Here is a 59156-nt window from a genome sequence, read left to right on the forward strand (position 1 = left end):
AGGTCATGATCAGGATTTAGGTTAAACACAGGTTTAATAATGCAGCCCGCTGGTAGTTTTTTTTTTTTTTTTTAACCAGGGGAGGGGTTCATTAAAAAGTTTCCCCTCCTCACCGTCTAATACTGGTACGATGATCCATCCCTGTTTTATAGCCTTTTAAGAAACATGTGTGCCTCAATTCAAGTATTCACCCACTAAAACAGTTTCAATGCAATTTTTAAATCAATGCAATTCCTAAGGGAAACCTTCTGACATTATATTGTTGAACTGTCTTAATGTGTGTATGTGTGTGTGTGTGTTAATAAGAATGTACTACAGCTGGTTGGATGGCTGTTATGTTCTCATGTGCAGGCCAGCTAATAGCTAACTGTTAGACATGGTATGAATCCAATTGTGTATGAACATGTGTAACAGAGTTACTGTATTCCACCACTTACCTGAATATCCATATATTAAGACAATTAGAGTCTTGCCAGTTTAGTCAAGGTACGTTAACCTTTCACTACATCTCTGCTCATGTTTTCTAACGCTGTAATGATATGACTTGTCTTACTCAACAGATTGTTGGCTGCATTTTTGTCATAACCACCGTGGCCTCTGCTTCTCACTCTAGTGCCTCATTTCCCAAACTGTTGAATGCCAGAGCAGCTATTCACGTTTTACGACGCTTACTACTTCTCTCAGTTGAATTGTACATTTGTGAATACGTTCAGCGATTCACTCGACAACCTCTCTACCTCTCCACATTCATGACTGTTTATATTGGTTTCTCCACGTAGAAGACTCAACTTCTTAAGTAATGAAAACAACCCAAAACAAACATGGTCACAATTAAGTTAACTTAAATCCTGTGATCACTTTTGTTTTATTTTATTTGTTTTATTTTGTACTATTTAAGTTTAATTACCCATGTCCTCTCTTTTATATTCACTTGACAAGAGTATTTTTGTACACTTAATGTAGGAAAATAGGAAACTCCCTCAGCCTCTTTAATCTGGGTCTCTAATTATGCTCCTACATATGAAATTACTTAAATAGTCTCTGCATCCTTTCTTTTTATTTTCAATCTATTGTTCACGTCATGCCTCAGCCTGGCTGAAAACAAAGCCAGTGAAACCAGTCCTGTGCCTCAGTCGTTCCTCTGTGCCGCAAATATAATCACGCATTGTAATCAATCATAATCGTCCTCTGGTTTTCAATAGTTTGGACAATGAGCCTTTTCGCATAAATGACAGTGAAGGTTGTAGCAGAGTTACAATTTACTTAAAGGACTAAAGGTTAACATTACTATTAGCACTCTGTTTTCTTACTTTTTTGGGATACATTTGTATTGTCTCTATTTGTGTAGCTTGGTACAACTAATGTTTTTACTTTTGGTTAATAGTGGTGATGCTTGAATGCTTGGATGACGCTTGTTTTGGGTGTTGTAGATGAATTTCTATTTTTTGGTTTTGTAGTTAACTTCTTTGATTTCCCATGTTTACTGACTTTACACTCCAAAATTTATATATTGATATGTTTTTCACTTGTTTTTCATTGCAAAAGCTATTTAAATGTAAATTGTGGACTTTGTGAAGAAGACCTTTTTATAGATGGTGATGTTATGTAAAATAAAAAATACTTACTGACCCTACAGTGCCTCCTCATCTGGTCTTTATCAGTGTGAAAAACAACAGAAACCATCCCCTCCAATACTAGTGGAACAGTGAGGCCATTTCCTTTATTCAAGTATTTATCTATTGGTCTTTGTGTTGGCTACATCCCGTTAAAGCAGAAGTAAGCGATCCGGTCGTTTTGGCTAACTTCCTGTCAGCCGATGGAGTTAGCAGTCCCCGCCCTCGTCCCTACGTCACCACATTCACGCGCCCCTTTATGCCGTTCTCTCTTCTCATTGGATAAAGGTTGTAGGATACAAGGAAAGTTTTCTCCTAGGCTTACAGCAGAGCAGAGTGACTGACAGACCCGTGTTTCAGACCAAACACTCTATATAAGTGATTGCTGTCGGAAGATATAACTATTTAAGACTTATATTAACACAAATATTCCGCTTACTTCTGCTTTAACTGTAGATGCAGTCTGCACAGCTGAAACTGAGAATACACACTCTCAGTTAATTGTTTGAGTAATCAATGTAACTGCACACACCTGGACAACAACAAACACCTGATAAGTGCGGTATTTCCCTCTGAAATAGAGTGACGTGAAGTGGCAGAAAATAAAAATCTACTCACAAGCTCAAACTTGTGTTCATTGTATTTCGATTATATTTCACTGCTGGTTTGCGTTGTCTTTTTTATTCAACTACTGAATTACGAAAACTGGTTTCTGTCAACACTGGTGACTCAAGTATCGATCTATAAACGCAAGGAATGTCTGTCCGTGAAAGTCCGTGATTATCTGACTGACTATCTATCTGACTGTCACTGTCTGTCACCAAAACGGCTGTCACTCCAATGATTCACAGCATTGCTACACAATAATTCTCTATACACAGCAATGCACAACAATGCTTATAAACTACATACTCATTAGTTGAGAAGGGGGAGATTGCCTTGCACAGCACAGATAGGAACCTCACAATCAGGGGCGGACTGGCCATCTGGACGTTCTGGAGAATACCAGAACGGCCACTGCGCGGCCGTCACAGTTTTGTTTTGATCATTATGATCACTCTGTCAAAGTTAACGCGAAATGCTTTTAACGCTTTTACCACTTCGACTAGCAATTGTTTTTGTTTGTTTTTTTCCCCAATCGCCCATTCATTCAGCCTGGGGAGGGAGATGAGAGGGGGAGGGGGGTTGGCGCAGTCTTATAATGTTACAGAAAACCTGCATGTTTTTTCTCATGTTCCTACACTAAAGAACCTGTTCTTCTTATCACCAAACGAGGCTGCTCTCCCTCTGTCAGCTGGTTTTTAAATACCATGAATGGAAAGCATAAGAAACGTCCAGATCTGGATGTTCCTTATGCTTTCCATTCATATTGCTGTTATTTCAAGCTATATATATATATATATATACCTGTATATGTATATGTATATGTATATATATATATATGTATATGTATATGTATATATATATATATACATATATATATATATATATATATATATATACATATACATATACATATACAGGTAATACTCAGAAAATTAGAATATCGTGAAAAAGTTCATTCATTTAAGTAATTCAACTTAAAAGGTGAAATGAATATATTATTTAGACTCATAACAGGCATTGCAAGATATTTCAAGCTTTTATTTGTTAGAATTTTGATTATTATGGCTTACAGCTTATGAAAACCCCAAAATCAGAATCTCAAAAAATTTGAATATCGTGAAAAAGTTCAATGTTGTAGCTCAAATTGTCAGCCAATTAATCCAAAACACCTGTAAAGGGTTCCTGAGCCTTTAAAAGCTCTCTGTCTGGTTCAGTACAGTTCGCAATCATGGGGAAGTGAATGAACTTTTTCACGATATTCTAATTTTCTGAGTATTACCTGTGTGTGTATATATATATATATATATATATATATATATATATATATATATATATATATATATATATATATATATATATATATATACATACATACATACATACATACATACATATACAGTACAGGCCAAAAGTTTGGACACACTCAATGCATTTCCTTTATTTTCATGACTATTTACATTGTAGATTCTCACTGAAATTCCACTAATGAACCCTGACAAGGCACACCTGTAAAGTGAAACCATTTTCAGGTCAGGTTCACCTCTTGAAGTTCATCAAGAGAATGCCAAGAGTGTGCAAAGCAGTAATCAGAGCAAAGGGTGGCTACTTTGAAGAAACTAGAATTGGTGGGGGCAGAGATAGAGGAGGAGGAGGAAGAAGGAGAGGAAGAAGAAAAGAAGAAAGAGAAGACAAAGAAGAAAATACATGTTTTCAGTTATTTCACACTTTTTTGTTGATTCCACATGTGTTCATTCATAGTTTTGGTGCCTTCAGTGAGAATAAAGGAAACACACTGAATGAGAAGGGCTGCGTTTCCCAGATTTGTTAAGAAGCTCTTAGCGCTAAGATCTTCTTAGGAGCGCTCTTAAGAACGCTGTGAAAGAAGAACGTGTTTCCCAGAGTCGTTCTTAGCTTAAGAAGATCTTTCACTAAGAAGGAAATGTAAGATCCAGCTGACCCACTTTTACGAGTCTTCTTAGCGACCAATGCTCACTTTTTCAAGGCAAATCAATATCACACTAAGCAAGATATTAAACAGTGCACATTGTATGTTTAAAACATATTAAATTATGTGCCGAAATAAAAAATAAAGAGATAAAAAATAAAATAAGAACAATAATAAACTAAATATGAGGAATAACATGTGCTCTGCACATCAGGCACACAAATAAAATTAATCATCATGACTATCATTTATCATAACTTTTTACGCACACATCCACGTCCCATATCTGCATGAACATCAAAAACAACCGTTCTTAAATCAACCCCTAGTGTCGCTGTTGCATCGTGTTTTTACACAGTGGGCAGCGCAAGCAAGGGTCAGTGTCACGGAGTGTGGCAGCCGTGACACCGATCCTCCCGTGCCATGTTATGCTGGCACCAAAAAGACTGTCACGCATTAACACTCCACTGCCTAAATATATATGTAGCCTATATACATATGTATGGCATTGATCATTCAATGATGATGAGAAAAGAAAAACGTGTTGACCACCAAAGTAATTTTTTAGTGGGTGGATTCAAACCCAGACCACAGCAATGCTTCAACTTGCAGTGGGGATACTCTATCAAGTGAGCTATTTGCTACCTTGTGTTTTCATCCTTTCCAGAGTTGTCTGGCTGTAAACCAGCCGGCCCCTGCGCACGTTTTTATTTTTTATTTTCACACACATCAATCACATGGTCACGCAGCCGTCTGGCCGCATCTTTACGCGGCTGTGCCGTGTCACCTACGGCCAGTCCGTCGCTGCCCGTGACCAACGCGGCAACAACAGCGGAGAAGTTTCTAATCAGGCCCGTGGACACCCCATGTTTGGCAAGTGGAAATCCCGTTTTCGGTTTATTCATCGCCCGTCGGTGCAGCTGCGCTTCTCACTGTGTGTGATTTATGCGCGTATTAGGTGGCGTGTGATATAATAATCGATTTGCCTGGCATCGATTGATTCAGTTACAGTACTGTGGTGATGGACAGCTCCCGTTAAGAGCTTCTTAAGAAGCTTCTTTGGCGTGATCTTAAGGTTCTCCTAAGAAGGCATGTAACGCCGTATTATGTAATAATGACGCATTATGTAATAATGTAATAAATCTTCACGTCATTATGTAATAACGCCGCATTTTGTAATAATCTGCCGCATTTTGTAATAAAAATCTTGAACGCAATATGTAATAAACTTCGACGCATTTTGTAATAAGTTGTTACATTTTGCATCACTTATTACATATTGCGGGTGTTACACTTTTTTATGAAAAAAATGTAATAATTTGGTGCATTATGTAATAAACCACCAAAATGGATGTCTTAATTAGAAAAAAAAGACATTAGGACCATCAGAATAACACTGACTTTAAGCATACCAGCATGCATGAATCATAAATATGAATTAGGCTAATTTCTAAAACCAGTAGGACGGTCAAATCTAACTATCTATCTATCTATCCCACCGCTCCGCTCTGGGTGCTCCCTGAGGGGCACGCCACCAGATGCGCTTTTCTCCGTGCCGCTCGGCAGGCGCCTCGGCCCCTCAGATGTGTGTGTGTGTGGGTATGTGTATCATGTGTAGCCCGTATGTGTGTGTCGCCTGTGTGAATGTGTGTGTTAAATCTCGCTCGCGCTCTGTTAAGATGAATAAACAAATCGCTGCAGAGCACGAGCCTGGCACAGCCTGGATCAGCTGGGCAAATTTTGATAAAATGTTAAATCTGGTGAAAATCAGAGGCAAAATCACTTCCAGCATCATCAGCCCGATGAAATCCCACAGCTCGACCCCCCCCAGCTCGCCCCAGCAGCGGCAGGGGCGGCTGGGATCGCCGCCCCCGGAGCCGCAGCTGGGGCGAGCTGGACCCGGCCTGGAGCTCCAGTCGGACCGTGGTCCATGTCATCCCTCCACAGACGAACATGACCCGGGCGTATTATTGTCGGTGGACAAGGGGGGAGGGAGAGACGCGGAGCGGTTACCATCCGCGTGGGACCCGCTGTCGGAGGAGACCGCTCTGGTTACATGCTGCTATTCAGACATGCCGCTATTTCGACATTGACTTCTAATTGTCGGAATAGCGGCATTAACATTATTTTTTAAGCGTCCCACTATTCCTACATTTTTTTTTTCATTGTCGGAGTAGCGGCACTTTACTATTTTTCAAACATTCCGCTTTTCCGACATTGATTGATTACGTTATAGTCAGACGTGTCCTTCTGATTTATTTTTATTTTTTCATCTGAGACACTGTTTCTCATACACAAATACATTGGCCTATTAGAGAAGAAAAAACAAACCCTCCAAGTTTAAAAACACACAAGGCAGCGCACACTGATCTGCAGCTACTGAGACTGTTATTATTCAGTCACCTGAGTTTATCCTGCTGCTTTACATTGTTTTAACATAGGTAAAAGAAGAAAAAAAAGATTGTCTGGAATAAAGGGGCAGATTACATAAGAGTATTCTTTTTTCTGCTCCCTTTTGTTGAGATTTGGGAGGTTTTTGCCTGATTTATTGCCCGATGCCATGTATCTCGCTTTCTTTCCCCCTCCCTCCGCCCGTTGTCTTCGTTGTCACTTTGTTGTCGCTCCACAGAGCGCACATGGCTAATTAATATGCACGTGCTGACCATATATGGTTGTGTAGGCATTCCGGGGACGGAGGTGTGTTCACGTGCGCAACTGCGCACCATTCTTGGATCCAGTTATCAAAGTTGAGGTGCAGAGTTGTGCACGCACAGTTTGATAGATCTGAAAAAGGTGTAAATATGTTGGGTGTCTTTTCGCCGTAGGCCTAAGCAAAACATTTAGTAGCAGCAGTTTTACACTGCTAACTTACAGTTTTGATAAATGAGGCCCCAGGCCATAAGCCCAGAGCCCAGACGCTCACAGCTGCAGCTCCGCGGCTCATCCGCGGCGCTGTCCGTGGTGCTGAAGGTGACAGGTTAACTTGACAAACAAACTGCAGCATAGTTCTGTTTGTTTATCATATGTGTCAGTTTTGTTTGCGACTTGATAGTTTAGTTGTTGAGATTAAGAACATCACTCCCTCATCAAACCGGTGATAGACATGCTGAAAAGAAAAGAGAGAGAGAGACGCGCCTGGGTATCGCAGATGTAAAAAAAAAAAAAAAAAAGACGTGTCGGAATAGCGGTATCAAAAAGTGTCGGACTACCGGCATGTCTAGATAGAGGGATGTCGTAATAGCGGGATGTCTAAATAGTGACATGTCGGAATAGCGGGATGTCTGAATAGCGGGCGGACCCCGACCGCTCTGCTCAGCGGGGAGGAGGAGCAGCGTGTATTATTGTTAATGTTTTTTTCTAATTAAGACATCCATTTTGGTGGTTTATTACATAATGCACCAAATTATTACATTTTTTTCATAAAAAAGTGTAACACCCGCAATATGTAATAAGTGATGCAAAATGTAACAACTTATTACAAAATGCGGCAAAGTTTATTACATATTGCGTTCAAGATTTTTATTACAAAATGCGGCAGATTATTACAAAATGCGGCGTTATTACATAATGACGTGAAGATTTATTACATTATTACATAATGCGTCATTATTACATAATACGGCGTTACAAGGCAGTTAAGAACACATCTGGGAAACACCCGTATCTTAGCGCTCCTTCTTAGCCGAACCCTTCTTAAGAGCCTTCTTAAGTCCTTAAGAAAGATCGAATCTGGGAAACGCGGCCAAGGTGTGTCCAAACTTTTGGCCTGTACTGTATATGTGGCCTTTCTCTGTCAAAAATACCAGGGCCTATTTTCTGTCCCAGTCCGCCACTGCTCACAATGGTGCCGGTGGTGTCAGGAATTGAGTCCATAAAAAAGGGAAGAAGTTCCACCGCTCACAAAGGGGTCGTTTTCACACTGATTTATTATAAAAAGTCAAGCAGCAACGCGTTTCACCCATGTGGGCTTCATCAGGCTTGTGGCTCAGACACAACCACTGCCCCTTGTAGGTTCTTACTGCAATCAGCGGAATAAGCCGCAGCCGGCCATGGGCTGGTCCAGCCTGTCGGAATTGATGAGTTGGAGACAGGCTGGACCAGCCCATAGATATAGTATATACTGACTAGATGCCGCCTTCTGCTTCTCAGTGTACGTCAATAGCGCCGCCATCTTGGTCCGGGGTTTCTGACCATAGACATAATATAGTCTGACAAGCAGCCAGACCCGGTCAGACCCTTGTAAAACAAATGTCAGTGTATTTATGCATGTGGGTGTGTGTCTGAGTATGTAAGTGTATGTTTAAAACATAAAAAAAAAAAAATTGTTGTTGTATCATAAATATATGTCTGACATTTATAATAAACCAAACGGCTTGAAAATCGGTTGAATATTCTGTGAATTATGGCGATTTTAATGGTTGACACGCACAAGCAGAACAGTGGGGGCGTGGTTTTGGTGATTCCTAAACGGACGGAGGGGGCGGGTGCTTATCAGCTGTGGAATTCAAACAGAAATCGGAAGTCCAGCCGCCTGGGAATTGCACCTTAAGTTTATGGTTTTTCCTTATATTGTAGCGTCACTGATGATTAACTGATGACTAAGCACAGGTCTATATTTAACATCCCTCAGAAGCACATGGAGGAGTTTTTATCAACAGAAAATCATTCCAGTGTCTATGTTCAGATAAAGACTTTTCACCTCTTCATCAGTGAATCATTCATTGATACCGCGGCCTGTTTAAGAAAGTTCCGTCATCCTGGATTAGCAAGCACTCAACGGACTAAACCAGGATTCATTGATGAGTGCTTAGTCAAGATTCGCTTTTTCAGTTATCCTAGATATCTTAATTTCACTTTTGTGCATTAGCCCCTTGGTCTACATCAAGTTCGTCTGTATATTATAATGTAGGGCCTATAGGCTAACAGTTTGAATGTGTTCACAGCTGTATCCTCCATGGACTTTAGGCCTAAACACTGATAGCCTGTTAAATTGTTGTTTTTGTCTCCTGTTACTGATCATCATTGCAATTCAAAACCTTACCACTGTAGACTTCACTCAGCTCCAGTAGTTGAGGGTTTCATTAGGTTACATAATATTTTATTTGAGGCTCAAACATGTTTATTAAAGGAGCTTGAGGCAAGATCAAGGAATAAAACTCATTAGCGATACAACGGCCGCACGGCCGTCGGAGTTACTGCAGCCATCAGCCAAGCTGGTGCGGGAGCGCGCATCAACTCTCCACAGCAGTGCAGCTGATGCTGTGACAGTGACACTGTGGCTGAATTGGAAACGGCAAACTGTCTGTCTTGTGTCTTAGTGTTTTCCATTAATCAGCCGCCACAGTTTCGTTTGGGTCCGCCGCAGCAGTCTCTCACAGAAAAAAAGAACAGCTTTCACTATCTCTCATCTCTGCCAGTCAGCCCCTCTAGCTGCTGTCTCTCTCACGACACACACACACGTCACGCCTGGCTGTTAATAAACAGTAAATGCGCCATGCCGCGCGTACAGTGCTCAATTTACCGCGACACCCGGAGGTTGACCGCCCAGCCATCAGGCCAGCACACCGGCCGCCGCCGCCTCTGTGAGCCGCTGGTGCTGCTCAGCTGCTCTGCACTCCTCCGAACACGTCGGAGAATTTCCTTACAGGCGTTGTTTGGATAAACTGACCACGGATGAATCAATCGGCTCATTGTAAAACTATTTATTTATTGAAGTAGCCTAAATATGGTGATTTTTGTACGTACAGAGCCCCAAGGCTGCGCTGTTCACACACACCTGAAGCTTCACTTTTCATTCAAATGAACTAATCCGACTGCCACAGTGCCACTGTTAGATATCATCAATGAGACCAGCATTTATCTCCTAAAAACAATTCAACCAGCCGGCAGAAAACCTCTAAAACCTGTGGGGAAGTTACTCGGCTCGTTTTCTTCCCTGGGAGGAGAACACTCAGGACAGAGGCTGCCCGGCCGATGAGCTCAGCTCCCCGGCTGCAGCCTCTGTGACGAGCCGCTGCTGCTGCTGCGTGTGTGTGGCTCTGCACTCCTCCGAAAAATGTCGGAGCAAATCTACTTACAGACGTTATTTGGATAAACTGACAGCAGATTGGGAATCTAAACTGTCACTTTCTCGCATGAAAAAATATTAAAATTTAAGAAAGTGACGTTATTTCTCTACTCGCTGCTCACATGACTATTCAGGCTGCAAGACATCCGCCGACCGCTGGTCGCAAGAGGTGCCGGTGGAAAGCCGAAGCTGTCGAGGACGCGCATGCAGCGTCATTTGACGTCACATCCGCGGACAGCGCGGGAAATTCGGACCCAGAATTGCAGCGCATTATGCAGCACACAGCCTGTTCAAGGCAACGGAGAGATACGCGAGTGGGCTCATTCTTTTTGGTTTTGAACGCTTCATCGCCCATTAGCAGTAAAAAACTTAAAACGCATGTGCATTTCTTGCCTCATGAACCTTTAAGTTTCTGTTATTTATTTTATCCTAGCTGTCTAGAAGCTGTCTCATATGTTTTAATCACTTAATCACTATCTAATCTTTTGACTTGATGAGTTCATAGTTCTTTCATCCACTTTAACCTTTTACTTTGAATCTTGTGGTTTTTCTGAGCCAAGATGTTGACACGTGTGTGTGTGTGTGTGTGTGTGATAGAGAGAGAGAGAGAGAGAGAGAGAGAGAGATTTGGAAAGGAGAAATGGTAGCCTGATTGAGTTCTTTGTTACACATACTGACTTACTAACTAAATACACTGGACAGGACCAGACTTGTGGTGTTGTGTATTGTGGCTTCTCTTGAGCAATGTAATCTCTCTTTAACACCAAGATCGTGGCTGCTTGACAGTGACAGTGTAATACTATTGGTGTGACAGAGCCCCAACAGATTTGCATCAGCATACATTTTACTTATTTGATTGATTAGTCCTATTGAGATCAAATATCTCAATAGGACTAACATAATTAAAAACAATAAATATTAGAAAAGATTAGATTAAACAACTTCTCACAAAACACTTGCACACAGACCAGAAAGACTGCAGAGATTTCACCAGAACTTTAATGTAACAAGGCTTGAAGCTGAAGTTCGGATTGTGGTTTATTCCAAGTACTATGTAGTACATTGGGAACCACAAATTGCATATAAGGACATCCAACAATGTTAACAACAGTGAGTAAGGGGACTAAAGATGGTAATGAATCTCAATGCCCCATGGTACACACTATCCAGGATCCACAGACAATAAGCAGAAGCATTCATATACAGTACATCTCCATCATCAATAACAGGCAAAAAGGTTGTTATCATCAATTTGTTTCACGTGAAAAGTAAGACTTGTTTCTATTAAAATCCTAATAAGATTTTCATGTTTTTTGTGTGGTAAAGAACAAACATTATGCTTTATCTGCATTTAAAACAAGTTGCAAATGACAAAGTTGTTCTCGTACTCTATCAAACACAAGTTGTATACTGAAAGGCCTCAGCAGAAGTAGGTGCTGCACAGTGCTGCACAGCATATGACAGTGTCATCAGAATTGAAAAGTTGAGTTCTGAATATTCTGACTCCCCGTGACCTAAAAAATTAAACACAATAGATAATTTGTGCATGGGGGGCGTTCAGATGTAGTCTCTCTTGCGCGCACAAACCCATTACTTTCATGTGCGTGTAACGGAGGTGCACTCACTCACCCATAAAGGACGTGCAAACCGGCTGCCAAGCGCTCATTGAGCTCTTGGCACAACGGTTTGCATCGTTGCCTGCTGTGCAGGAGACCATGCTTTGAACCCCACCTGGGGCAGTCCGTATCGAGAAACACAACGCAGAGTTTCCAGATTGACATCGGCTACATGCGCTCACAACTGAAAGCGCCACCGTAGTGGTGCGTATTCGGTGCGACGTAGTTGATTCCTGCTTCTCCCGCCAGTGTTGTTTCAGACCCCGGGTTCTCCCTCGGTCTGTATCTCTCCTAACTTTTTCACGTGGAGCTCTGCCCTGTTTGAAAAGAGAAGGAAGCCCGTATGTGGAGAGACATCGCCTCCGCGATGTAGAATGTGTGTTATAACCTTAGTCACCTTAATAGAGGGGGACAATGCCTGACAGTGCAGCTATCAAGATGCCTTTGATACCTTGGCCATACAAAACAAACACACAAAATAAACAAACAAACGGAAAAGGGAAAACCCCTTATTTATTCTGTCTTGTTCTCTTTAATTGAAATACAGGCCTTAAATTCATTTGCCTGGGGGCTACTTTTATTCATGGTAAAATAGCTGGTTGTTTACTATACAAGTGCACTATATTAAATGTTTCCTGCGTTGAAAATTGACAATAGATATGAAAATGCACTTTGTTGATTTTATTTAATTGACATAGGGGTAGGCTATTAGTGAAGCAAATAAGTTTATATCTTTTGGGCCTTAAACTTACTTGGCATCACTCTATTGTAATAGGTTTGAAGACTTGAATAAAACGCTGGAAAGGGATGGATCTGAAGCAGGGTTGTCTTTTATTCGTTCTCAGACAAAGTAGATACAAGTTAACGCCCCGAGTCACTCTACAAGATACAAAGTATATGAAAAAGAAAAAGTGTCGACAGGAGCGTAGAAGTGACTGATTTTCACATCATCTGAGTGTGGCTTATATACTGGTGTGTGTGAGATTTGGGTACTTTCCCATGGCTCGACCTTATCTTCAGCTAAATCCGTGATTTTTGCTAACATCCCATCCAAATGAAGCCCTTCTCCCAATGCATTCGGAGAGGCTTCCCATAGACATACATGGGATTTTGCAATCCCGTTTCTTAGCTTAGCATGGTTAGCCTTGTCACGTTAGCATTAGCATAACAACTTTCAGCAAAACACCAGATGGTAGGGTCATACATAGTTCACTCTTGTCTCATGACTTTGCACTTTTGACTTGCACTCCAAAAGGGCATGGTATGATTTTTGTAAGCCAATCGGTGATGGTAAAGCCATGGTGGGGTGATTTTAAGCCCATCAGTGATGATAAAGCTATGGTGGAGTGAAACAGCATAAAACACAAGAAATAAGTATATTCTAACTATTTAAATCAACACATAGTAACATAAATGTTGATTGTTAATGACATGATAACACAGTTCACACTCAGTCTTTAAAGGTGGCATAACTTTCTTTTCATTGGTCTTGTTGTTGTCAGGCTTATCTGTCATTTCTCATAAAAAATGCCACCACACAAGACACCATTTGGGCTTTATAAGGTTCGGACCGGATGAAAGTTTAGTAACTGGACCTCAATGAATTTTAATTGAATACCCCTGCTCTATTTGAACAGCCTGGTTCTGCTTGTAAGATAATTTGCAAACCACACAACTGCTTGATGAAAAACAAGATACATTCCAAGATACATTCGATCATAACCTGCTCTACCAGTATAGTGGCCACTGTAAACAATACAACATTTCATAAAAGCCCAGAAGAATGTTGTGTTAGTGCCATGAGTTTGTTTTCATTGCCAGTGGCTGTTTTGTACAGAGAACAGTACCACCGGGTAGCATGGAGAGAAGCTGTCAGACACATAACATGCAAATTAAGACTACTTTCACTCTTGACCTACTCTCAGGTTATAAAGAATAAACCAGCATCATTTATGAGTGAGATGATAGGCCATCAAGACATCCAGTAGCCTATCGCATTGCACTTTACAGAACAAAGGGACCAAACAGCTCACAACAATGAGATAAAGAGGAGAACAGAAACCCCCTTCTATAATGAAGAATCCCCCAATATACCCAGACTCTGTGTGGTCAGATTTTTCAACTGCCCCAATCGGTCTCATTCCTCCACAGTATACTAGAGCCACCAAAGCCACTCACTGTTTGGGTAAAGCCCACCCTTTAGTTACAATTAGTGTGAAAAATTTCCTGAATTTGCCTCTTTTCAATTCCTGGGACAAAAGAGCCGCCCTCCTGGGAAATCCCCCCCAAAAAACAGGAGGATACATTTTAATATTTCTTTATAGATTGACAGAAAAACTATATTTTATCATATAAAATGTTTTAGGGTTTGTAGGAGGAAGAAAACAAAGTGTCACACACCTCACTGCACATTAATCAAACCCAATTAACGATAATAAAGTTCAATTAGAGCCATGGACCTTGGCTCATCAGAGCACCTTGACAGTCGTCATACTGTACATTAACAGCCTAACATTACTCCAAACATACATTATAAAGTAGCATACAAATAACTTTATACCACTACTCATTGTGCTTTATAGTTCAATCTGAAATTCTCATCCTCATACAGTAGATTTCAATGCTCACTTTTGGTATACTCATGCATGGTAAAAGTACCTGTTTTCACCATCACTTCACATGCAACAGCAAGCTGACTCTGCTTTTGTGCAGCATGAGACTGAACCATTTTGGATATACCAAAATGGTTCTTGGGCATGTTATAATATTAATAGTCTTTGTGCACGCCTGATGGATTGTAGGCGATCTAAACAAGGAAATTATACATTTCACACAGTTTATTGAGCATGTCCCAGAAACCTTTTTTTTCTTCCTGGTATTTAAAGCAGAAGTAAGCGATATATTTGTGTTAATATAAGTCTTAAATAGTTATATCTTCCGCCGAGGAGAAAACTTTTCTCGTATCCTACAGTTTTTATCCAATGAGGAGAGAGAACGGCATGCAGGGCTGTGTGTGCAGCCAAGGGATGCTGTGAATGTGGTGACGTAGGGACGAGGACTGTTATGGTGCGTTCAAGGCAGCCCGTAACTCGTGTTTTTCCGACCTGTGAAGTCATACCAGTTCGATCTGGTACGAGTTCACGGGTCGGAAGTTACGAGTGGCCGTTACAGTGCACGTTCACAGTTAAAACAGGTCGGAAAAACACGAGTGGGTTGCCTGGAACGCTACAAAATCGTAAGTTGTGACTTGAAGCTGTAATTTACGGTTTCAAAAGCCTGCCTGGAACGCAGCATTAGCCAAAACGACCGGATCGCTTACTTCTGCTTTAATTGACTAACCATTATTTTTATTCATAAATTCAAGGGTAAAACACATTAAATCAAAAAAGCAGCATTGTGCTAATGAGTTTTCAGTACTTGAGTTTGCATCAAAATCAAATGTCGGCAAGTCACGTTTTTCTTAAGATTTTGTCCTTCCTTTCACTCACGTGTCCTCTTGCTCCAGATCTCCAGCATTCTGACCTTGTCTGCTTCCTGCAGTTGTGATTATGTATCCCGCCCTGCCTGTCTTCATCTGCCTGTCTCTCCGTCTTCCCCTTCCCAGTGTATTTAGTCTCTGTGCTCCCCCTCTTCCGTGCCTGTTCGTCTCCCCTAGCTTGCTCCCGCTTCCTGTCTACGACTGTATGCCTAAAAGACAGACATCACCTATGGCTGTGCTAACTTTGTTTTTTGACTCTTTTCTTCACTTGTTAATCTGTTAAATCCAAGTCAAACTAAATATGAATTGTAGCAGAGAGTATTAACAGAGTTACCCCCCCCCCCCTTTCTGCCTCCAATTTCCTGTCTCTCTGTGAACTCTCCTGTCCATTAACTCATTGAGTGCCAGCCCTTTTATAAAATGGTCAGTGACTTGTGCCAGCGTTTTGGGGGCATTTTGAGTAATATTTCAAGACCCACAGAATATTTTGTACTATGAATCTGAAAACACCAAATAGCTCAAAGGAAAGAGGAGACTCTCTATTTAACTAGGGAAAAACCATTTATTTGTACCTTGTTCCATTCTTGATTTATCTTAAGTTGAATAGAGCCTGGTTGCACCAAAAAGACCACTTTTTTTTCTAGAAAGCTGAGAAAAATGAATTTTTGTGAAAGAGAGGCTCTCAAGGAAAAACAGTGATTTTGGCTTCAACAACATGTAAGACATCTGAAAATTTCATTTCACATGTTTTTTCATTGTACAATAATAATAAAAAATACAACAAGTAGGAGTCCTACTCTGCAGTGATGCCTGCTCTCCTACTTCTCCTCCTGCAGTTGCTGCCCCCTCACCCTCTCCTACCCCCCCCCTACTCATCCCCTCCCCCTTCACCCTCTCTTAGCTTGGTGCTTTTATTTTGCCGGAAAGGCCTGTCTCTCACCCTGGATCCGGTTGCTTACCAAAACAGCAAGCAATCTGGAAGCAAATGTTATGACATAGTATTTTCAGCAAGTGGAGTAGTTGGCTGACCAGGCTGAGATACAGGCTCAAATCAGGTTGATGTTGTCACATGAAGTTCCTTCTGCGTCTGTGCCTGACGCAGATCGTTGAATGATGCAACTGAAAAACTGATTGATGTGTGCTTGAAGTGTCTCAAGCACAGATGGGGAAGTGCCAAACAAAAGAGTAACATCATTTGTTATTTCTGTATGTAAAAACTGAGTGGGTGGATAAAGAAGAAGAACCCGTGGGGCTGTCCGACTGTGAGAATGAGCCAGAGATACAAACATTTCTGTCTCCACCCAGCCTCAGCATCAAAAAATTCCCAAATACAGATGTGCAATACAGTATACCTAAGAGGACTGGAGTCACTGCCAGAGGTGCTTCACGTCAACTTCCTTCAGTTTTTCCTTTATAATATATATACATTTTCCTCCGAAAATATAGTAGAACTATTGACATGAAATTTTCGCCAGATGTTGGCATCAACCCAAGTAATGCACACATACAAAGAAATCCAAACATTTATCTCCATAAATTAAGTTATGTGTAATAAAGTGAAATGACACGGGGAAGAAGTATTGAACACACTTACTGAAATTTATTTAAAACCTTTGTTGGTGATTACAGCCTCAAGACGCCTCCTGTATGGAGAAACCAGTCGAATACATTGCTCAGGTGTGATTTTGGCCCATTCTTCCACACAAACTGCCTTCAAATCTTCAAGGTTCCGGGGGTCTCTTCTGTGAACTCGGATCTTCAGTTCTTTCCAAAGATTTTCAATTGGATTCAAGACGGGCGATTGACTGGGCCATTCTAGCAGCTTTATATTCTTTTTCTTAAACCAGTTGAGCTTTCCTTGGCTGTGTGCTTGGGATCGTCGTTTTGCTGAAAGATCCACCCTCTTTTCATCTTCATCCTGGCAGATGGCAGCAGATTCTGATCAAGAATGTCTCGATACTTTTCTAGTATCATTCGTTTTTCCTTCAATGATATGAAGTCTGCCAGTACCACATGCTGAAAAACAGCCCCACACCATGATGTTCCCACCTCCAAACTTGACTGTTGCTATGGTGTTTTTGGGGTGATGTGCGGTGCCATTTCTCCTCCAAACATGTTGTGTCTTACGACATCCGAAGAATTAAATTTTGGTCTCATCTGACCAGACTATGTTTGTCCAAATGTTGTGTCGCAAACGAGCTTCAACATGCTTTTTCTTCAGAAATGGAGTCTTGCGTGGTGTACATGCATGGAGGCCATGGCGGTTGGATGCATTAGCTACTTATTTATTGTTTTCTTTGAAACAACTGCTGATTCCAGGTCTTTGACTCCACGAGTGGTCCTGGGCTGTTGGAGAACCCTTCTGATTATTGTTTTGACTCCTCTGTCTGAAATCTTGCGAGGAGCACCTGGCCGTGGCCGGTTTATGGCAATGCCATGTTCTAAGTCCAGTTGCTTTCGATTTAACCTCCTTTGAAATACTATGACCTGGGCAAATGAGAATATGCACCGGCTTATTGCAGAACAATTTGGGTTGGCTACCCTTAGAATGGTGCGGGAACATGAAAGGTTGGCTCGGAAAATTGCAGATTACAAGAACCACCTACGGTTCAGTCTGAGATGCAGACAACAAAGGCTTACACCAACTAGCCTACGCTTAAATTCCACTATGAGAGGGCATAGAGTGGAGAAAATGGAAATAACTAAGTCCAGTTGCTTTCGATTTAACCTCCTTTGAAACATGTTCTTTCCACTTCCAGATGATGGCCCCAATGGTGCTCACTGGAACTTTAAGAAATTTTTCACTTCACTCAATTGAGCCTATCAAATTGTTTGTTTACCCTGCACGGCCAGTGCATCTGCGAGAGAAAGAGAAAGAAGAAGTGATGACAGCATGTCTTGTTCCAAGAAAAAAAAACTGCTGAAGTGAAAGGCGAGCCGCCGGGCGGATTGTGGCTGCCGCCTTGGTTAAAGCATGAGTGAGAGAGAGAGAAATCAATCAAATGAGGAAATAAACGTGAAAAGGCTACAAGTAGGCTAAATGAAAATAAATGAATGAATTTATATATGCACATTCATTTATCGATTGATTTACCTACTGATCTACTACAGGTGAGATTGTTTTTAGAGTAGATCTTTGTCTGGTCCCAACTTTTAAATGTCCACCGTTTGTGCGGGGTGGATCAGCATTGATAACTGTCTGTGAACTGAACTGACACTGGGTTGGAAATTCCAAGATGATCTCATGCGCGTTGAACAAGATAGGGGGGGCGGGGGGTGGGGGGAAAGACAGAAAGTGAAAGTAAAGCTGTCAAAAAGAGAGAGTCTCAGTGCGCCAGATCAGAACAGAGACGTCGCGGAGAACACAGCACGTCTGGGTGAGTCCAGTCTGTGTGTGTCTGTATGTCTGTCTGTCTGTCTGTGTGTATATGTTAACTGAGCTGGGACCTGTTTAAACCTTCAAACGTGGTACCTTCATTACTGCGCATGCGACGCTGGACTTGGAGAGGAGATAAGTCCGGCCCGAGGAGCTCCTGCACCCGGGAGAGAGTTCAGGACTGGAGCTGCATGTGTGGCGCCTGTGTGTGTGTGTGTGTGTGTTCGTGTGTGTGCCTCGTCGGCGGCGCAGGAGTAAAAGGCGGCGTGGGTGCTGCTGCGCTCCAGCCTGCACGCTGTCACTGCATGGACTCTTCTTGTGCAAGTCTTCTCAGGATTAAAACACACAGCACGGGTCTCCTGCAAGCCCTCCATTGGGACTGACAAATTGTCGGCGCTGGAAATCACTGCGTGTCTGCAACGTGACCCTGGAGCGCGGAGGGAGCGAGTAGTATAGTAGCCAAGATGATTTAGAGTAAATTAAATCTGACAAGAAGAGTCATTCATGATTGATTTCATCTTTGAAGTTGGATTATGAATAGGCTAACTAAAAATGCAGGGTGATACTTTTGTACAGTAACAACATATGACAGTTTTACACTGTCATTGTTTGGAAACATGAAGCCTATCCAGTTACTCATTAACTCGGCTTTTCCCTATTGTACAGTTTTTGCTGCCCCCGAGTGGCAAAATTACCATAATAATAGTAACAATAATTGGTAACACTTTATTTTAAGGGGTCCTTGTTCCTGTGTATCTACCTAATTAATTACAGTGTAATTACCTATGTAACCGTATGTAATGACATGTACTTACATTGTAAATACATAGTGTATTTTGGAGTACTTACAGGTCCTTGTTACACTTGTAATAAGAAATGCCAAAGTGGCCTCTCTCTTTGCACAAGCATTTCTTATTACAAGTGTAACAAGGACCTGTAAGTACTCCAAAATACACTATGTATTTACAATGTAAGTACATGTTATTACATACGGTTACATAGGTAATTACACTGTAATTAATTAGGTAGATACACAGGAACAAGGACCCCTTAAAATAAAGTGTTACCCAATAATTTTATAGTAATAGTAAATTATTGTAAATTGCATCAGTCAAAGTGAACATAAGAACAGAGGACAGCGGGGACCTCAAGATTCAAGATTGAAGATACCTTTATTATCATCGTACTGCTTGGTGAAACAATACAACTCCTGTCACTGGGGATTCTAACCCCGCCAGGGCCCTCCTTCATCCTGCCACTCATGGATGTAACCAACTGCAACATCCCCATCCCCCCTACCCTCTCTCTGTGTCTGCTATTGGGAACAGGTAAAAGCCACAACCATGAATGGATTGAATAGTGCTGCCCTACAAAGACAAGGTGCAGTATCTGTAAAAATGCCAAACTGAGAAAAACAGCTTTTTGGGTTTTTCATTGTCAGGTTTAAGCATCAAATTATGAATAACTACCAGGTCTATAATTGATTAGATAAAGGTGGACTGAATTAAATGTATTTTAGTTTGTCTTTCTGACCAGTTTTGCACCATAAAACGGTTTTGGTGCAGATGCACTTTGGCACTTTGCCTTGGTTTTACTCCAATGGAATTATAGAGTAAATTCCAGAATGTAGGGAGTACAGTACTCTTTGCAGATACTGCACTTTGCTTTGGTTTCACAGAGCTTTTTTGGATGGACAGCAAAATAAAAAGCCCAATAACTCTGGAAACTTTAGCAGTAGCAATATCAAATTCTACCAGATTGAAGAGAATATGCCACACTTTTGATTGGTCAAAACATTTTTTTTTTTTTTAATGCATGATCACAACTAGAGCAACTCTTCTGATAATCTTTCAATTGCTAGATGTTGATGCCATCATCATGTGATCACTGACTGCTGTTGGCGGCGCGTAGTCCAAACAATGAATGGATAATATCGCCGTTGCATTTTGCACACACTTTGCTGACGTTATTTTATATTTAAAAAAAAAAACACACTGTTGCTCCGGTGCACCACAGCTCGGCTCAGCCCGGTGAGGTCTGCCTTGTCCTGACCTGCTGCTGTCATGTTGTAACTTGACGGCTGAGCACAGATGGAGTAAAGAGCTGCGTCATGTCAAAGGCCTGTAAAGGCCACACTGGCCCAGTGCCAGCGGCCTCAGATCAACCCGGCCTGGTCGCAGGGTACTGGGAGTGGAACGTGACTGAACACTTCCTGCCGAGGAAAGTGTGTTTCAATTTGTCTTTGTGTTATCTGGATGTGCTGTTGTTGTTGGCTAAGTAGTTCGAAGGGTGAGGGCAGCTGAAAACATTGGGCAACAGGAGACTCTGTTTATCAGGCAGCAGGGTTTGTTTTTTTAATGGTCTCTGTTCATACACATGTGTGTATAGTGAAATGGTGACTCATGAGAGGCTTCTTGCGTGAAGCCATGGTAATGAGAAACTTTGCTTATTTGTTTACACTTTTAGGGGACATGATTAGCCTACTATCTGAACCCTGAGAACTTTCTTGGCTTTCATACCTTTTTGCACCTCCTCCTTTTCTTCTTGTGTTAAATACTTGTTAACCTGTGTCATTTCACTTTAATACACATAATGTAATTTATGGACATACTGTATATGTTTTAATTTCCTTGCATGCGTGGATTACTTGGGTTGTTAATGATGACTGGTGATAATTTCAATATCAGCGTTTAAACAGCGGCTGTGAAGCCACAGAAATATACTTCCTGAGAAAAATGCTGACACATTCAAGGCTTATTTTTCCCATCTGTTAGTCATGATCTGATGTAAGTGGTGAGCAACAAACTCAAATACTTTCTTTTTCTGTCTCTGGTTTTCTGCTTCTTTTTCTCTATAGCCTGGGTCTGGCAGCATGACATCATGGGACTTGACCTCCCTGTTGCTCTTGGTAAGTGTCTCTAAGCAGAAATAATGATCTGACGATAGATAGATAGATAGATAGATAGATAGATAGATAGATAGATAGATAGATAGATAGATAGATAGATAGATAGATAGATAGATAGATAGATCCGCCATAAAGTGTGTGTTTAATGTCTCTTCAATACTTCTGCTAGATGCTCCTCAACAATGACCTGTCAGAGCAGGCCTGTCTGGATTACCTGAAGAAAGACAGCTTGGTACGTGTTTATTTACCTCTGTAGCTAATTGATTTATTAAGTGTTTTTTGTTGTTTTTGTAAGTCATGTCTAAAATGAAATAGCAGTGAAATAGTTACATGAGCCCTGAGAGTTCAATACAGTGCGACTTCAGAGAACTGCTTCATCACTTTCATGTTTCCAGGCTAAGCTATTAGAAATAATATCTGAATCATGCAGTATGGACATCTCACATTTTTTTCAAAAGCAACTAGCAGGCATCCGGTTTTTATATCTACTGGTAGCTTAACCTCCAAGTTTGAGGTATCGTAGACAAATGTTAATGTTAAGACGGTAAGGCTGGGCAGCTTTATTTATACAGCACAGTTCCTACACCAGGGCAATTTATTTGTTTTTTTTGTGTATGAGCTTTAGAAGGATTCTGCAGTGTCCTAAACAATGAAGCTTATCCTCTGTCTCTTTCTCTGATCCACTTAAAGGAGAAACACCCCATGTTGGATATGGTCCCCTTTGTAAAAGCCAATAATAATAACTCCAATGTAAGTTACCCAAACACTTTTCCAATATCTAATTCAATGTAACTGTGTAACTGCATTTAATCATGTGTATTGTACCTTTTCCAATACAGGAGGCAATAATATGCACTCTAATGTCTGAGTGCAAGAACAAAAACGATAGCATGACATGCCATCTGCCAAGCGACTGTCTTGAAGTGAGTAAATGACACAAAGTACTACTCAAATTATGTCATGTTTGCTTTTGTAATGTTCAATTTGCTTGCTTGGTCATGACTGTCTTGAATGATTCTATCGTTCCACGCTTCAGAGAAAGCTAATCAGTTATTGTATCTGATTATCTTGTTCATTTCTTTTCCACCTCAGGAAATTATGCCTGAAAAATACAAGGGTGAGAAATGGAGGGATGAATGCGAAAATAAGAGTGATTTCAACATCTCTCTGTATCATCTCGTGTGCTTAATGGTCCAAATATTACCTACCCGCATTGACAGAAAAGACATATATAAAGGTATGCATCACACTGATCCTCACTAACCAGTCAGTGGTGGCTGATTGACCTGGACGAGTCTTCTTACTAGCTATACAGACATCACATACATACACCTCACTGGATCAATGCATGGTAACTGAGCTTGCTAACGTTTTTGAATAAAAATAGACCCGTCCGGGTGAAGGAGCCATCACTTAACTATTCCTGAAACAAATACCTGAGATGCTCCGTCACTTAAGTGAAATCAGCAGAGACTAAATACTTCATGTTAAAGCATATGAATGTCTCGCTTGTATGTCATGATGGCGACGAAATATAAAACAATTCTACTGTGAAATCATGGAATCATCATCACTCAAAAGCTGCTGTTAAACTGTCAAATTCCTAATTTCCTTCTTTTTTTTTGTCTTTTTCTTGCATCACAGGCTGCCATTACGGTGAGTCCACATGATGTGTTATTGTTGTTGCAGAATTGTGACAGCTGGCAATGAAACTTTTTTTTTTTAACAGTGTGAGTTTATGAAGTTTATTACCTTAACTGATACCATGTTATTCTAATCTTTCTAGAAGGTGTATGCAACCTGTATTCGAGTATAGCATCTCAAGGTAAGACATGCTTAAGAGGTACATTTGAAATTGCAATCCAGCATGCTGCAGTTCCCCCGGCTCCCCACACAGTTACACGTTTCAAATGTACAGACAACTACTACTAATCAAATATTTTACCCCATTTATCCCACAAGAATCTTAATTCTTTCAAAACCAGGGATAAACCATGACAAAGCACATTTATGTGAACACTGTATCCAGGGCCGTTGTATAGGGGAGAAAGGTGATGATAATTCTAGGGGCCCAGCGCCCAGTGGGGCCCATAAAAAACCCCAGTAGTCTAATCTTTGTATGACTGATTTATTCTGCGTAAGACCCTGACTAATACTCATAGTACACTGTAAAAACTCAACATCTTTCCAAGAATATTTGTCTTATTTCTTGTCCAAATGTCTCATTTCTAGTCAAAACGAATCTCTTTCCACTTAAAATAAGACTCATTACCTAAAAATTAACTTGTTTTTAGATCATTTTCACTTAAATTCACAATAAATAGAAAAATCTGCCAGTGAAAGTAAGTTTTTTGTGCTTGTAATAAGGAAGAAAAACTTGCTCCACTATCAGATTTTTTCTACTTATTCCAAGTGAAAATCTGCTTGAAAGAAGTAAAAAGTGTCTAAAAACAAGTTACTTTTAATATGATGTGTCTTATTTTAAGTATAATGAGATTTGTTTTGACTAGAGATTACATTTCGACTAGAAATAAGACAAATATTCTTGCTAAGATACTTGAGTTTTTGCAGTGTAATGCTGCATTAGCATCAAAACAAAGAAGGCTAAATAAAAAACGAAAATACATACGTAGTCTAAGAAAAAAAAAGGAAAAGTTAGGGGGAGGGGCCCACTTTAGTATTCTTTAAGAGGGCCCAGAATTCCTAGCAACGGCCCTGACTGTATCTTTCAAGTATCCACTACATTTCTATTATGTAGTCATTTCTTTGAACCAGAGCCTCTAGTCAGTTAAATGATTTTCCTTTATTTTGGGAAGTTTTATAGACCATACACTATGTTTACCGCAGGAGACATCACACAGACACTCAGTCAGTAATGTTCTGTTGAAGTTCAGTTTGAACTTGGAAATAGACCAGCGGGGCTGCATTAGCTAGAAGAACTTCCTCCTTCTGAAAGCTTGCTGTGGAAAAACAACATAAATTCGTTTTGGCAAATTTCTTGTTGGCAAAGACCATATTGTAAGATTTTATCTCTGACTGCGAATGCCTGCCATTTTAGCTCAAACAACAACAACATGGCCACCATCATCAACAGCATCAGAAAGAACATCCACAGCACCAAGTACACTGTTGGCAGAAACAACAGGTACACTGACGCAAAATACCAGAACCACAGCACCACGCACACCGCTGCCGCAAACGCTACCGTCCGCATCATCTACACAGCTGCCGAAAGCGACACCAACAGCACCACGTACACTGTCACCGAAAGCGACACCAACAGCACAAGAGCAAAAAGCAACAACAACAAACTTACAGAGCAATGGTAAGATGGATACATGTATGTCTGATCACTAAACCTAAAACGGTCTTGGTGTCTGGAGCTTGTTGTGTTGCCCATGATCACAATATAACACCATCATCATCATAACACCTGCCACTGTCCGTGTGATGCTCCTGAATCTTTCCGTTGAGACCCTGCTGTGTGCACCGCTCCCCATCGGAGGGGGGCTTTAACCAAACCAACCACCTTTAAGCATCAAAGTGCTTGTCCCCAAGCTGGAAAACAAAACAAATAGGGAATCTAAACAGCTTTCCTATGTGTTTTGCAGTGCACAGCTGCTTCACCCCTTTAACTTTTTGGCATTTAGCAGAGCGAAACAGGAATATGGTTAATTCTACATTACCTAAGATAGTGGGAAAACTGACCTATTCCGAAAAAAATAAATAATATATGACCCTAAATGATATTAATTTGGTGGACCTGAGAACTCAATACAATTCCGCAACCCCCTAACCCTTATCCTCAAACATCATTGTAAATTGCAAATATTCCCAACAACCAAATACAGGAGTGAATTGTGTGTAGACCAGAGGTCAAAGGAAGTGTCTCCAGGAGACACAAAAATGAACATGAGTCCTCAAGGCCACTGTATATTCATATGACAATGCCTAAAGCCAAAGGCTGGTGGGCTGACTCCCTAAAGGAAGTGTGATTCACATGCTGCAGAAAACAATATAGATTGTTGTGGTGGTTGTGCAGAGAATGGGGTCTTGCTTTCTAACATGTTGTCAGTGCATGTTGCGTGCTGCTGCATCTGAGGCTGATTCAGCATTTTTTCATTGTTGCTATTAGTCATTAACATCTTCTCTAGCTGCATAGGTCTGCCGTGTCTCTTGTAGTGGCAGCTGCATGCAGCAAATGAAATCTAACCATTCACTAAACATGCAATGGGTTGTGTTTGTAGCGTTTTAAGTAAGGAAGTTGTACTAATGTATGGTTTGTTTGTTTTTTCTTTCCATAGTCGCAGCCAATAAAATGGGTAAGACCTTCTATTTTTTAATTTTTATTTTTTTAATGCATCCAGGGATAAGAACTCGACAATACTATGTACATGACTGAATTTAATGTGAAAAAATTACCAAAGAAATAAAATCAACAGTAAAATTGCAGAGTGTTCACTACTGTTGACACGAGTGGCAGCCATCTTGAATTGTTATGTCGGGGCTTGTCCGACTTCAGCGGGTCTTTAAGACTAAAATTATAACTCGGCAGTGTGAAAATCTGACTTCCAAGTACAACTGGAACACATCTTAATCATGACCTTTTTTAAAGGTTAGCTAACTTTTTACTGATAAAAAAGACTATCAAAGTACATTAAAACGACGACTAACAGAACATAAACAATCTCTCTTACATTTACCAACGTTTCCAACCAACACTTTCTTCTTTGACCTCCTCTTAATTGACATGTAAACAAACAAAAGGCCCCCTTGTGGTCTAAATGTGTAACATCACATACCAGTAACACATGAAATCATGTATGGAAATAACTTTACTTTTACTCTGTATTTTAATATTGACTGTCTAATATATTTAAACTATCTGAATGTAAATCATGAAATAGAATCCATAAATAAATAATGATTTCTAAATAAATAATAATGAACAAAGTATACATGTGTATATATGTGTTATACAGCTAAAAAAAAAGAAATAAAAGAAGCTGTTTAGGGTTTTCCCAAATAATTGGTATATGCTTCTGTTGTTGTAGCCTGTTTTTGCTAACATTAATGTTAGTTGTCTCTGTCTCTGATCTCTCCATAACCAGGTGAATCAAACCTAATGAATTTATTGTGGCTGTCAATGACCTTCAACGTTGTCGGGCCCCTGATCGTTTACCTTTTTATGCGACGGAGGGCTAGGAACCAGACATCAGTAGTACATGTGAGCAAAAATATGTTTGTTGTTTAAATTGAATGCTCCATTCAGATGAGGACAGATGTGCATACACGGCTGTACTATGAGTGTTATCAGCACAAAAGCCAGATTGCAAAATACATCTCTGAGGTGCATGGAAAAGCACCGGCAGTGATGTTGATCATGACAATGCATTTTTTTTTTTTCAGGGTGGACAATGGGTGGAGGAGGGTCACACAGTGACACACTTGCAGGTACTATTACAGATATTTTGCAGTCATGGTTAAAAACCTGATTCGCGCTACTGTATATCTGGCATTAAGAGCACAGCACTTACCTACTAATCCTCCACAGAGTCCTCCTCATCTGAACGCTTCATTGTGAGTATAGATTAGGGCACGATCCTGTTCTTCCTGGCAGTTTGTTTTCAAGCTCGGTCAGATTAGATAAGACCTCCCAGACCTCCATAGAGATTCAGTGGGGTTTATACTGTTGCCTCTGAAGAGTCAAGAGATTTCCTGAAGGCCCTAACGCCACCCATGTTTTGTTTTGGCTGCATGCTTTTGGTCACGATGTGCAGACAAATTGAGTTGCTCTCAGGCTCGTTAATTCTCTTTGGCATACTCCAAGCTAGCTCTCCCATGTGATTCATTCAAAGTCATCTACATCTAGAAGCTGAACAGGTCATGGTTGATGGGGCTCTGCAGAGATGGTTTTCTAATGTCTGCAGAGGAGTCTGTGGCCTGGTTAGAATGACTGCTGGGTTCTTGAGTCCTGTTGGTCCCTCACAGTTTTTCAGTTATTGAGGCTGCCAAAAGAAATAGTGAGACCTTACATAACCAGTCTAACCATTCAAAATTATGTGGAATTAATTATGGTTGCTGTGGGCTGACTCAGGTCAAGTTCCAGACATATTTCAAAGATCATTAAGACTGTGCCGAGAGGGGGGAGAGTGGTTAGAGAGCATGTCCCACATGGACTCTGGCCCCTGTGCAAGAGGTCACTGGTTTGACTCCCAATGGAGACAATCTTACTGCATGTCTGTTCCCATACTCTCTCTCCCTATTTCCTGTTGTACCTCTACTGTTCTATCAAATGAAGGCAAAAAAAAAACATATTAGAATAAATTAGGGCTGCCCCCAAATAGTCGACCAAGCACTGGTCAACCAAAAAATCATTAGCTGTCAGGAAAAAAACCCAAACATTTGCAGCCTTGTCTTGTCAGAATCAAGTCAATTAAAGGAATAGTTCACCCAAAAATGAAATTCAGTCATTAGTGACTCACCCTCGTGCTGATGAATACTCTGGAGTAGTTTTTTATTCCTCAAAGTGCATCTGGAGACCCGGGAGGTTGGTTCCTACTACGAAAACTTTATATGAGAGTAATACTGTAGGGCCCGACACACAAACGTCCATAAAACTACACAAAAAACCTTGTAATATTCCTCCACACTGCTCGTCCACTGCAATCCAAGTGTCCTGAAGGGATATAGTCCAGAGTTTACTCGAAACGACGTCATTTAGGACGTTCACGCGCATGAACGTGAGAGCGCGCCCCAGGCAAATTCAATGCAGGACTGTTTAGGCTGTAAAAATGTCCTAAATGACGTTGTTTCGAGTAAGGACACTTGGATTGCAGCGGACATCAGCATGATGGTGAGTCAATAATGACTGAATTTCATTTTTTGGTGAACTATTCCTTTAAGTTAGTCGACTATTCGCCATAGATGACGACTATTGGTCGACCAAGACAAGCTTTGGTCGGGGGCAGCCCTAAAATTGAATTGAATTGAATGCACCACACACTTTGGCTGAATTTGCTGTGCATGTGTTGAGCTTTCAGGGCCACTGTAGTTTGCAATGAAGTCTGCAACCCAGTAAAGCATTTCAAAGCTGAATGGAGTGTGAACAGGACTGAAAACACTGAGTGAGTGCATTGTGGTTATAGAAACAGAGAAACGAATTCAGTCAAAAACTTTGTGTAAGAGCAATAATGGAGTGTGCACTATAAACCAAGCCGGTCTTTCCCTCAGGGATCTGAACCCACATCCCCTGCTCCTGTTTCAGCTCATTAAGCTGCTGCTGCTGCTGCTGCTGCTGCTGCTGCTGCTGCTGCTGCTGCTGCTTGCCTTCACCCAGTGCCAACCTTTAGTGAAATGTGTTTATTGGATAAGAGTTTTGTGAATTCAAACACTGTATCTCTTTTTCAGTTCCAAAACATGCACAGTGGAACTGGAGCAGAAACAGTGCAGTTAATGCAGGTAATTATTATAATACTTTTCCTACAGAGTGCAGGGCATTTATAAGAGGCTGCAGACAGTGGACTTGTTTGAACTTGTTCCCGCTAAATATCTCCACATCTAAATGGGCTAGCACAATGATCTGTGCAAAACGCTGATGGCTCCTAAACAGTGCAGCTCTGATGCAGCACCATCAGCAACATGCAGATGCAATTTAGCAGTTGAGTTATCAAATGATAGCAAGCTGACATAATTCAATGGGAGGCATTGCTTTCTGCATGTTAATAAGAGCTGGTGTTTTCAGCTTAATGCAGCAGCTTCACAGAGCTGCTGGCTTAGCTGTGTCTGATGGACCGACACTCACCCCTCTTGTACCTCTCTCTCTCTGTTGTAAAGATCGCAGAAACCACCTCCGACATCACATCTGCAGCTGATCCGGCTCGGGATGAATACACAGAGGGAAATAGTTTGCCCAGTTAAGCACTGCACTTACAGCTGTGGCTCTGTGCATTGCCAGGAGGATCAGCTCCCGCACTGCTTGGCAACAGGTGGTGCCTTTTCCAGAGGGGAAACACTCTAAACATGAGCATAAACTGTGAAGAGAGTGAACATCATACAGCATGCCATCTTCCTCATCTTTGTAGCTGTGTGTCACAGAGATGAATCAGTGTATTCCCCCCGGGTCAGAAAAATGAAGGGCACCAAAGCCACGAGGTCACCTGGGAAGGAAATGTGTGTAGCTTTTACTGACCAGGAAGCTGACAGAAACAGAAACAGAAACAGAATGACACATAAGCGACCGTATACAAATGTTGACAGAAAGGGCACCAGTGTTCAGCACCAGAATTAATTAATGAATTGTTAAATGTCAAAACAAAAACATAATCAGATCTCAGATCTCTTACCAGAGAGGTTGTGCTTTTGGTGGGGCACTACGTCATTACCACAGATGTTACTGGTACTTTTTGTGTGCATCAGTGATTGCAACACAAAAGCAAACTCCAAACACTGGTGTTAGTTGTGGTGCTGTGTGCACACATCCTCTTAAAGTCTTTTACCGTATACACTCCACCTTACAGGAACCACTTTCCACCGTGTAACCAGATATCTCATAAACTGTGAATAGAAATCCATCATAGGAACAACGACAGACCATAGGACAAGTTCTCCCCTGACAAGCGCTGTTAGTACATCCAACAACAGCGCTCTTGTGTGTGTGTGTACATAATGTTCCAGAAAAGTTGCAAAGGGCTTTTAAACACATGCAACCGGACGCTAATTGTATATGCAGCTACTGTACCTGTTCAGCTTCAGTATTACTAGCCTGTTGTCTCATCATGACTACCGTAAATATGAATCTTAAAATTAATATATTCTCAGACACATTCTTCTGTTGTTAAAGGCTTTGTGCAATGTTTGCATCGAGTGAAATGATGGTTGAATTCATTTGAACCACTGAACAAAGTGATGCTTCGCTTTTATATATTGTGAGTGAAACAGAATATTTATGGTGGTTTTATCTGCTACTGTGTGTGTGTGTGTGTGTGTGTGTGTGTGTGTGTGTGTGTGTGTGTGTGTGTGTGTGTGTGTAGGTGTGTAGGTGTGTAGGTGTGTGTGTGTGCGAAGTTGTGAGTTTTTGCATGGCTGAATCATCATGTACAGACTGAAGTCCTAGGAAAGGCGACCATGGAGGCACTCATAATCTCACTGGTTGAGATTAATCTCTGTGATGTCAACAAACAAACAAACAGACAAACAAACAATTCAGTGTGAATTAGTCAGATCACCACAAATAATCACATAGTCCTATACAAATTCCAGTGTGCCCCTACACACTTGAATTTGTACCAAAGTAAACTGTGGGAAAGGCTGAATGGATTGATTGATTGATTGATTGATTGATTGATTGATTGATTGATTGATTGATTGATTGATTGATTGATTGATTGGTTGATTGGTTGGTTGGTTGGTTGGTTGGTTGGTAGATAAAATAAAATAATTTGTGTCTCACCATGTTGTGAACTAGTAACTAAAGGTTACTATTAACAAGCTATGGCTGGTTCCTGTGTTTATAGTATTTATCTTGTATATTTGTTTTGTTTTGTTTTTTAAATGTGAAGAAATATTTTCATTGTACATTTACTACTGTATATTTGTCTGTCATACTTAATGTGATCATGGCTTCTGTCAGACTGTTAGGATGGTGGTGATTTTGGAGAGGATTAATACATTCTAGGTAGCTAGTGAGACAGATTGGTGTTTTGCTCCCGTCCAAGTTCACCTCACTGTCGTCAGGGCACTTTCATTGAACTGTGTGTTTTGTTATTCCGTCACTGCTGGAAAGTCCAGATTATAAAATTTGTCACATAGCAACTTTGAAATGTGTGTACAGCATGCATTGTGTAACAAATAAAGTTGACAGTAGTGACATTTCTTGTTCAGTGGTCATTTAGTAACTGCTTCATAGCTTTCTTTTATCTCTAGACATCTGAATTAGCTGTTTTAAACTCCTGATCAAGCCCAATGCATGAAATGACAACAGCCACTGGATCAGTACCTGAGGAGCAGGAGCCTCTGTTTTCTCTTGATTTCTTTTTCTCAGATGCATGGAATTTCCCTCCAGCTGAAAACTGCTGGCTGAATTTAAAATGAAACAACCAAATGATCTGAAACCTGATATGAAGATGGCCGGAGCATCAGTGATCCCCCTCTGATTTCTAAAGCTCAGAGTTGGCTGCTTTCCCTGGCTGTGTTGATCCCTACCAACACCACTGTGTTGCTTCTAACTGACATGGGCAAACTGATTGGGGATGTCTAGAGCAGCCTTTCTCAAAGTGGGTGCCGCGGCACACTGGGGTGCCGTCTGACTGCGTCAAGGGTGCCGTGAAAAAAATACCTCTTCTGACATTTCATAGAATACATTCTCTTTATATATGCAAAGGGGCCGTGTCCACCGTCTACTTTCCATTCAGATCCTATGGAGCTCGGAAAAAAGCTGTCGGAGTTTCCTTTTTTTGTTGCGGCACTCAGAGCGCTCAGAGTTGAAATATATATTTATATACCAGCTGCGGAATGGCTATCAGGACGATCAGGAGATCTCCCGGTCGGCCGCCCAGCCAACATGCTCCAGCATACCATCGAGCAGGTTGCCCTGCGCGGTTATGCGGCCTTTATGACCAGCCTCAGTGAGGGTAATGTAAGTCAATCATGTTCTCATGATAATCTTCAAGGTTTCCTTGAATTAATTGATATTAACAGTCCAGCCATTATTTATACCACTTCTTGTCTTTTTACATCTCACTCATGGTTGCGATAGTGACGCAGACTCTCATCAATCCAGACTACTAAATGATTTTTGTTTAGCCTCCTGTCTTTATCTAATTCTTTTTGTTCAGATATAACTGAATTTTCATGTCCAAACATATAAAATAACCAGCAATGTTTGTTCGTTCTTAAATTGTAGAATGGCGCAAAGCCTCATGGGAAATGGGAAACGCGCTAGAGAAAAGTCACTGAGAAAGTTATCATTAAAGGGGAACTAAACCCCTCAGTTTTGGATGACGTGCTCTAAGCTTGAAATTCAAAAAATGCCTTGATTATGGGCGGGACTCAGGAGCACTCTCCGATCCCCCCTCCCCCTTGCGCCCCATTCACACCCGCGAAATCACACAAAAGAGAAAAAAAAGTAATAAACACACATCGACACTTCTGCTAGCGCTAACGAGCTACTAACGAGCGACTCTAACAGCACTAGTAGGGCGGACACTACTAGGAGAGGACACCAGAGCCGTGACACAGCATCTACAGCTGATCCGCCCGCTCGTTAGCTCGTTAACGGCTCGTTAGCGCCGGCCGCACTAACGATTCCCATTCAGGCAGCTGTTAGCAGCCGTTAGCCGCAGCAGAGCAGCTAGAGTGCCTAGCAACCGTTAGCGGCAGGCAGCAGCCGGTGCTGATTGGTCGGGGAGCTGGTGGCCGGTGACGAAAGCTGCCTCCAAAACGTCATCTGCCTCCATCTCAGCCAATAGAAAAATTTGATTGTAATAGCCGTGTTTCAACCCAGTCACTCTACATTTTTACTACAAAATACACCAAATTGAAATATTTTGACTAAAATGTCAAAAGTTGGACCAGAATCAACTGACAACACTACCTTATACCCAAATATATTTGTTTTCAGCAGAAAAAAGTGGTTTGGGGGTTTAGTTCCTCTTTAAACTAGCGGCTACGGCTAAAAATAGAACGACTCACGGAAGCTAAACAGCAAAGCTTATCAGTCCTGCCCGTGTGTCACGTTATTTATAAGTTATATTAATTTAACAAGACAACACAGTCCGTGCTAAGTGGGCCGGTACGTCGGTACCTGGTCGGTACGCGGTACCGTTACTTCTGGATTTTAACCACTTGAGAGTCGGAACCTATGGGCACCGAAGCATGTTGGTGAGTAGGACAAGACCCGAAACCGTGGCGTTTGCAGCGCGCTGTCTGTAAAATCCATTCGCAGAGCAGAGTAGGGAGGGGGAAATACCTGACTGGATGTAATGTTATGGTCAGCAGCGTTAATGCTTGAGTGGCACTAATTGCAGCTCTTTCACCCCATTCAGCATTTCTGTAGCCTACTTTTAATACAAATCCATGATCTAACTGGTGCCCACTTCTGAAGGAAATAGCAAAATATAGCTACCCATATTTCTTATTTTTCTTATTCTAACCCTGCCCCACTCCACCCCTGATATACACAGTATATCAAGCGGCGCTGGCGGCTCGTTTCTGCAGCGTTCAGAGAGAGAGAGAGAGAGAGAGAGAGGCCGTTGGTCACGGGCACTCAGAGCAGTGGGTCCGTGTCCACCGGACGCTATGAAAAAAATGCGTCGTACCAGGCTCACGTCTCACTGATGGTGAGTCACAGCCTCCTCTCTCCTCTTCCACCGGTGGAAATTCTCTGATTGTTCGCAACGGAGTCAGAACGGAGCGGAGACGCCGGTGGATATTCATGTGAACGCGTGCCTGCGCGCTGCGCGCATGTAGACCTTTCTCTCTTCCTCTCACATTGCGGATTATTGTGTGTGTGTGTGTGTGTGTGTGTGTGTGTGTGTGTGTGTGTGTGTGTGTGTGTGTGTGTGCATGCATATGTAGGCTACATAGGCACCTATGCATAAATACTGTAATACTGTCCCGTCTAAATAAACAGGACATTTACATTTAGGCTATGCAGTGTCATTTTGAATTATATTTTACACAGGGGTGCCGTGAGATTTTATGCACTTTTGAAAGGTGTCCTGACTGAAAAAAGTTTGAGAAACGCTGGTCTAGAGCCAAGACCTTTGTGCAAAGTAATAAAAATTCTGATTCATGAGGTCTGAGCCCCAGTCCAGACCTCATGAAGGAGGAAATAGCCTAAGGAGATATGGTTATTTATGTTCAAACAAGGGCCCCTTTAGAGGGACTTCTTGGCACTTCTGTGCTGGTGTCTTTCTTCAGCCGATGAGGTTGCCAGTTGCACGAGCTGAAATTCTTTCCAGAATAATGCTCTACATTGTTTTTTTTGCTGTTGTCTCTCTGAAAAGACACTACCTGACACTGTGTGACCCTGATGTCTTCATTATATTGAAAATTTGAATCCGGCAGAGGTCCTCACCTTATCTCTAAGGGGGCGCCCCGGCCACCACCCTGCAGAGGAAACTCATTTTGGCCCTTTGTATCCGGGATCTTGTTCTTCCGGTCATGTCCCAAAGTTCATGGCCAGAGGTGAGGGTAGAATGGTGGAGTGGCCGGTAAATCAAGAGCTTCGTCTTTCAGTTCCAAGCTCCTTCTTCACCACGACAGACCGATACAATGACCTCTGCAAACGGGCCAGTGGGTGTTAAAGAGGAACTAAACAGGATTTTCCCATGGCTGCCATGACTAATTGTGATGGTTAACTACATGACTTGTAACTTGTAACAGTGAGAACGGAGGCTCTCTACCTTCACCTGGCGTCTCACGGCTGAAAACCAACCTTGCAACATCAGTGTACCCCCCGGTGTCCCAGCTCTCGTCTTTGCACACCCCAACACAAACGCGCTCCGGAACCTGTAATCTTTTGTTTGTGACGGTTAAGACTACACAAACACACATGTCGTATATGTTACATAACTTTATCCACCGCTCCATTTATTGATTTTTCGCCAGCTTCGTTGTAAACAAATGCACATGGGCGAGAGGAGTGTAACCAAAACAGCGGAAAAGCAAGCGGACTTGCAAGGGGTTGATTTCATCTGGTCATGTGGGCATCTTTTTCAGTCACTTGAACAAAGCTTGCATGTCTCCTCAACATCCCTATCCACCACTTCCTACTGCCATGGTTCCACTCCATGCACGGGCACAGTGGACATTTGTAACGTCAGGATCACTAGCAGGTACACTGGCTTCTTCTCACCATGAGATCTCTCACTAATAAAATGTATTTTTACTCTGCTGATTTTTATTGCATGTGTTGGAGAGAATCTACAGTTACATTCCACTTACAGTCATCTTGCTGAATCACGTCCTCCAGACAATAATTGTTTTGTACAACAGTTTGGATTGTGTGGATATTTCTTCCTCCCAGGTGCTCTTCTCTAAACCTTTTGGTCTTCCTCCAGCTTTAGCTGCAGTAATTTACAACCCCCCCCCCTCTCCTCCCTTAAACCACTCTGTTCTTTTTTGATGAATGCCTGCCCGAGGAAATAAACCTGTGTGAGTCAGAGCCATATATCAAGTCTTTTCTTAAAACAAGCTCCTACCAGAGAGCATATCCTAATTTCACCTGAGCTACTTGTTTATTTAATAGTTTACTTAACTGTTTATTTTACTCTATAACTGTGTTTTTGGAAAGTACCATACAAATTTGGTTTGTTTTTTTAATCATTCTTATCAGTATCAATTACAGCACTATACTGTAATGTCTAATGAACTGATTTGTATTACTACTGATTGTTACTAATGGTGCATGTCCTAGAGCAAGAGGGCTTAGCAGAGGTTCCTAACAGCCCATATTAGCCAGATGTTGGGGGTACAGAGAGACAGCGTGGTACAGACAAAGTGGTCTCAGACTTGTGACAATAAAGATATTCTGATTCCGATTACTGAGTACTTTTTGTTGCGTGGTTTGTCCACAGTGTTTACCTTGGTTTGGATTGGGCAGTAATTGGAGTGATGCATCAGGTAGTTGGCAGAGTGTGTAATGGTGGCTTCTGTTTTTGTTCTCAAGTGGACAGCAAAAGTGCAGTTAATCCTGAAGAAGTTGTCCCCATGCTGAAGAAGATTCAGGTGATGCTAACAAACACCCAGTTCAATAAGTCACCAAACCAATATTTTGCTTTATCTGCAAAACATGCTTACATCAGCATGTTAGCATGACCCTTGTAAGTAAGGTACTATTAACAGTCACGCCCTGGACTCTAATAAGTCATAGAAGATTACAGGGGTTGTTCTTGTGGTTACTTTTTAAGGACAAATACAGCTGCAGGCAGCCCTCATCGCTTTCCACCTCATAAACTGTGTATCTTTGAGTTGGGACGGGTTCCTAAAGGACATGATCAATGAATTTTCTGTCTGAGATCATGTCCAGTTACTGCTGTGACTGTGAGTGTCCATGGCTTATCCCGTGGCCAAGTTGCTGTTGACGCGGTACAAACTCGATCCTCCATCCTGACGTTTTTTTTTTTTCTGCCGTTATAAAACCTACAGTCTATGTATAAAACACACTCTTTTATCAGTAGGTGATAAAAGGTTGTAGTGCGCTGACAACATCGCTAGCTAACGCCGCTTTGAATACACTAGATCCATGGAGGTAACCATGACAACCAGTTCTTTCTGCAGTCAGGTTGCACACGTATCCGCCGTGCCGATGAGCTAATGGGATTTCTTGGTTTCCCTCATCAAACTCATCAAATACACAATCCAACAACTCCAAAACGCTCTGGTGGACAAGTTGTGACCTGCACATTCACCACGCTATGAGACAATAACGGAATGTTATGAGACAGAGTTGTTTTTGAGGTAAATTCATGCAGAACCACTGATGCGCGTTGCCGTCAGTGGAGGTTTTTCGGCAAGCAGTCTCTGCATTTTCCTCGAAAACAACATCTGTCTCTGAGCACCTATTTCATGTGAACCGTGCCTCTCTTCCCACCTGGGCTGCCATAATCTGCTAATTAAAAAAAGTTACATCTGAACCCATCTGTGCTCTTTAACCACCAGTTGCACTGGCTTCTAGTTAATTTCAGAGTTGATTTTAAGATCTCCCTCCCACCACAGAGCTACATTTCTTGATAAGGAGAATGTAACACTTGCAATGAACAAACAATATGCAGCATTACAGTACATAACAGATGTCAAAGGACCTGGGACTGGGACAAAAATTCAGCCCTGGCATTTTCTGTCCAGACCAGCTCACTACTTTATCAGTGGACACAACGTAGAATTCCACAAATCTTGCAGCATCTTCTCTTCAGCATACTACAAAGGAGAGTCATATTCCTTGATAGCAGTTAACAAATAAAGCAAGTAGCTATGAAGGACTAAAATTGACAGCTATAGCAATCAATCAATCTTTATAATCTTCATTATCAAATCACAACAGAAGTTAATGTCATGACTAGGTGTGGGACGAGACTAACAGAAAGAACCCAAAACCAGACTCGGGGTGGGCGCTACCTCTACCAGTTGGGTGGAGGGGGGAGAGACAACGAAAGAGACAGAGACAGGGAGATAAGGACAAACAGGGACAATAATAACACAATATCCTGACAAATAATCTAAATAGAAACATAATACAGACAGTAGCAGAATTAGAGCTGGAACTCATTTGTATTAACGGTGACTAAGTCATTATGAAACCATAAATACAGAATTGAAAAAAAAAACATCTATAGCTGAGTGAAAAAGTCGAAGACATGAATCACAGGTCTTACTCACCAAATTCATGATCAATCTGAGACAAAGCAAGTTGCATAATAAACTGACATGTCCACCCAAAGTCAATAATCATTTCTTTGGTCTTTGATGTATTAAGCAACAAGTTGTTCTTGTTGCACCAGTCCGAGAACGCCCGCAACCAGGTCCAGTAATATCTTTCCAGGATGTTTCAGAGTTCGGCTGTCTGAGGTGAGTGACTACATGCAAAAACACAAAGTTTATAATGTTTATACTGTACACTATATGAGTTCAGTGGTGTCTCGTAAGGATTCCAGTCATGTACCATAGATATTTGATTGTTTTTTGAGTGTTTGTACTATATTGTGGTTGAAAAAATTGCCCCCATAGGTTAGTGTTGTTGCTATCCCTAGCGCCGGGTAGCCATGGTGTAACTCCGGTTTGCCTGCATCAATTTTAGTCGCGTTTTTTGCTCCCCCCAACACTGGGTGACCATCAGGACAACGATTTAGGGGGTCAAAAATGACCGGAATGCTCCTTTAATGCTGTTCATCACAAAATCCGGCATAAAGACAGGGGTCATGTCCGTTCATCCTTCAGAATCTACTTCCGGATGGAGGATACCACTAACTGATTCCGCTAATTGTTGAAACAGTACGCCAGGCTCATTTGTTATACAGACTTCATTCATGAGGTGGTTTTCATTGACCAGCTATGGTTATAAAATAAAAGGGCGTGTAGGGCGGGACGTAAAGCCGATTCAGCTGCGCACACTTGTCGGCACTCTGTGATTTATAAAGGGACGTTTGCTTACTAGTGTGCATGCAGGTTTTTACAAATCTGAATATTTGTTGGCGCACGCAAACTTTGCCTTTTTCAAAAAGTGTACTGTGTACTGTAGGATTCTTACTAGAAGTGTAGCATGCCAAAAAGCCTTCTTGCGTTTTATAAATCTTTTTCAAAAAGGCAAAGTTTGCGTGCACCAACAAATATTTATAAAACGCAAAAAGGCTTTTTGGCATAGGGGGGAGGGGTGGGGTAAGATGAGCCAGTGGGTAAGTTGACCCACCCCTTGTTTCTAGGAAACTATAGGAAAAAGTTAGCATGTGACCAAATATTTGGGAGGCAGGCATCATTTCATGGAGTCTGTGAAGATTAGAACCACGTGAGTAAAGTGGTTTAACATTTATGACCAAAAAAATCATTTTTCACTCTCAAGAGTGAATTTTGCCGATCATAAGTTTCATGAGAATTGTGTTTAGACCAAAAGAGATGATTGCAAATTTGTTTTATACATGGGTTGTGGTATCTATGAGCTACAACATGAGGTAGTAAACCTAGCATGAAACTGCACCATTTTAGCTGTGAGAGCAATAAACCCAAGCCAAGGTAGCTGTGGGGTAAATTGATCCATTTGGCCAGGGGTAAGTTGAGCCACCTGTCCTATACACTTAGTGAATGTATTTTGGCTGTATATGTCAAAATGATTAAATCAAGATTCTGTATGTTTGTGATCACAGTAAGTATGTTCCTATAAACAGGAAAAGTTGTTTATAGTGTGCCAAACTTTATTTTCAAAGAAAAATCTCAGGGATTCTTCCCAAGATGCCACGTAATTACAAAACTCCCCAAATCTCAGTGAGTTGGTGGCTCAGCAGGAAGTCCCTGCAGTTTGTGTTCACCTGTAGTCTGGACAGATGAAATATTAAGTAAAGGGGGAGGTAGGAGATGGATGGAAGGAAAGAAGGGGGGGTTGATCAATTTACCCCACTCCAAGTTGAGTCACAAGACCACTTTTTTTGAACATGCTATATTTTAAAAACAGTTATATTTAGCCTACACTCATTCTGTTAATTTGTAGGGATGCAAAACATCCTGAAATATATGCAGATGTGTTAGTTAGCAACAAAACTATAATTGTCTTGATGTAGGCTAGTGATCCTGAATACAAAAAGTGGCTCAACTTACCCCACTCTCCCCTACTCCACTTCTAGTAAGGATCCTACGGTACACACAGTTTTGTAAATGAGGCCTCATGTATTTTTAAGAATCACTTTTGGTAAATTTCTCCTTGGGGATTAAATAAAGTAGCCTAATACAGCCTTTCTCAAAGTGGGTGCCGCGGCACACTGGGGTGCCGTCTGACTGCATCAAAGGTGCGTGGAAAAAATACCTCTTCTGACATTTCATAGAATACATTCTCTTTATATGCAAAGGGGCCGTGTCCACCGTCTACTTTCCATTCAGATCCTATGGAGCTCGGAAAAAAGCTGTCGGACTTTCCTTTTTTTGTTGAAAGTTGAAGTTTCAGAGTTGAAATATATATTTATATACCAGCTGCGGAGTGGCTATCAGAACGACCAGGAGATCTCCCGGTCGGCCGTCCAGCCAATATGCTCCAGCGAAGCAGCGAGCAGGATGCCCTGCGCGGTTCTGCGGCCTTTAGGACCAGCCTCAGTGAGTTAAGGCTAATGTAAGTCAATCATGTTGTCATGATAATCTTCAAGGTCTCCTTGAATTAATTGATAATAGCAGTCCAACCAGTATTTATACCACTTCTTGTCTTTTTACATCTCACTCATGGTTGTGATAGTGACGCAGACTCTCATCAATCCAGACTACTAAATGATTTTTGTTTAGCCTCCTGTCTTTATCTAATTCTTTTTGTTCAGATATAACTGAACTTTCATGACCAAACATATAAAATAACCAGCAATGTTTGTTCGTTCTTAAATTGTAGAATGGCGCAAAGCCTCATGGGAAATGGGAAACGCGCTAGAGAAAAGCGTTAATATAATACATCCATGGAGAAAAGTCACTGAGAAAGTTATCATTAAACTAGCGGCTACGGCTAAAAAATAGAACGACTCACGGAAGCTAAACAGCAAAGCTTATCAGTCCTGCCCGTGTGTCACGTTATTTATAAGTTATATTAATTTAACAAGACAACACAGTCCGTGCTAAGTGGGCCGGTACGTCGGTACCTGGTCGGTACGTGGTACCGTTACTTCTGGATTTTAACCACTTGAGAGTCGGAACCTATGGGCACCGAAGCATGTTGGTGAGTAGGACAAGACCTGAAACCATTCGCAGAGCAGAGTAGGGAGGGGGAAATATAGGCTACCTGACTGGATGTAATGTTATGGTCAGCAGCGTTAATGCTTGAGTGGCACTAATTGCAGCTCTTTCACCCCATTCAGCATTTCTGTAGCCTACTTTTAATACAAATCCATGATCTAACTGGTGCCCACTTCTGAAGGAAATAGCAAAATATAGCTAGGCTACCCATATTTCTTATTTTTCTTATTCTAACCCTGCCCCACTCCACCCCTGATATAGCTACAGTAGCCTATATCAAGCGGCGCTGGCGGCGCTCAGAGAGAGAGAGAGAGAGAGAGAGACGGCACTCTCTCACTCACTCGTCCACCGGACGCTATGAAAAAAATGCGTCGTACCAGGCTCACGTCTCACTGATGGTGAGTCACAGCCCTCTCTCTCCTCTTCCACCGGTGGAAACTCTCTGATTGTTCGCAACGGAGTGAGAACGGAGCGGAGACGCCGGTGGATATTCATGTGAACGCTGCCTGCGCTGCGCATGTAGACCTCTCTTCCTCTCACATTGCGGATTATTGTGTGCGTGTGTGTGTGTGCATATGTAGGCTACAGAGGCACCTATGCATAAATACTGTAATACTGTCCCGTCTAAATAAACAGGACATTTACATTTAGGCTATGCAGTGTCATTTTGAATTATATTTTACACAGGGGTGCCGTGAGATTTTATGCACTTTTGAAAGGTGCCCTGACTGAAAAAAGTTTGAGAAACGCTGGCCTAATATATCTGTCTACTCTATCTATCTATCTGGTAAGATTGAATCAAAAAGATTATTTCCCAACATGCTCCTATTGGAATTTTCCATGAAGCACATACGGAATTGTAAAAATATTTCCCTCAGATCATTTTGTTAGTGTCAGCACAGCTGTTCTGGCAGGCATAGTGCTAGACCAAAAGGACTGTGGGCCACTTTCACTGGAATCCTCACAGGAAGAGATACTTTACTGACACACTGGGGGGAAATGTATTTTCATAGTCATCACAGTTTTGGTTTTGGTTATCAACTCTTTTGACTAGGGGTGTAACGATACACAAAAGTCACGGTTCGGTACGTACCTCGGTTTTGAGGTCTCGGTTCGGTTCATTTTCGGTACAGTAAGAGAACCAAATGCAAAACATAAATTTGCTTGTTGTTTATTAGGAATTTTTCTAAACCAAATTTACATGTTTCAGTCAAATTTAATTATTTTACTCATCTACTAATGTTATGTTGTAGGTACATTGTCCCTGGTACAAATAAACGTATTTAACGTATTAAACTTAACTTATAAACTTACTAAACCATTACAAAATATGAAAAATAAAATAATAGCCTACTGTTGTAAAGTGCTGCCTTATAAGTTCAATAAATTATTCTCAAATTAACAAAACATATAAAATAAGCCTTACAATGAATACGTTTTTTTTTTTTTTTACATGTAAAGTGCAGCACTAACAGTTCAAGCCGGCAATATGGGCAAATGCCACAACGGCTGCCTGACGATGCAACCATTCGGCCGCAAATAAATAAATAAATGAATGAATAACGCGGATCATCACGATCGGCACAGTGCATAGTGTCAACACAGCAGCGACATGCGCCTGCTCTGGGCGCATCTGCAGCAGATGATCCACAGGTGCTGGAGCCCGTGCGCGACACAGAGAGAGACAGACAGACAGACGGAGGGACAGACGGACAGAGGGGCAGACAGACAGACAGACAGACAGACAGAGAGGAGATAGGAGCCACAGCCCCCACCTCCGCTCCTCCTACAAGCAGGAAGGGTCTTCAGACCTCTGTTTTCTCGCTAGCGGTAGCATTAGCGATAGCCACAACGTAAACGGGCTGCACGTATAGCTGCAGGCGGACTGTAAACACACACAACTTCTGTACCGAAACGCACTCGTTCTCAGCGCTGTGCCGAACCGAACACCCCGTACCGAATCGGTTCAATACGAATACATGTACCGTTACACCCCTACTTTTGACGTTTTCTCAATGGTACATACCCATTTACCCCCACTGCCCTCTTATCTTCAGGCAAGTTGGTTAAAGTAGATGTGTGTTACAGGCTCAGCCTGTTGCTGTGATTCTGTCATGTGGGAGGGGCTAGGGTTTCACGCGATACGTGAGCAGGGCATTCTGGGAAGGGGGGTGTTGTTGTTTTTCCGGGGTTCAGGAGTGCAGCCGTGTGTGTGACCCAGTTGCCAGTGTTGTATGTTTTTTTAATGCTGGAAATAAATGCACAATCCTTCCAACGTGTTCCCGATCATTTTTGAAGTTACCACAACGAGCTAAACAGAGCTATCGTCAGGGGAGGTCCACCTACTACGGTCCGAGGGTCTGCCAGCTCGAGTTTGGTAACACTGGGGGCTCGTCCCGGGATCGTCTGGAAGTGAGACATTTTTTTTTAATTCAGCAAGCAGAAAGAGAAAGTGACAGAGAAAGAGACGGCGCTCAGCAGCGACAGTGGACACACAGTGCAAGAGGAAATGGCGGCGCGCACGGAAAACAACACCGCCAGCCAAGACGGAGCGGAGGTAATTAACACACGACGCAGCAAGAATCCGTTTGATACGGACATGACAGTGACTTTTGGAGCTAACATGGCGGATGTCGAGTGCGCCGCCGGCGGGTGCGCCGCCGCCGGCTATAGCTGGAGTCCAACTAATCCCTTCGTAACTAGCATGGAGCTAACACAGGCCGCTAATGGAGTAGCTGTCCCCACGTTAGCACCGCGGCTGGACACGGGATGGATGCTTACCCCACCGCCATCGGAATCTACAAACCCCTTCACCCAAGCGGCGGTGCAGCTGAGGGGAGCCCTTGGTGAGTCTGCCGCGGCATCACGAGTCCACTGTATTCCCGCTGCACCATTACCCACCACAGTTCCCCCCTCCATCACTGGCCAAATGATTAACCCCTTCGCCCAAATAAACAATGACTGTTTTGTCACTAGTACCCCTGTTCCCCGTGCTCAGACACCTTTCCCCCCACAGACTGTGTCACAGTTCACCTCACATGTGCCCTCACATGCAATACCAAGCCATGCAGTGCAGCACCAGGCTTATGACCACATTACCCCAAGAACTGTACATTCCCCTCCCCCTCCCCCCTACCCACGCCACGGAGGTCCCATAGACAGCAGCGATGATGAACATTATTATGGACAGAGAGAGAGGATCCCCACACTGCGGCCAAGTCAGTTTGATGGGACCGGTGCATGGAAAGACTTTATCTACCAGTTTGAGAGTTGTGCTGAAGCCAATCACTGGACTGAAAAGACTATGGCCGTGCAGCTAAGGTTCAGCCTGACTGGGGCAGCTGGGGCAATCGTCCATAAAAACCCACGGTCGGCTCGGTGGAGTTATCAGCGCATCGTGGAGGAGATCGAGGCTGCCTATGGACCCTGCTCGGAGTACGCTGCAGCTGTTGGCATAGAGCTGAGACAAAGAACCAGAAAACCAGGTGAAAGCCTGCACACACTGAGAGATGACATTTATGAAAAAGTTTCAATTGCATATGCTGATCGTGGAGAGTTAGAGCAGGATGCAATTGGTGTGGAGATATTTACCAATGCCCTGGCCGACGCTGAGCTGGTGCAGAAACTCCTGGAGGAAAAGCCACGCACCCTGGCGGGAGCCTACAACATAGCTCACAGGTATGAGACCACCAGAACGCCGATGCACTGTCCAGGAGGCCATGTAGAGCTTCATGCCCCTGCACTGTGCCACAGCCCAGCCCCAGCAGTGAACCATGTCACGACAAGGGAGTGCAGTGCAGCCTGACAGACACCCCCACCGCGGAGGCCCTCATCACAGAACCCCCAGAGCAACCTCTAGTGGGGGTAGTTGACAGTGACCGTGACGTCCACAACCACACCTCGTCTCATCCCAGCATCCACAGGGTGAGTGAATCCCCACAGCCTGATCTGTTCAGTGGGTGGACCCATGAGCAGATGAGAGCTGCACAAATGACTGATCCAGATCTGGCACCTGTGTGGAAGTGGATGGAGGAAGGGAGCGGGCGACCTGTTTGGACTGACATAGCACACTGTAGCCCTGCCACCAAAGCTTATTGGGCACAGTGGAAAAGACTTTATCAGAGAGATGGAACTCTAATGAGAAAGTTCTATGGCAGCGAAGGAAAAGTGTTCTATCCACAGATCCTGCTACCCCAGGCTTATCGCACCGCTGTGATGGAGCAGATGCATGATGGACCTGTGGGCGGCCATTTTGGGGTGGAGAGGACCCTCGCGCGCCTCCAGACAAGGTATTTCTGGTACAACATGAAAGACGACGTTACATTGTGGTGCCGTACCTGCACCAAATGTGCGGCTAAAGCTCGCCCGAAGAAAACTCCTCGAGCAGCCATGGGCTCAGTTAAAGTGGGCGCCCCCATGGAAAGGATTGCTGTCGACTTAATGGGCCCACTAAACGAGACGGAAAGACACAATCGCTACATACTGGTGGTGAGCGACTATTTCAGCAAGTGGGTGGAAGCGTACCCAGTTCCCAATCAGGAAGCAACCACAGTGGCTGACAAGATTGCATCTGAGTGGGTGTGCAGGTATGGGGCCCCACATTCACTGCATAGTGACCAGGGCACCAACTTCGAGTCGGCTGTTTTTCAGGAGATGTGCGGCCTGTTGCAGATTGAAAAGACACACACCACCCCTTTTCGGCCCCAATCGGACGGCCAAGTGGAACGCTTCAATGCGACTCTACAAAAGATCTTGGCCACGACAGCTGACAGATGCCACTGGGACTGGGATCTGATGATTCCTTATGCCGTCATGGCTTATCGGGCCACTAAGCACAGCTCCACTGGACTGTCCCCTAATATGGTGCTCTTCGGACGAGAAATCACTGAGCCTATGGATCTGGTTGCGGGCCCGCCTCCAGACAGCAACAGTGTCGTTCCCCTCCCAGATTACGTCATGCAGCTCCGGGAACGCTTACAGCTCTGCCACCAGCTTGCCCGAGAGACGCTGGGGCGATCTGCAGAACGTGCTAAGAAGCAGTATGACAAAAACATTTGCCAAGTCCAATACAAGGTCGGGGATGCAGTGTGGCATTTGATCAAAGGCACCAAGGCAGTGAAGAATAAGGTGAAGAAATTCCTGCCTTCATACGAGGGTCCCTACTTCATCATCGGCCTGCTGGATGACTTGGTCTATCGCATCCAGAAAACCCAGAGGTCAAAGGTCAAGGTCGTCCATCACGACAAGCTTAAACCTTACTACTCCCGAACCGAGCTGGACAATGCTTGGGTCTTCGAGGGCGCTGATGCGTGGTCACCAGTGGAGGTGTCACCACCCCCAGCTGATGAAGACATCGTGGAGCCAGACATTGGTCCTCTCAACCTGTGGGACGCCCCGTCAGAGACACAGGATGCCGCTGTTGGAGCTTCACCGGACCCCTGCTCATCATCTTCAACTCCACCGAGCAGCAGCCAGCCTCCCGACAACATCAGCATGCCACAGCCGGTTGAGGTCGACAGCAGGAGCCATCCTCCCCTCTCCGCAGCGCTACAGAGACCCCGGAGAGTGTGTAGAGCGCCAGAGAGGTTTGGTGTCTGGTTATTCCCTAAAGACTGAGAGGTATTTCACCTGACACAGTTCACAGTTGAATTACACAAGTGTAACATTTACATGTTATAGTTATATTTTTCAGAAATTGCACTATAGTATCTGAGTTTACAGGTAATGCCTTTTGAATGTTATTTGTAATTTTATACATTGTGGCTGCAGAGTTTTGCTACTATTTTTCTATATACACTTAACCTTTGCTGGAAAATTTGCCTAGTTGCCTCCTACAGGGTTTGTTATTGAGCAGAAGTCGTACACTCACAAGTTTTTCTGGGCTTCGAACCACTGTTGTTTATCTTGGCTAACAGAGAAATAACGAGCTCACTATGATAATGTAATGACTTTGCTAATTTTGTGATTGTAAGCTCCACCAATAAGTAACTTCTCTTCCAGGTGAGAAAGTATGGACATTTACTGAGCATGAACCTGTGTTAAGTTGTTTTCTTTCCTCCAGAGGATTCCTTCAGGGACTGTGGGAAAATGGACACTCGTGGGAAATGTTTATTAAAAAAAAAATGTTCATTGTATTTTGTAACATACTGGGGTGATGTTAAGGGTTTAATCATCATCCAGGGTGGGGGTAGTGTTACAGGCTCAGCCTGTTGCTGTGATTCTGTCATGTGGGAGGGGCTAGGGTTTCACGCGATACGTGAGCAGGGCATTCTGGGAAGGGGGGTGTTGTTGTTTTTCCGGGGTTCAGGAGTGCAGCCGTGTGTGTGACCCAGTTGCCAGTGTTGTATGTTTTTTTAATGCTGGAAATAAATGCACAATCCTTCCAACGTGTTCCCGATCATTTTTGAAGTTACCACAACGAGCTAAACAGAGCTATCGTCAGGGGAGGTCCACCTACTACGGTCCGAGGGTCTGCCAGCTCGAGTTTGGTAACATGTGTCATTGTCTCTCATTGACTGCATCTCCTAAATTTAAAAAAGGGGTTGCACCAGTCTTCTCTATGTTAGTCAGTACCTGATCACCATTATTCACACAAGATACACATCCACTCAAATAATCTGCTGTCTTTCTCTAGAAGGGTATCTTGTGGCTGAACTGCACACCTCACCTCAGACATAATCACTGAACCTGGACTGTGTTCTGTACTCACACATCAGCATTTTTCTCAGTCCTGCTGGTTCTGCTCTACAGCTCAAAGTTATCAGTCTTTATCTGTTGCTCAACTGTTGTTTGATTCACAGGCTTCACCAGCCTGTGCTTCTGCATTTTCCCACTGTCAGGAGGACTGAGGATCAGCTAAACTGGTCTGTTCTTGTTGTACTCCCCTCTCACACACCAAATGCAATTTTTTTTCTCTTATCCTGTTTCGCACTGACCCAAGTTCTTGCACCCTGGACAGATTAGGCTGTTTTCCTGTCAGCATTGAATAAGGTGTCTGTTTGGTTTTATCTGTTTTATACATACATGTCACAGTTGAAGCATCATTGGCTGGCGGCTTTCTTTCCCACGATACCAACTGCATCTGTCACCATGAAGGTTCATTGCCACAATTTGAGATCACACTACAAACGCATGATTTTCAGTTTTTTATTGGTTTTGTTTTGTTCTTCTTTTCGTCCATCCATGTCTGCCTTATGCAATCAATATGGGTCTACTTAAACCACGCGATTCACGTTCTGCCATACTCTCCCATTCTTGTTACTTTGCTGTTTGTTGTTGAAAGTCACTGTCTGCATGTGCCAAAACTAAAATGTTTTGTTCAACATGTTGAGCTGATGAGGCTTTACGTCCTGCCCTACAGGTCAGTAGGGGAACGAGAATGATTAAAGACAGCTGAGATGCCTCAACTCTTAACTCCATGATTTTTATTCCATGGAATATTCAGTGAATCTTCTGTGATTTTATAGTCAAAGCCCTTGTACTGTATGAGCCACTTAAGAGAAATTATGTTCATAGGTTAGTGGTGCTTGCGTAAGTCGCAAAGTCTTTAACTTTTCAAAGAGCAAGTCTAAACAGAAGACCTCTCTTTCATTCAATCACCCTGTCATCCATGACAACCGGCGTGACGAGAGTGAGAAAAAGACTATTAAGAATGAGACTGGCAGTGACCAGCACACTGCATTCCACGCACATGACTACGTCAAAGCATAGTAGAGATCACCCTGGGGGAGAAAAATGGGTGTGGAAAGGCAGATGTAGTCTGTCATCTTACACAACACCATCAGAAAAAAGCAGCATATCTAGATTGTACTAAACATCACTAACGCCCTGCTGTTAATGACAGTAGTTCAATCCTCTGTTAAAAACCTTTATATGTCCAAGTGATGCGAATAAGGAATTTGTTTGAACACGCACTTCATTTCTGTTTGATCAAATGTGTTGTTTTTAATTGACAGAAGACAGCAGAGCACCTCTTGTACTTGCCTGAAATGAGAAAGAGATGTAAAATACATTTAAAAAAAATATTCTTTGTGTGTTTCAGGCAAAACAAAGATTGATGCATTCTTGGCATATGACTAAAGGCTTTTCAAACATTTCCAACAGCGTGGAATGTGACCTTTCATCAACCTCTTGACACCCACTAGCCCGTGTGCTGTGTTCTCTTCTGATTACTGATTACTGTAATGTGTAACATTCAGTTATTATCTCACAGATTGGTCAATGTGCGGGTCGCAACTTGTCCACCAGAGCGTTTAGTTGTTGGATTGTGTATTTGATGAGTTTGATGAGGGAAACCAAGAAATCCCATTAGCCTCCGTAGTGTAGCTCTGAGCAGCTCGCAGCTCTGCTCCGCCGTTCTAAAAATAGCTTGCACCGACAATTAAAGGTAACGAACCTATTGCTATGACTATAGGGATTATGGCCATGGGCTAATTTGCCAAAATGTTGAACTATCCCTTTAGAGGCAGACACACACTTACTTTCTACAGATCGAACTAGAAATAATTTAATGTTATCCTCAATGTGGCGGCAAATTAGAAACATGGACTTTGAAATTGCTTTGTTGGAAGAAATATGCCTACTAATTGTTACTTTTGTAGCTATCTGTAGGAAATAAAGAAAGCCAAATGAAATGTGAGTTATTTCTCTTTTTCTGACTGCTGGAAGGGGATTGATTAACCTACAAAGTGAAAAAACGAATTGTTCAGATCCGAGAGCATGTCAGCGGTGACGTGTAGCCTGGTATTCGATGTGCGGCCAGAGAATATTCAGATAAATGATGGACTGTATGAGAAGTGGTACCATTCAGTTTGGTCCTCATCAGGGAGTGAGAGCTCGTCTAAATGAATCTAAATTTTCCTCCTGGTGTACAACTATGTAAATTATTTCTGCTTCAACATGATCGGACTGAGAAAGGACCGACAGGCAGCTCCGTCAGACTCAGGGTTTCTTCAAGTAAACCTGACAGCGGGCAGGTTAGGTTCACAGAGTCAGTTACCATGGTGACTGACACAGAAGTTACCTCTCATTCTGGAGCAGAAACCCCAGAGTTTCCCTCATCTCAGGGTTCACTTAACTCTGAGTTTTCACATAACCCGCTTTCTGGAATACCCCTCAGGCGAGAAGTCATCATCAGCTATATAACCAAGTCCAGATGCCCTTGGAACCCTCTTTGACTGAGAATGATCTGTCATTCTCAGTAGCTTGAGTTCAGTTAGCATTGATATAGTCTCGCTCGCCAGACCCTCCTCCGGAGAAGAAGGGTCTGGCTGGTCCGCCTATGATTCCGCGATCAGAGAAAAAAATGCTCCGGCCGTTTGGAATTTTTTGAACCAGTCACAACCGTTATGGTCGGCGCCGTAGCAGCGGTGCGCTCGCAATATATTGTCGGTTGGAAACTGGATTTGCGGTGTAACGACGGTCGGCAACCGTTGACGGATATTTATTCTTTTATTCGGTTTAACGGCGGTTGGCAACCGCTGACGGATATGTCTTCTTCTGTTCAGTTCATGACACGGATGTATAATAGATCCATGGTTCGGTTCCTGTTGTTGTTTGTTGATGTTTCCCTTTACCGGGCGGACTGTGAAAGCTGCAACACGGAGGCGGGACTTCCGCCGGGTGGCTCGTTCCGACCAATCAGAGGCTAATCGCAGCAACACACATCCGTCAGGCCAGACTAGCATTGATAGTAGCTACTCTGATGGGTGCGCGAGTGGTGCACCACTGCTGTGTGTTGTGTTCATTTGGGTTGATGGGGACAACTTCATTCTTTGATTCGTTCTGGACCAAGTAGTCTGGAGGGATGATGATATGTCGAAGTGCAAAGTTTTTAATGCTGTGCAGAACCTGGAACTCTGGACTTGGAAATCCACAAACTGAACTGAATCTTGAGTACAAATAATTAATGATAGGCCCTATGTCTGATTAAATACATCATCTACAATGAAAATACACATACTGGCACATACTGTAAGCGTTACGACAGAACAATTCATTCCTTAGTACAAAGGCCCTGTTGTGAGATGAAGATCCTCAGGCTTGTAATCCCTTTGCCAGAAGTACAACTGCATGTTCACACACTCAATTACAAGATCTTGGCAAGTCTCATACAGCCCAGAATTAAAGTATGAGGACACCAATTGTTCTTGAGGCTATGTGCTTCAGCACATTCAGGATGCCAAGTCTTTGATGAGTTGCTTTTTCCTAGGCCCCTAATATTCTTCGATCACCCCTGGCAGTACGACACCTTGGAGTAAATGTGAAGTAGTAAATCTGTTAAAGAGAAAAAAATCAATCTGCAAAGTGATGAAGTAAGGAAGAAAACATTGTGTGTGGGTTGGATATATTACATTGAGCTACAGGGAGGAGGAAGGAGTTTTCTAGATGTTCTTGAAGATACTGAGTGGCACCTCTGCTCTGACAGCATTTGTTCCACCATTGAGGAACCGTAGTGTAGAACAGTCTCGATTGCCTGGTATGTAAGGATGGCAATGTCAGACAATATTTGTTGCAGACTGTGCTGACCCAGAGGTTTTTCTGTAGGCAAGCAAAATGTGTCCTCAATTTCAATTTCAATTTATTTATTTGTTTATGGACAATGTACAACAGTCAGCACTCCCTCCAAGGGGGCGCGGCTGTACCAAGTTGCAGGCTGATTTACATTGCCAGTCCCCCTGCTGGGTGTTATTAGGCACAGTCCCTTAAAAGAAAATCAAAAACAATAGTAACAAAAGTACATTCAAGTAAATACAGTTGTGCGGCCAGCAATCTGCCATCATACACAGTGTAGTGCAAAGCATAGGAAATCAGACAAGTATAAAAAATAGAATTTGAAAGCACCTAGAAGAAAATAAAACCGTACAGACATTAGTGTTTTTAAATTGTAATACATGTAATAATAATAATAACAATACTGATCATAAAAACAGTGGGAGAGATTGCACATGCCAACAGGCCTCAAGTTTATAATACTAAGATGGTAAATGAGAGGGGGGGGGGCTGTTTGGGGTGTATGGATGGTGTGGGGGCCTGTAGCAATACAGTCCAGTGCATAGTTCTTGTAGTGGGTGTATTTCAGAGTGGTTGGGAGTAGTTGTGGATGTATGGGTAGTGGGAGTTAAAGTGCCAAAGTTTGAAGTTTGAAGTTTTGGGTATGTAGCTAGATGGAGTGTGAGTTTGCAACGATGCAAAGTCCAGGTCATATATCTTCAGGTAATGGTGAGTAGTTAGTAGTTGATTCGAAGGGAAGGAAAGGGAGGGGGGGGGGGGGGGGGGGGGGGACGTAAAATAGAAATGGTAATAATAATAATCAGGGGAAGAAAAAAAAAGGCTGATCCTGAAATTGTGAGGGTTTCACTGAACATGGAGGGAGATAACGCATCTGTAAACACACAAACACACACCAGGAGATACCCTTTCACTTGCCTTCACTGCAGCCACCTTCAGCTCTTGCTGAATCGTTTCAGATGACTCATGATCCAGTCAATCACACTCCTCCTCTTCACTGTGGAAAGGCCTGTAGCTGCTTTGGCTGCATATTTAGAATCATCCTTATGATGTCAGCACTGAACACAACAGTAATGGCCAGTGGGCAGTTTTCCAACATCCTCTAGCCCAGTGGTTCTCAAACTTTTTTCGTCATTCCCCACTTTTAACAAGTGGGGATTTTCAAGCCCCACTTCCCCCCGTCGCCCCAACAAAAATTACTTCAAATTTATTGAGCTTACTAGCACCAAGTATATCAGTCATATTCCATGAGTCAAAATCAAAAACATGAAATAACACAAAGTTCAAAAAGAGAAAATAAAAGTGCAGATCAAAAACGAAAAGTAAAAGTAGGCTACAGTCAAATAATGAAACAGTGTTTCATTTGCAATCTGTGCAAAAAACAAAAACATGAACAAGTGAACTTTCCCTGCATTAGTGGCTGCAATGTGCCTGTTATGCACTGCACATCCTCGGGGTTGCAGGCTTGAAACTGCCCCAAGTGGGGTCATTCCTATGTTCCCACAGCCCTATGTTCCCACAGCCTTATGTTCCCACATTTCTAACTTTTGTTGTCACTGAAAATTAGGCCCTATGTTCCCACAGCCCTTTGGTCCCACCATTGGTTGGGTTTAGGCAATGAAGAAAAGAGTTGGTTAAGTTTAGTAAAAAGACCAGGTAGAGGCTAGACAGGCCAGATAGACAGAGTCCAGATAGGTAGAGAGTCTAGTTGGAACATAGGGCCTAATTTTGAGAAAAATCTTAGAATTGTGGGACGATAGGGCTGTGGGAACATAGGGCTGTGGGAACATAAGGCTGTGGGAACATAGGCGTCATGCTCAATGTTGAGCTGAGAAGTGTGTGTGTGTGTGTGTGTGTGTGTGTGTGTGTGTGTGTGTGTGTGTGTGTGTGTGTGTGTGTGTGTGTGCGTGCGTGCGTGTTTTCATCTCTCTCTCTCGAGTCTGACATAAGCTATAAAACGCACACAAATATGATCGCATTTGTCAATCGCTGTGTTTTGTGAGCACCGAAGGGAAGCGGTCTCTGTTCCGCGCTATTCGCGGTGCTTCGGCGTCCGGTGTGAACCCAGCAGCCTGCTACCAGAGCCAGTCTCTATTAGAAATTCTCTGCTGCTGCTGCTGCTGCTGCTACCTTGTTGTCCCGCTGCAAATGTTGGCCCGCTGTAATTAACATCCCGACGTCAATCATTGTTTTTGCACTTTAGTTCCAGGTTACATTTTTTCTCCCGGTCTCCTAATGCTTTTTAATAATTTTAGCTATTCATTATTACTTTGTTTGTGTATGGCTGTTTTGTTTAGAGTGAATTATCTTTGTTGTCAATAGCATTTACAGTAAGATAGGCATGAAATTGAAAATTTCCTCCCGTTTGTCGCGCCCCACCTGTCATGTCTCCGTTCCCCACCAGTGGGGTGCGCCCCACACTTTGAGAAGCACTGCTCTAGCCAATCTGACAAGAGATTAGGCATGTTTGTGTTGGTCTTGCACGGTTGGTTTTCAGCCAAGAGACACTCAGTGGAAGGCAGAGAGCCCTCAATCTCCCTGTAACAAGTCATTTTACCATCACAATCAGATGTTAAAGGTGTACAGAAAAGAAAATTGAATTTGAGCCCACTTTGGGTCATAAAATTAATGTGATAACTCATCTTTCAGACGTTGTAGGCCAAACTTTGTGCAAAATTCTATTTTTGAGTAAATCCAGGATGAAAGTGTGTATTTTTTTTTCCGCATTGGATAACGCAGGCGCACGGATTATACGTCAGCCTGTACACGATTCATCAGCCACTGACATTGGATCCGTAATCCGTCATTCAAACGTCTGAGACACACACACGGAGCTCGGGCTCGCCCCAAGCTTTGAATATCCCGCCCGCTCGATAACGACCAATCAAATTCGTTTTCCTCACTCGGGTAAACTCGTGTTGCAGCTCGTGACAACTCGGCGCGACAAACAGGACAAACGGCCATTTCTGTACACCTTTAAATTAAAAGAAATCTTGCATAGTTCCTCTTTATAAGGACTGTTGCTTGTACAAGTGTAGTTCTACTTGCTGAAGCCAGTTTGACTCAAAGGACTCGATATGGTGCGATGTCATTATTTCGACATTATTTCCTCCGAAAATTACCCATTATTCTGAAATCTCAATGAGCATATTAAACCTATTGTTCCAACGTCCCGTTGTTCAGAAATCTCAGTGTTTCGAACTCTAACCGTAACCATCAATATCTGATACAAGTGAAAACCTGTACATCAGAAAATATTGTTGTCCCTAACCTAACCCTAACCCTAGGTCAGCAACGCCGAGAGCAAAATTAATAACAGGGACACCTAGTACAATCACATATGTGAACAACAGGACGTCGGAACAATTGTACCTTTTTCTCTGGAGGAGGGTCTGGCGAGCATGATTCATATGGTTGGAACAATGGGATGTCGAAATATTGAGATTCAGGGCAATGGGTTAGTTTCGGAATATTATTACGGGATCTGTTTATTCAGTGAACTGTTTCTGTTTTTGTTAGTGAATGAGCAGTATGAAATTACATGGCCACGCGGGAATGCCTTTAAACTTTCCAGACAGTAATAGGTCACACAAGTTGTTACTTTTGTTTTTAGAAAGATATCAGTCTGTTTTGAAATGTACTGGATGATAAAAGAGGATTATGCCACCATGACTATAGCTAAACTGAATGCTGGTTTGGAAAGCTGAGCCAGAGGGCTATGGCTAGGGTTGCCAACTCTCTGAAGTGAAAATAAGGGACAGGGGGGGGGGTTAAGGTTTTTTTTTTTTTTTTTTTTTACTGCATTACTCTTAGAGTAGACCTTAAATATGATGAACTTTTGGTAGCCTACAGACAGTCACAGTTTGAGGAGCAGTGAACTACATGTGATTAAACATCTTGCAGTAGGCCTTCCACTTCCCCATGAGCTGTGGTTCAGCTTCTCCAGCTATGCTTTCAGATTATCTTCTTCTTTGTCACTGCTAGCCTATCTATCCACCAGATTTGAGTCAAATTCAATAAATATAATTATTAATACATGCTACTGTATATCAGCCTCCTGAGATACAGTTGTGCTCAAAAGTGTACATACCCTGGAAGATTTTGTAACTGTGTACCATTCATTAAGGAAAACATGAGTGGGTCAGATTTCTCTTATTGTTAATGGGATTCAAATAAAACTGTTGAGACATCCAGAAAAAAACACAATCATTAAAAAAAAAGATCATCAGAGAGTCTGACCAACACATTTTAATGGTACCAGACCATGGCTTGGTATCAACAGAACCCCTCAATTTCCACTTGTATGCTAACTGCTAGTTGAACAACCGTCTCCCTCAGGACTTTAGACAGTTCTTTTGCCCCCACGGCTCAGAATCCAGCAAAGTCAGTGCAGCAATGGATGAAATGTGCAGGTGTTTGTCAAGAGCCCAGAATCTCATTGACTTTTTATACACAGACACTAAAGCAGTCAAGTCACAGGGACAGTTACCCTGCAACCATTTAAACCAGTCTGTGTCAGTCTGTGTGTATATTATTAGGGTGAAACTTTGAGGGTATGTAAACTTTTGATCAGGGCCATTTTGGTGTTTGCACTTATCATTAGGATTCAAAAAGATCCAACACAGTGTCTGGCCAGATATTACAATACTCTCAGATTCACATGTTTTGACAATGGAAAGCAGCTTTTTTTGTCAGCGAAACAAGTAATCAATTCATGAATATGTTTTGTGTACTGGAGAGAAAAGTAAGTCTTGATTAGATGTGGGCAGACTTTTTAGCTCAGATACCAAATTGAGTTTTAAAATTTGATGTTGTATAGTTCACTGGGATGAGCATGCGTCCCATATACAGCCCCAGTTCGAATCCGCCGGTGGCCCTTTGCTACGTGTCATCCCCCCTCCCTGTCTTCCCATTTACTGTCTCTTTCTGACTATCCTATTGATTAAAGGCATAAAAGCCCAAGCCATTACCTGCAGGCTGTATGGAAAAGGAATCGCCAAGCATCAACTGCCCCATGTGTTTCCAAGTACGATTATTTGTTCTTATCGGTCCACTGGACTTAATGTTTCTGTGAACTAAATCATCTTATTTCTGTCTTTGAAGATTATCATGTGTTTGCATCCTGTGAATCTGAGGTTACGGCCAATAAGTAGGCTAATCGTTGAAACATGTGCCTGGATAGTATGACTTGCTGTGTCTTGCTGTCTAGTTTACGTAAACATTTTTAAAAAATAATTCTTGATTTTTCAAATGAACTACCTTTGATGAATCTGTTTTATTTTGTATATCTGTCAAATTGTTGCTTTGTTTTGAGCCCCATTATTCTCTTCTTCACTTGAACTATTGTCTTCTCACTCCTCATGACTGTAACACACAGCTCAGCCTCAACCTAAATGGCAATTCTCAACTCTCAGTCAACTCTAGACAATTTGGAAATTGCAGTGAAACAACACAGCTGCTCAATAAAAACTTAAGTCAAGGGTCCAGCTTTTAAAATGTGAGATTCACGCGTGAGCTGTGAGATTCACGCGTGATGCTGTGACATCGCGAGACTCGGCGAGATTTTCGGAATCCAACATGGTGGCTCCCTGCCGCTAGATAACAACAAATCTCTTAGATAACTGCATATGATCAGTAAAAACTAACAAAAACATCCGACAAGGGACAGCTCTAGCCCGTACCACCAGCAAGAGTGGAGAACCTCGAGGCATTTATCGACCACTACTTCTTCGAGTGCGCCATGTCGGACCCAGCAGACAACCCGGCTAAGAGGAAGAAAACTGACTCACACAAGACCTCATGTGCTCCGACTTCACCGTCCTGGAATCCATAAACAAGAAGCTGGAGGTGCTCGGCATGCTCCACCAGGAGATTAAAGATCTTAAGGCTAGCCTCGAGTTCTCTTACCAACAGATCAACGACATACAGAGGGACAACGCTGAGCTCCACTCCACCTTATCGACGGTCGCCTCGCAAATGGATCTCCTCAAAAAGGAAAACAAACACCTAAAAGAAACGGTCCTCGACATTCAGTCCAGGAGCATGAGGGACAATTTAATATTTTCCTGTATCCCGGAAAACACTCCAGACAACCCAGAAGACCTGGTAAAGAAATTCATGGTTACTTCCCTCAAGCTCCCGCAAGAGACAGTCAACAACATCACTTTCCACCGCACACAGGCTCGGACCCAGGGCTGGTCAACGTCAAGTGGGCAGTTGTCAGTCTGAGAAGCGAAGCTCACTTCCGCGTTCAAAAAACTGCAATCCCCTCGGCTGTCGCTGGGGGCTGGCTCCAGAAGGGAGCAACTCCAATTGAGCCCCATGTTAAAATAGCCGATTTTACAGCTTAAAAAAACATATTTACAGCCTGGTACATTTGATTTTTTTGGTCTCAACCGATAGTTTCTACCCCCGCACACACTCTGAGGGGGGTGAATTTTTTAAAAACTCTACCGTTTTACTATTATTAGGTTTAAAGTTCTGGCCAATCAGGGCGCGGAAACGTTGAGTGACAGGTCCGGAGACCGCTGCTTCGAGGCCAGTGGGCGGGCCCTCGGCCGGCCAACGGCCGCACCGCTCCAAATATGGCAAGTAGAATCCAACATGGCGCAGCTCAAACCCCCGTAGTAGCGGCAGTGGCACAAAACAGACTCCCCCAAACCAATGGGTGACGTCACGGGTGCTACGTCCATTCTTTTTACAGTCTATGGTCAACGTCCACGTCCAATCATCGTAAAGTTCGAACACTACCAACAGAAAGTGCAGGTGAAGGGTAAAGGACGTGAGCTGAAAGGCACGTCATTCGGGATGAATGACCAATTTCCCAAAGAAATCAACGAGAGGCGCAAAGTTTTATACCCTATCCTGAAAGAACACAGGCAGAGAGGGAAACGGACCTCGCTCGTGGCTGATAAGTTATATATTGATGGGCAGCTGCTCCGGGACTCTTAACATCACCCCCTGGCTCTTCTGAATAGGATAAGTACTACAAAAATTACATCACACATTTGATCATAATTTAATCATGTGCTAAATGAGTGTAAACGTTTTTAATGTTTATGTGTATATATATTTATATACATATGAAGATTAATACATGTAACACTGAACAAAAGAGAAGAAAAAAAGAGAAGCATTTCTCAGTCATGTTAAGATAAAAGTGAATATGGTCAATTCCTTCATTCGGGTCTGCTAAGGTATGGTTCACATCTTGATTTATAATCAGCTCCACACTTTCAAGTTCAGCAATCCTCTCTGATATTTCCATCGTCTTTTCAGTCTGTGTAAGAACCCTTGTGCTTTGCTGTGTTGGAGTTATGGAGTGTTCGTGAGCCATACCTTAATTGTTGAATTTCTCCAGCTCGTCCTCACTCCTGATTTGCATTGTTTGGACATCTTCTGGTGATGATTCATTCGTTTTGATGTAGATTCTGCAGTTTGCCGTCCAGGTGTGTTGAATCTTGCCACCTTTCTTCAGTTGGCGAGCTTTCCTGGCGATGCCAGCATTCTTTTTGGTGAGATTCTCATTGATGTAGACGTCCGAGCCTTTGAGCTTCTTGCCCTGCTTCAGCAGTGCAGTCTTGTATTTTCTGTTGGTGAATCTCAGGACGACAGCTCGTGTT

At 42.6% G+C, this 59156-nt stretch overlaps 1 protein-coding gene and 1 long non-coding RNA gene across 2 annotated transcripts; both read left to right on the plus strand.

Annotated features, from left to right (window-relative positions):
- The first annotated feature begins 4717 nt into the window (after positions 1–4717).
- Positions 4718–7851, plus strand: LOC310989663. The gene is made up of 3 exons (XR_014595555.1): positions 4718–4939; positions 5207–5257; positions 7800–7851. It is a non-coding gene; the product is annotated as an uncharacterized lncRNA (long non-coding RNA).
- Positions 7852–18631: 10780 nt separating this feature from the next.
- Positions 18632–30952, plus strand: LOC310990088 (uncharacterized protein). Its single transcript, XM_083977324.1, has 14 exons — positions 18632–18702; positions 21559–21609; positions 21779–21841; positions 22300–22359; positions 22449–22532; positions 22702–22846; positions 23254–23265; positions 23396–23434; positions 24668–24934; positions 25914–25931; positions 26721–26836; positions 27019–27063; positions 29020–29070; positions 29446–30952. The coding sequence occupies exons 2-14, from the start codon at positions 21574–21576 to the stop codon at positions 29527–29529; spliced, it is 1020 nt and encodes a 339-aa protein (XP_083833450.1). The 5' UTR covers positions 18632–18702; positions 21559–21573; the 3' UTR covers positions 29530–30952.
- The last annotated feature ends 28204 nt before the right edge of the window (positions 30953–59156 follow it).

This window comes from Trachurus trachurus, assembly GCF_905171665.1.
Source record: "Trachurus trachurus genome assembly, chromosome: 8".
Classification (NCBI taxonomy): Eukaryota; Metazoa; Chordata; class Actinopteri; order Carangiformes; family Carangidae; genus Trachurus; species Trachurus trachurus.

Excerpts from the sequence above, each read along its gene's own strand:
- LOC310990088 (XM_083977324.1), top strand. The coding sequence starts at position 21,574 with ATGACATCATGGGACTTGACCTCCCTGTTGCTCTTG. Across the intron at positions 21,610-21,778 it reads TGACCTCCCTGTTGCTCTTG|ATGCTCCTCAACAATGACCT; the intron begins GTAAGTGTCTCT and ends TACTTCTGCTAG. Across the intron at positions 21,842-22,299 it reads ACCTGAAGAAAGACAGCTTG|GAGAAACACCCCATGTTGGA; the intron begins GTACGTGTTTAT and ends ATCCACTTAAAG.